Below are 72,089 nucleotides of genomic sequence, written 5' to 3' on the forward strand. Positions count from 1 at the left end.
ATATCGGCAATATTCTCAACAATCATCGCAAAATTATATAATAAATTTGTGGATCATATAAAAATCATGCTAGACTAACTAATACCACCCCCAAACAATTCGGGAAGGTGGGATTAACAATAAAACAATGCACAATTTGAAAAGAACCATATTATATTAAAAAAATGAAATTCAAACAACATTTTAACTACCGACTTCAAATTTAACTACTGAATTTAAAAAAAACTTAATATCCGAACTAATAAAAACAATAAAAACAACTAAATAATATCGAAACACCAAATTTTTCGAAACACCTAGCCACGTGATGAAGATGGACCCTGAGATGGAGATTGGGCCTGGGATGAAGAAGGCCCCGAGCCATCCATCCTTTGATGACGACGCTCATGCCTCTCAGACTCATCTGAAATAGAACCCTCTAGGGGTGGCATGCGTCATAGAATCTCTACTTGGAACAGGCGTTGTGCTTCCATTGCTGCTTTCATCTCTGCATATTGCGCATTGTGACGCTGAAGGAGTGTTTCCATGCTAAAAAAATAGATCATCCTGACGGTTTTGGAGGTTTTCATAACTAGTCTGAAGGTTCGTTTGTTTATTTCGAATTATAATCTGTTTACCCCGTACATTTTCACAAATAGCATAAATGCAACGCATGCTAGTATGTAACACTGTCATGCGCTCTGAATCAGACGTACACTTCTTTAAGGCATCTTCATCCATACATGTTATGTCCTCTATTTCCTCATCCGAATCAACCATCCTGTCCTCCGTCAACATCCAAGTCTTTTGGATACACTCCGTATAAATATTTTTCGTTTGAATGCAATTTCAACATAGTCCGCTCAGTTCTTGGTTTCCCCCCTAAGACAACATTATCTTCGTAATTAAAGCAGAAAATGGTGCAATACTCTTCCCAACTCCTCTAATCATATTTATCAAAAACTTGAGGATACAGAATTCATACCTTGTCTCTTGCAATATCCAGATAACGTGCAGACATGTCAAACCAAATTCGCTCACTTTCTCCTTCCCAATGACGTTCTTACCAATCCACTGAGCTATAGCCAGTTGGTTGGTTCGCAGAGATGACTGTCGAGCATAATGAGAATTCGGATTATATTGACCTTCCATGAGAGTGTCATTCATCAATGCAAGAACTCCAGTATACTAGGATTCCTGCACGGTGGCGTCGAGGTGGCGTTCAGGCGTAATGCCTAGAATCTCAGCCAACTTCTCTCTCGATAATTCTCTCCTAACCCCAGCCACCTTCATGAAAACCTTCCGACCATCCAACTCTCTCTTCTTATAGAATTGTTCAACCAAATTGGAGTGGTAGAAATTATTTGTCGAGTACCACAACCTATTCCAATTCCTCCTAATCATCTCATCACGAAAAAACGGCGTGAAGCGGTCCGTCCGTAAAAGGTTGTTCCGGCAGAATTCGATGTCTTCGAGCCATTGAGACTTTGGAACGATTTGGGGGTTTAAATGGAATGTGGGGGTGGAGTTTGAGACAACCTCACTAACCAAACAATGGTGGTAGCGCGGCAGTTCAAATTCCTCATTTTTTTTATTTTTTTTTATTTTTTATTTTTTTTATATGTTTTTGTGGTGGGAATGATTTGGAGAGGAATTGGGATTGATTTAAATGTTTGGCGTGGGTGTAATTAGGTTTTTGTTTTTCTTTCTTTCTTTTTTTTTTTTTTTTTTTAGGTTAGGTTTTGAAGTTTAAAACTTGTTAATGGCAGTTTTGAGGAGGAACGCGACTGTTATGTTGAAGATGGAGACGCACGTGCGTTGCACGTGTGTGCGAGATTGGGCCCAAGCCCAATTTGAGTTTTCGAATTTTTCGATTTTTCGCGCAACTTCAAACTAAATTTGTCGCTTCATTACCGGTCCGATTTTTGCGAATGAGCTATGGAAATTATCAGGAGAGAATTTTCAATCCAATGATCCATAAAACACTCTGTTCCGACCGTTGATGACATATAAAAAGATGAAAAATGCCTCAAAGTGCGTGCGTGATGTAAGTTATGCGAACGAATGAACTCTAATTTCATAGATAATGTCAACCCGAATTGAAACACAAATTAAACGGCCTACGCAACACAAATGAAAACTTGAACAATCCAGTACAGAAACGCAAACAAATTTTAGACAACAGAGTTTGAAAATTTGTTTTAAAAGCGGGTCTTTTAAAGTCAGATTCCCGAGACTTTCTAAATTACTATTTTTATGATTTTAACAATTTTTTTTTTTTTTTTTTTTTTTTTTTTTTATGAATAAGATTTAATATAAGAAAAACAATAAAGCAATAAATGCATAATTCACACCATAGAAGAACATGACTCAAAATTCGAGAAAACATGCAGGAGTGGAAAACGTAAATTATGTTTAACGTGGACTTAGGATCCGGTACTTATAGCCACACACTCCATAAGGAGGGCCCGGTTACCTGAATGGTGCACTTACCAATATATGGAAATGAAAGGAAGTACACCAAACAACAAAATGAGCTGTCTATAGTCAGATACTCGAGACTTTAACAAATATATATATATATATCAACAATCTAAAGAGTTGGGGGTCTTTCCATAAATAAATAACATGGAATGCACCCCCAAACAGAATCAAGCACCAAGATTCTCTACGACGTAACTTATTGAAATGAAAGCGAAGTCTGATGAATCTAGAATGTAACCGCGCATGCACCTTCTTTTTCGCCTTTGAATGAGAGGGTGTCCAAGTGAATGATCGTGAGAAAATGGATGTTTGTGGAAGATATGGTGGATATGGATGAATTTTAGACGTAAGGAATGGAAGAAATGAGAATGCAGGTTTGGCACAAAACTCATTCATGGTGTAGGTGGGAACTGTCTCAATTCTAAAAATGAAGGTGTCAAGTGCCTTTCCTTGGGGAATTATTTCTGTATTAAGAGGATTAGAAAATCATTAAGGACAGAAGAAACAAAAGGGTTAAGCGCAAACTCCAGGTTTCTTTGAAAGGGTGGAAGGTGGGGAATATTGGTGAGGGAAGATGAATGAGTGTCAGCTAGAGCTCTTAGGTCTAGATTATTAGAAGCTTTGAGATATGCCAGACATTCCTCAATAGGTGGGTCAAAAGAATCACTGGGATAGAGGGTGAAAAATTCATCTTCTGTCATAGCGTCAAGGGATAAATGGATGTTGGCAGGGTGGGACTCGCGAGGTGGCAGGGAAGAGTTGCAAAAGAGTTGAAGGAAATCTTCCTCAATTTCCTCTACGTCCAAGGATTATTTGTCGAAGTTGGAACTTCCAAAGGAAAGGAATTTGTGCATCTGGTCATTCGGAAACGTGGTTTTGAAATAATCATGAGCTAAGCTCTCGATCATGCTAACCTTTCCATCAATATTTGTATAAGGCAACTATTTGATCGTTTTTAAAACGTTAACCGCAATGGAAAGATGGCCAAAAGACAAAGACATCGAACCATTGCGGCAGTTTATAAGCGCGTTGGCAATTGCCAAGAAAGGGAGCCCTAAAATGATCGGAACAGAATCGTTAGCGACTTCTGTATCGAGGATAACAAAATCCACATGATAGTAGAAATCCTGAACCTTAACCAGCATGTTTTCCTACTACACCCTTAGGATACTTGATAGACCTATCAGCTAATTGCAACGTCATTGTTGTAGGTTGCATTTCCTGTAGACCTATTTGTTTATATAAATAATAAGGTAGTAAGTTAACACTCGCCCTAAGGTCTAATAAAGCAGTGGTCATGTGAGTATCCCCTAAGGTGCATTATCTGATGGGGCGACCGAGTGGTCCTTGTACTTAACGATTCCATTGTGTTCCGTTAAAGTTGGAAACTGTTCAGTTAAAAGGGTGTCTTTAGGAATCTTTGTCTTACGCCTAGTAGTGCACAACTCTTTAAGAAACTTAGCATGGTGAGGTAACTTTTTAATCGCTTCAAGAAAAGGTAAGTTTATCATTAGATTTTTAAAAACTTCCCTAATCTCATCAAAATTTCTATCCTTGTTTAACATAGCTAATTTATGAGGAAACGATGGTTTTTTCTATATTTAGCATATGGATCAACAGAATGGTTAACCTTGATTTTCTGTTTTTTAGGCTGTGGTTTAACTGGTACCTCTACAGGGGTAGGATCTTTAATTTTTGTTTCGGTATCTAGTGTAATATCTGGTGTAGGGACTACTGGTGGGGTAACTATAGACATAGTTACTTTGTTATCCACCACTCTGCTTGAACAGAGAATGGTGATGGAATTTATTTCCCCTACATTTGCATTTTCGTTACTAGTATTACCGTTTACCTCAAAGGTTGTGTTTGGTGTTTTAAGATTAGGTAGCGCTTGTCCTGGAAACACACCTTTGGGTTGCACTTTCTCTTGAGCTAACTGCTGTAAGAAAAGTTGGATGGCTTGTAAAATCTGTTGTTGAGATTGCATAAAGGTATCAAAATGATCCGGTTGTGGAGTAGTATTTGCTACTGGTTGTGTGACAGGAACTATATCACGTTGATTATTAATGGGTGGATTTTGGTAGTTATTATTTACCGGAACAATACCTCTATTAGTATTATAATTATTATTATTATGATTATTATAATTACCCTGACCTTGTCCTTGTCGTGTTTGAGCTTGGTTGTTATAATTATAATTACCCTGACCTTGTCCTTGCCTTGGTGGACCTTGGTTGTAATTGTTTGTTGGCCTAATATATGGGTTAAACAACCTTGGAGGTTGTTGATTATTTCGCTAACCGAAGTTGGGATTTTGTCGCTAAGCTGCGTTAGGTTCACTATTAATGGAACAAACATTATCTTGTTGTGATTTTTGTTGTTCATATGCGAAAAGACAATAGGAGTCGGGATGCTCTGGACTCAAACAGAAATTACATGGATCGGAGTTGATATTCATGACGGGGATAGGCATTTGTTGAACAGAAATAGCCTCTACCTTTTTAGTTAGAGATTCGATTAAATTTTTAAGTTCCGGATCGGGTTTCATCTCAAACATACCGACGGCCTTTACTGTTGTAGAAGAACTAGCGTTGCGGGAGATATCGTCACTACCCCCCAGTTATTATTACGTTTAGTTTGATCTTCTAAAAATTTATAAGCCTCTAAAGCTCCCTTACTTAGGAAACTACCCCCATTCATTATGTCAAGTACCTCCTTGTGGTGGTGTAACAGTCCCTTGAAAAAGGCACGAACTAGCGTGTCTTTCACGAGGTTATGGTGTGGACACTCTATAAGTAGATCGGTGAAACGATTCCAAGCCTCTGAAAATGATTTATGAGAATTCTGTCGAAAGAAATGAATCTTAGAAAGCATTTCATCGGTCTTCAGTGGTGGGTAAAAATGTTCCATAAATAGTTGAACAAGTTTAGCCCACGAGTCCACAGAATTTGGTGCTTGGGCAGTTAACCAGGATGCCGCCTTATCGGCTAAAGTGAAGGGAAATACCCTTAGTTTAATTTGTTCAGCACCAACCGTAGGATGGTGGAATGTAGTAAGGACTTGGTCAATCCTACGTATGTGCTGATAAGGCTTTTCATGGTCTAACCCATGAAAAACGGGTAACAAAATTAAATATATTTGGGGATTCGAAATCCCCCATCGGTCCGGGATAACGATGCAAGATTTAGGGCTATCGTTCAAGACTTTGTAAAAGTCAGAGAGAGGAGACTTTCTTTCTTCAACCATTACTTCAGGTGGTGTGTGTGGTATATTAGTTAGAGGTGTAGTGAGTGGTATACTAGAAATGCGTGTTTGTTGACGTTGCTAGTTGATTACGATAGGCGTTTTTCTTCGGCCTGACTTTAATCTCATGCAAGGCTAAGCCAATCTTAACGAAACACAACAACACTCCAAACAATCGATATGCTAGTATGAACCTCTAACAGAGAGATGCGAGGTGTGGAGAAAAAAGTACACGAATGCCTCCTTTCTTTGCTTATAAATAGCGTCTTGTTTACGCGTGCTCAGTGTGTATAACAAGTTAAAACACGAAAACTATGAAGAAATGGAAATTTGAAACAAACCTGTGGAAATCGGGGCGGTTTCAGCAGCAGTAGTAGTTTTCTCGAATAGGCCTAAGTAGGGCGCGGTGGCCTTCGAGGTTCGAAATTTGGAGTTCCAGGCTCTTGGGCGTAAGGCGCACTCCAATTTAGCCTTGGTAGGGCGTGGGTAGCACTTAGGGAAGACCTCGAGGTCCAGTCGCTTCAGCGCGGGGGGCGCTCTTGTTTTGCCTTGGCAAGGCGCGGGTCGCGCTCAACAAAAAAAATGGAGTTCCAGGCGCTTGGGCGCGGGTCGCGCTCCAGTTTAGCCTACCCAGGGTGCGGGTTGCGCTCCGTGTAATTCTTTGAGAAAAATTTTCAGTGCTGAAACGGACAACCACAGTGAGAATCAAACAAGGGTAGGTGGGTTATGGGACTTTGGAAAATTAACAAATCTAAAGAAAACAATGCTAAAGGCAACTAAGATGGCAGCGGCGCCATTTGATAAACGTAAAATTAATAGTTTTACTAAGGAATAAAGCGATGAAACTCTAAACGGAAGTAAAACTAAAAATGAACTATACTCATGATTATCAAAGATTTCTACTCTCGATACTATTGAAGTAGAGTTGGAATAGAAGATTCGTTCCACTCCTAGTTCTTTAGCATTCAAGTTTCCTACAACTATCAATCCTACCAAAGTCAATGAGAGAATTACAAATTATACTACGAAATGCTATAGAATACTAAGGTTTGAATCTAGAATAAGAATTAGGGGGGAATTGAATCCACCTTGAATCTAATTTAAGAAACTAGCATAGATTGTTGTAATCCAATTCTTACGTTCTTACGGTAAGAATTGGTCGTTCTAATCCCTAATTACATGGCATCTCTACCAATTTATAACTAGCATGTGAGGATGTCCACCCATTCTCATGGCGAATCAACGACCTTCTAGAGTGGAATAGACTTTTACAACGATTCTATACTACACAATCAAGTTTTTATCAAGACTTCATCAAACCCCTCTAATGGAGGTTTAGCCTTGATTCATCAAACTATCATTTCCATATGAAATTGAATACGACATAATATAAAGATTCTACCTTTATTAAATTTAACTAAACAATAATTGAAATCTAAATTAACAACTAAGAAATCATTCAATAACAAGAATCGAAATTAATCTAAACAATCATTAAATAACAAAGATCGAATTTAACAAGAACTAACTATTTTATTTATCTAATGAATGATACTCAATGATTCAAATAACTAATCTGAAATAAGGAATGAAACTAATTAATGGAATGGAAACTAATTAATTAACTAATTCCAAAAACTCAAAAACTAGATCTAGAAGATATTCTCTAATGGCTACTCTAATTTCTTTTCTAACCTAAGCTAATTGATACTTAAGAGCTAAGTCTTGTGTGTTGAAATGGAGGAGAGCAGATCCACATTTTCGTGCATGGGCTGAGGGTCCATATTTTGGGCCGGAAAATCGAGCCCAAAGCCCAATTTCTTCAGTCCACAGGCCCCTTTTCAGCTGACTTTGACTCCAATAGGCTTTTTGTCCACTTATACTCCTCTGATTGGGTCAAAGTTTAGAACATTGAAAAGTTCTTTCCGAGCCGGTCGTTTTGACATAAGGTACGCCCAATTCCGAGGCCTAAGTCCAAAGATACGATCTTCGGAAGTTCTGCTGACTTTTGTGTGCTGTTTCTGCCCGTCTTGGCCTTTAATCCCAGAACTTCTTAGCAACCAACCCTTTGCTCCTTTATATCGCCAAAGTGGCACATTTTTGCACATAATTAACTTCAATGCCTGAAATACATAAAAACACGTAATTAGAATTAACTCTTATTTATTACTCGCATAATTGGTCTAAAAGTATTATTGTTAAGGGGTTAAAACTACAGTTTTAGGCTCTTATCAACCCGCAAGCAGTGTAGTCTTCTGGCTATTCAACTTAAGACCATTGCATGCAGAGAACTCCTCAATGGTATTGTTCACAGCTTGAACTGTAATGAGATCACCTTTACAAAACAGCAAGATGTCATCTGCAAAGCTAAGGTGCGTAATTCTCAATTTCTTACATTTAGGGTGGTAAGAATATTCCTTCATTGCCACACTATTTCTCAACATGCCACCTAGCACTTCCATTACTAAGATAAATAGATAAGGAGAAAGTGGATCCCCTTGAGAAGTCCTCTAGCACCAGCAAAGTATCCTTGAGGCATTCTATTTACTAAAATGGAGAAAAAAGGTGAAGAGTAGCATATTTTAGTCCACTCAATGAACTTATCTGGGAATCTAAACCTTGTCATCACCATCTCAATAGTTTGCCAGCTTATCGTATCATATGCTTTGGTAATATCAATTGTGATAGAGCATCTTTTAGTCCCATGAGCCCTCGTGTATCCTCTAATTAGCTCATAAGCTAGTAAGAGGTTATCCTGAATGGATCTGCCCGGAATAAAGGTGGATTGCTACATGGAGATGATTTCAGGCATGAATGGCTTCATTCTATTAGTGAGCATTTTGGAGACACACTTATAGAGAACATTGCAACAAGCAATCAGTCGGAACTCTTCAACCCTGGATGGTGTTGCACATTTCGAGATGAGGCACAAGTGAGTTGAGTTCACTCCTCTATGCACTGACTGAAGAGAGAAAATAGAAAGAATAGCTTGAACAAACTCATCTTTCACCCATTGCCAATTCTTCTTAAAGAAAAAGGCATTGAACCCATCAGGTCCTGGGGCCTTATTATCCTCCATCTCAAACAGAGCTTGTTGAATCTCAGCCTCTGTAAAATCCTATATCATAGTCTCTGCTTCAGCTAGATAAACCCTAGAAAAGTGGAGCCTCTCAAGAAAGTCAAGATCACATCTAGTTGGGGACGGTTGTCCCAATAAGGTCTTATAGTAGTCAACAAAAGCTGCGGAGACTTCTTCGTGTCCTTCCCTTCTAGTACCAGTAGCGTCATTAAGAGCCCAAATCAAATTTTGACCCTTTCTCTCTTTAAGCATCTTATGGAAAAACTCATTACATTTATCTCCATATTTCATCCAGTCACATCGAGTACGGTGCCTGAGATCCTCCCCTTCCATGATGGTAAGCTGACAGAGGGTTGATCGTGCTTCTTTTTCCCTAGTGCATAATAGAACATCCATAGGATTACTTTGTTGTGCTTTCTGTATATACTTGCACTACAACAAATATGACATATGACATCACTAATTTTACATCACTTTCAGTGAAGTGATGTCATATGAAAACTATGACATTACTTTTCTCAGCATGTGATGTAATAATTATCACAATTTTTTTTTAACATCACTTATTTCAGAAGCTGATATAGTAAAGTTGTACAACATCATTTTAATAAGTGATGTCGTGATAGTGATGTAGTAACACTTCTTTAGGTCACTCACCGTGTCACTTGTAAAGTGAGGTAATATCAATGTATTAAACATCACTTTAAAGGTGTTGTTACTCACCGTGTCACTTATAAAGTGATGTAATATCTATGTATTCAACATCACTTTAAAAGTGACTTTGCCAAGTTTTCGAAATCACTTATAATGTGACTTCTAGAAGTGTTATTATTAATATAGCTCATCTTAATTAAATTAATTAGTTAGAAAAAAAAAACCATGGAAAAAATTAGGTTAAGGTTAAATAGAAATGAAACAGGGCACGCTTGGTTTGCTAGACTAGCAGCCCTTAAACAAAAAATAGAAATAAAAAACCCCTGGACCTTGCACCAAAAATAGCCCAACCAAAAAATTTCGATGCCATCCAAAAACCGAAATAATTGGCGCTATATCGCGATATATGGTGTGATTTTGTACTGTGGCACTCAACACTTTTCTGAAATCAGTTCTTATCTCTTCTCAAATTCCCACCACTATACCATTTGTGTATCAAAGCCATGAAATCCTGGGATTCATCGGAGACAGCGACTGTTTGAGCCATATATATTTTTGAAATTTCTTTTTTTTCTTAATTTCCTTCTCTTGGTTCGTGATTCTAGTATAATCTAGTTTGAACTTTTCTATGTTTGTTGCAAAATTTGAAACTTTACTCTTGATTAATAGAAGGGTTGGGTGGATGAATTTTTTCATTTTGTGTGGGCAAGTAGGAACATGTTTCGTACTTGATTTCTATCTTCATATCTGCATAGTAAAACTGTTCTTTTTTGTTGATTTTGTGTTTTTGGAATGGCTTGGTATAGACTGAGTGGTGTTTGTTTAATTTGAGCTATGGATGGATTTAGTTCATGGTATAGCTTTGTTTACATGCTGGTGTATAATTTAATTGAAGGTGGCAGAGAGAGATATGATCGAGACTTTACACTATCCGTTTGAGATGTGCGCGTGAAGGAGAGGAGATGCAGACCCGGTCTCATGTGTTCATACAACAAAGTCAATGGCGTTCCGGCTTGTGCCGATCCCAAGCTCTTAAATGATACCATCGGGGATTGTGGGATCTTCATGGGTAAGTAGTCTTCTTACTTATACGACTACTTTACCCTACTTTTTGTGTATTAATATACAAAAACTATATGAGACGCTTTATAGAGTTTGCCTTGTTTATAACTCATCAAAACATATGTGCGGTATATATATTGTGGTATTTGCGTTTACATTGAAGTGATGGTATCGGTCACAAATACCTTAATGACACACCCGGTTTCTACCGTTACACAATCCATGAAATTTGGTTAGTCGCTCGATCATCCCCCGGCAATAACTTAGTAGCTTAAACACTGAAATTTTAAATAGAAAAAGTCCAAGCATTTATATTTACTCGTAAGTTTGGTTAAGGCAAATAAATACAGACATTTATGTTATATCTCTATATTGCACATACTCAGGGCTTGATTTAGATTGTGGAGACTTTGTTCCAAAATACGGAGTGGAAGCTATACTGAATGGAAAGGTAGCAGAAGCAAAGCTTGATGAAGCCCTTAAGAATCTCTATGTTGTCTTGATGAGGCTTGGCTGGTTTGATGGTAGCCTTGGTAATTATGGTGCTTTAGGAAGAGATGATATCTGCTCACCTACCTCTTTAGAGTTGGCAGCAGAGGCAGCTAGACAAGGCATTGTGTTGCTCAAGAATGAAAACAACATTTTGCCACTCCGTCCCCCTCCTCGTGATAAAAAAAAGTTTATTGTGGGTGTAGTTGAAAACAACAGCATATTATTCTTAGTACGTCATATTGATTAGAATGTTATTATTATTTTTTTTATAGCCAATCAATTGCTATAGCTCTTTTTGAAATAATGGAAGTGATATTTAATTGGTTGTGATCTAGATCTACTTTTATTAACATTAAGAATATTTGTATTGTTATTATTATCACATATTGAATGAGGTCTACTTCTATATATTGCTGACCAATACATCTTTAAGAATGTAATGCACGCGTCTGATGCGGTAAGGCTCAATCACGTAAAAGAGGTAAATAAACTCTTTTATCTACCATTATATTTTGGATATTTGTTCAACTAGTTATTGTTCCTTGACTTCGTATCTAATGTTGAGCTTCAGAGTGTAAACGGACATGGACGAACAGGTCCCTCCCTATCGAGATCTATAAGGTGAATACATACTGAAGAATCAAGGTGAAACTACAAGAAACAAAGAAACATCTTGAAAACATAGCGGATTGTTAAGTAACATTAATACCAGTTACAAGTAATGGCTTTCTATTTTAGTAAATTAATATTAATTCATTTTATTTTTATGTAAATAATTGCATTTTGAATTGCATGACTTAACTTTTATTTCAAATGTGTTGTACAATTATTTCCAAAATTTAGTTAGGACGTCAGGGAGTGACGTGCAAGTGTGAAATGCCGATTTAGGTAAGAAATCGGTTAGCGGTAGATATGTTTTGGTTTTGAAACTATGTAAAGTTATATATAACTTGGAAGGGTTGATATATGAATATTAGATTATTTTGATTTTCAGGTTATGACAGGTTTTAAGTATATGAAATGTTAAAGATACAAAGAAAACTCTGCCGGATTTTTTTGTAGAAAAAAAAAAAATGATGGTTTATCGTTTATTTTAAATTATTAATATTGAACGTAGTCTTATTAACGCCCCAAAATCTTTATTTGATTTTGGGGCATTACAAGAGGAGTATGTAGTATCTAAATAATGTGTTATTTCCAATTGGTAATCCTGATTTTGGCAATGCGAGTGGTGTAACTTGTGTCAATACCATTTCAGGAATTCTGGCAACCATATACAACCGAAGTTTACATGATCTGTAAGTATATGGGATCGTTGTGACCATTCCCCTATTTGCTAAGATGATTGCAGACCAAGAATATGAAGGTATGTAAGTATACAAATGGGCATTCTGAGCATTTTCTAGTGGCATTTCCAGCAGTTGTGATTTTTCGTTCTGAAAATAGCTTTAACCAACTAAAGATTATTTGTCTTTTCTTTTATTTAATAAGTTATCTTGGATTTTAGTTTAAGCAATAAAATTTTCTAATAAATGGTTCCAATCTTTGCACAAGGAACTACATGGTTGAGCTTAAAGACAATTTAAGTTCAGATCGGTATATGTAGTCTCCATCACAATCCGTATTGTGGTAAGCTTTCTGGTAGTCTCATGATGGTTAATCAATTGCATCATTAATTTGAGTACTGTAATATGGAAATAGATTTGCATACTAGATAGGAGCATGAAGCACTGGTGTAGCTTACATGCTATTGGTGTTACTGCCCAAATCATTAACAACTATTTAAATGTATTTTTCAGGACAAACACAAGTTTTAGATTACTCCGCTAGTGATGCAGGAAAATGGACGAAAAGGTTTTTATTTTAACTCAACCTCCAACCAACTTTTGGCACAGGACTGGACCTGATCTTCTGTAGAGCTTCTTTTGTCATTCAGGTACTATATTATGCGGATGTTCCATCTGTTTATTTTCTTTTTATAAAATTTGCATTGATTTTCTAGTACAATGTTTTATACTGTAGAAAAAAGAAAATAGAGTGATTTGTTAGGCTGTGATAAGTTCTTGGTTGGGTGATTGTAGTTCTCTTTGGCTCATTTCGGTACTGCAGATTAGATTTTGTTGGTATATGTTGGCTCGTTACAATTTTTTGTATATAGTGTAATATTTGTAATTGGAGATGGTATTTATGTGATGAATGTGATTTTAAGATTCGTTTCATCTTTATTTGATAATAAATGACCAGGAAAATGGTATTATATTGAGATGATATTGGCAATTTTATTTTTTTATTATTTTTTTTATTTTGATAAATGGTACATCACTTTTAAAGTGATTTATAGAGTTATTTCACATCACTTTACAAGTAATTTGGAATCTGAATGAAACGTCACTTCCTAAGTGATGTTAATCGGCCTTATTGATTTCACTTAAAAAGTGATGTTAAACGTTATAACATCACTTGTGGACATCGATTAAAAAGTGATGCAAAGTTACAACATCACTTGTGGACATCAATTAAAAAGTGATGTGAAGTAACATCAATTGTGGACATCGTTTAAAAAGTGATGTGGAAAACCCTGACTTTTCACGTCACCACCAGTTACATCACTTGCAAAAGTGACGTCGTATATTTTTGACATCACTTATGGAGTGATTTTAAATGTCTTTTCTGTTGTAGTGTTGAGTTCCTTCCTAGCAGCCCCAGTCTGCTTAGTTATGTCCGAGCAGAAGAATTTTGCCCAACTTTTCAACTTGCATTTCAACAGTTTGAGCTTTTGTGTCAGAATGAATAGAGGGCTGCCATTCACACACTCCAACATTGCAAAAAGGTGGCCAAAAACTCTAGATGGAGGATCCAAAAGTTACTGAACCTGAAAGGAGGACTAGCAGTAACTCTGTTGATGATAGAGATAACTATTGGAGAGTGATCTGAGGTACCCGAGGGCAGGTATTCAACATAAGAGTAGGAGAATGTACTACCCCAGGCATTATTCACCAAGCATCGATCAATTTTAGACCACTTCCTATCAAAATTGGTCCACGTATAGAACGCCCTAATAGCTTTGAGATCATACAGCTTAGATGTGACAAGACAATCCCTAAAAGGGGTGGTTTTCCTAGGGTGCACCGCTTCTTCACCAATCCGTTCAAAAGAATAAAGAACATTATTAAAGTCTCCTGCAATGCACCACTCTCCTTGTATGCCAGTGTGAACATTGCAAATTTTAGTCCATAGCCTTGATCTATCTACACTATATTTACTTGCATATATCACAGTAAAAAAGAAAGATTTCAAAGTAGGGAGCAGATCAATCTTACAGTGTATAAGTTGCTCAGTCTCCTTGATTTTCGATAGTGCTATAACCCCAGGATCCCACGATATCCAGATTCTGCCACTAGCACTGCTACTGTAGTTGTTTACAAAAGGCCACAAAGGACAACAGAGACTACTGATAAGCTAAAACTTATTTATTTTGACTTTCGTCTCCACCATAGCAAAAAGACATAAATTATTCGCCTTTCTAATTTTATTCAGATAACTAGCTTTATTGAGGTCATTAAGGCCTCGAAAGAGCTTCGACATGACTACCGTTTATGTTTCCCCTTCCTCCTAGAACCCTTGTTCTTACCCTTCCCTTTGTTACTGGAATTATGTGGATGTTGTTGCTGCTTAGACTGAGACCTTGTTATCACTTGCAAAGGAAGTAGGGCTATGTCTTATGGACTATGTTCATCATCAAAGAATTCTTTTTTAGTATTGGAGAGGCCATCATTAATTGTTTCTTCCTCCAGGGCAGCTGCTTCATATAAAACTTGTTCTCCTTGGAATTGTGATCCCCCGTATCTATTGATTCATCTTGAACCACCAACTCATTATTGATCATAGGAGAATCTTCATCCTCTTGTAATATGAGAAATCTGTTACCATTTCCCAACTTGGTTGTCCTGTACTATAGTTTCATCCCCCACTGAGTACCCAGGGTCCAGTATGGATTCCTCCTCCGCATTGACTACTATTGGAATAGTATACCCATCTCTCCTGTTGCTGTAATAATAACAAGGGCATTTTCATTATACGAAACAATTGATCTAACTGGTCCTTGCTCTAGAGCAGCCCCACTAACTCCTCCTTCCTGTCGAACATAAGGAACTAAGGCATTATTCTGATCCTCGTGTAGGGCTAGGCCTATTATCCCAGTCTGAGTGTTAACCCCGAAGTTGGTGCTATTCCGCTAGTTTTCAATCCCACCAACATTAGCTTCTAAGTTAGAAGTGCCACTGGTTTCACCCCTCTCCATATTACGAGCATTCCATCTCCTCATAGTTCTAGCCCCACATCGACTTGTGGAATGGCCAAACTTGTTACACTTCTCACATGACAACAGTTTCCATGTATATTTAACTCCCACTGCTACTTCTCGTCCTTTCACCTTAAGCCGAACAGTAGGTTCATATTTATGGTTTATAGGGACCTCTACATAGACCCTTGCGAATGATAGTCTCTTTCTTTTTGTTGTTGTGTCATCCATGAACATTGGCCCTGCTATCAAACTGGCAGTATAGGATAAACCATATATCCAATGTCCACATTTCTTTAGGAAGGTCATGCAGCTTCACCCAAACTGGAACTGTGGTGAGTACACTTTGCTGGCAGTCAATCTCAACACTCCATGGCTTAAGAACAAAAATTTTACCTGCAATAAACACCGGACCCGATTCCAGAACCATCTGCCGATCTTCATTACTGGTAAAGCTCAAATAAAAAAGCTCCTTATCAGTTGTAATTTCAAAGCTTGCTTTAAGCTTCCATGTCTTAGTGAGAGAATCTTTAACAAATGGGAATGACAACCGCTTATCTAGGAAATACCCAACAAGATAGTCATCCCATTGTTGAATCCCTTGGTCAACCAGTTCATCAGGAACCATGGCAACCCCATCATTGAGGATTGGTGAGAAACTCCTCAAAGGAGTGAGAGTTGATACCACACCAGAACCATGGAACAAAGCACTCCACAAAGAAGGAACAGAGTTACTAGCTTGGTTGTTATGACTGCTCGCCATAAAGTCAGGTAAAAGGACGTATCAAAACAAAGAGGTTGAAAAGGAAAAAATAGAAATTGCTTAAACTGGAAGGAATTGGAGGGAAGAAAGAGATAAGAATCTCTTACCAACCAAAAATTACCACTCTAAGTAATAATTGGTGCATCGGATCAGGAAACATGTTAGTCTGAAGTTACTCCTGGTCGCCCTTTAAGTGTCTCCATTTTTATAAGTTTTGTATACTTTAACTTATCCTTCATATATCAACATCCTACTTCTTTGAAAAATGTTGTATCCATGTGTCCATGTTGCATGGCAGTGCTTGTGTTTCATAGTCCCGCTAGTGTTCTTGGTGCTGATGTATAATCACTATTATATACTAATATAGTATATTTATTGAGAAAAGGAAAAGGCAAGGTATGACTATTATTTTTTTTAGTAGAAATGCACTGGGTTAAAGTTGAAATAATGATATTATGACTATCCAATATAATAGGGGCACATGTTTTACAATGGGGACATTTGACACTAAAAAGTAAAAACTTTATTTTTTTGTGAGCTTTTTGATACCAACATGTTAATATTTGATCTATGATTTTGGTAGATGAAGTTGTATCCCCCTAAGAAGTATCTTATTTGTCGTTTTTTGGGGATTCAAATAATAACAAATAATTAGTTGTGGCTGCTAGCTATTGGGTCATGGGTGTCTACAATGGGCCGGGGGATGTTATAAAAGAAACGAGAGAATAGAGAAGAGAGGGAAAAGGGTTTTGAAATCATAATAATGGCAATAAAGACACAAATTGTGCATCTCAGAAAAGTTCGAATGCAGAGGAATGAATGGATGGAGAGGCCAAGTTATGGATGGAAAGAAACTGAAGCTGGGTTCTGGAACGATCCCAACATACTAATATGGACATTCACTTGGTCACACACGAAAACTCCCATCTAGAGGTTTTTAGTCATCTTCCTTTTGAAGCTTATTATGGTTTTAAATGTGTATCTAATATTAGTAGCGGTTGCAATATCACTCCTACGACCCACCAACAAACCTATGCTTGTTACCAAAAGTTCTCAGATTAGGTCATTAAAAACAAATTTTCAAGGATTAGAGAAGGAGCTCACTACCCTGAAGGTAAGCATCAGTGAAGCTACTACATGTTCTCCTCTTTCTATGTTCGATGAATTTGTCATCAATGATTCTCAGACCAACGCACAACTTCTTGAAAACAAAGGTCATTTTAAATCATTTTTTTTATATATAGGCCTCGTTAAACTAGTTCGGCTAATTGTTAAAATATCTCCATGTAGGGGAGGTGGACAAGAAAGTGTTGTATGTCTCGAATGGAAAAGCGTCAGTAGCAGGTGTGATTAACATCTTTTCTGCTAGTGCCCACTCATTTTCTTATAATCCGTCGAATGTCGATTTAAAAAAAAGGAATAACTGCTAGCAAACTTATCACTGGAATTGAATGAGATTTTGTATGGTATTTGGTCACTCTTGTCTTGGATCTCCCCTTGCTTATTAGACTTTCGTCTTCACTCGATGATGTATAATATATGTCTATAATGAGAGCACACTATGTTCAATTTGTACATCCTGAACTTGAAGCTGGCAGCAAAGAAATGATGCTTATCCAGACAGATTCTAGACAATTGTTGATCCCTAGCCTACTGAAGAGACCCATCCAACTTTGTTTCCATGTCTTGAAAACTCCCATGTGTGCCTTTACCAGAAAATTATGGAGGTAATTTATAATAATTTGTTTCTAAAGATATCTTTATTGTATTGACCATCATATCATGACGATGAAAAAGCTCTAAGTCACTCAGTTGATGTCACAACAATGATGCATTCATCTCCATCACAACATATCGAGGCAATTCTACCTTTACCATGTAGAAGCTTGCCTTTCCGCAAGAGCTCACTTATGTGGGGAAGTATCGAGTTTATGGAAGTGTTCAAAGTCTTGCCCCAACAACCACATTTATGTCCCCTAGAACAGTACAATGAGGAGGCTCGTGAAGGGATTGCTATAGGGAAAATGCTCATCTTTGCCAATTTGGTCAAAGAAACAATGGAGTTGCAACTTGACGTACCTAGAAGTATTTTTAAGAGCAAGTTAGAGGTGCTTACTGATATAGAGGATTGTGGTTTCACTGTTCAGCCAATACGATCTCGTTTTGAAGAGTTTCTAAGGATTAAGGATAGCTACAATGAGCTTTTTGATAATGCAAAGACAGTTGAAAGGGAGGTCCATGAAGAGAAGCTTAAATATGATGAGTTACAAGAATTCGTTCATGTACTTATGGTGGATAAAGAGACGAAAGGGCATAGTGTAACCGGACTACAAAGGACTGTGGATGCAATCATGGAAAGAATTCAAGGTGCCATGCTGGATTTTAATAGGTTGGATGCTAGTCCTTGGTGAGTAGCATAGGAGGTGAATATTCTGACGACTGATTTGCCAGAATGAAGGACTAGGAGAAAGAGGAATAGCTTGTGTGCATGTGTTTTTTCATTTTAAGTAGGCAGAATCAATGTGTATCTACAATACCTCTGACATTAGGGACAACAATTTAAGTGCCACTCATTTTCTTGTATACTTGTATGTCCAGTAGTATGAGTACCTCTTGCTAGCATGAGGAGTTGTCGAGGTATTTCATCTCTGGAATTGCTTTTCAACTCCTAGTTTCATTTCACGCCATCCGGACAAATATTAAAAACTAGATCCTCCAGCATTCGCATGCGCGAGTGATCCCAGTGTCAATGGGTCGCGTGCGTTAGCTTTTCTAAAGTTCTAGGCTCCAAAATTTGTCGGTCTTAGTCATTTTGTAACTGGGTGTTAAAGAAAACTTAAGTCTCTAAGCAGTGATTCTACAACCATAAAACGTGCACTGATCCTCACATGAGCATCATTAACCCTCTCCCCTTGGGAGGGTTTTAACTCATGATCCTAGGAAAGATATGCAAAAGATGTTTGTTATATGCTGAATTAAAGAAAAAGAAAAGTGCAAAGAGAAGAATTTGTAAGCTAAAAAGTAAGACTTTTATTTAGAAAACTATATTAGCTTCCATAAACACTATCACACTGTAGGAACCGTTATTTCAGAATGAATATTTCTACAAACCGTGAAAACCACGCGCAGCGGAATTAATGGTTCTCACGATTTTGGATTGGAAAACATACCTATAAATCTGATTAAGATAACTCTGAGAATCTAATAGCTATAAAATTAATAATCAACCTCTTGATCTTCTGTTGTATTCCTTTTAATAGATTGGACGTTGTGTGGGCAACGATCTACCAACCCCCTTCTTTCTCACAAAGCTAGAACCGATTTTGGATCTATCTTTTCTTGCCTCTCTTTTCAATCTAGATGAATAGTAAAAATGGCCAGGAGAGAAGGGTTTCTATTTATAGGTTACAATAGGGACCATGAGGAGAAATTAGGGTTGGGACTCCTGACAGGCTTGGGCTTCCCATGTTCGCCCAGAACACACGCCCCAAGTCCGTCAACAAATGGCTTATTCCACTAAGGCTGAGTCCAATGGCTCCCTATCCCTTTAAAAGTAGTGTTAAAGTCAATAAAGTAGAGCTAAAGTCAATAAAGTAGAGCTAGAGAGTAAAATATGTTGACTTTAGTCAACATATTTTTTATTGATCTTTATCTCTATTAAAATAGAGATACTTTAAAATTGACTTTAGCTCTACTTTATTGACTTTAACACTACTTTTAAAGGGATAGGGAGCCATTGGACTCAGCCTAAAGGCCATTGTTGCACTACTGCCCTAATCCCAAATTATGTGTCAGCGTTTATGGGCTCCATATTAAATGCTCGTTGATCTCCCCGTGTTTAAGATATCGAATGCCCGTTGATTAAGTCAAGTTACTGACAACTACATTAATCAACTTCTTATGTCCTTGAGTAGTACCATTCAACCTCATTGTCATGTCAGATCAAATCCACCTGCAGGGTTTACATGACAATCCATATGAGCTCCTCAAGGGGACATCATCAGCCCGACTTCTTGTGGGACACGGATTCCTTCTATAATCAACAGCACACCTTACATACAATGTTATTACCCAATCCATCGAGTTTGTTGATTCACAAATGAATCTCACTCATTGATGATTTAAAGCAATGTACAATGTATATAAGTGCCCGTTATTATATTTGGATTAAGAGGACAAACATCCATAATAACAGAGGTGTTTGTTCTCTTATATAGTCAGTATAAAGAGAAACAACCTCACTTGGTCCTATTCAATACACACAAAGTGTACTAGTGTAATCATATAGTCAAGATAGACTAATACCATATTATACTACAACTGTACCAATGGTTTGTCTAAATCCATCTAGGTTGTGAACAATTACTTATACTTTATAAGGTACTGATGATATGATCTTCTGTGTGTCCACACCATATCATCTACAACATAAAGTATTAGACACATGCATATAACTAATAACATATATAATATGCATAACATTTGCCCATATGATTCTCATTCAAAATATAAATAATTAGAGTTAATACAAAAGTAATGCTTTTAGTATATAACCCTATCACACACTTAACTTAGAAAAATAACATACATGAACATGTGGAATGAATGGAGTGATTGCAAAAATCAATACAAATCAGCCTATTTTAAGCCTTCTCTCCTTTCATCCACGTGAACCAACTCCCACCATTAATCACATTAACTTCTATCTTATCTCCAAATCAAAACAAATTGACAATTTTCATTTTTTTTAACTATTAGCACCTAAATCTAGTCAACTTCATTAATGTCATGCAAGGTGTCAATCTGTGCCAATAATTTGCATATTTTGTCTTGACTTGCATGATGACTCATCTAATCATGCTACGTCTAGTGGTGGACGGGTTTTTTTGGCATTTTTACAATTTCCGTCTTTGTGTAAAGTTCATTGCACTGATCGTCTGAGCAGCTTACTTGTCGAAATTGGAGTCCCGGTTCAAAAGATATGAGCTTTGAAAGTCTGATGCGTATGTGCACGTAATCCCTTTCTGACTTGGAATCGTCCTGTTTGAGTTCCTGGCCTTTAGGCGGGTTTTATTGAGCTTTGCATGAGCTAACTTTAAAAGCTTTACGTTGACACACTATTCCATGCTTAAATACTGGCTTTATCCTCATTTTTATGTTGGTTGCGCAAACCTGCAAAAGCACAAAAGTACAATTATTTCATGATATTAAGCACATAATTAACCGAAATATTATGTCTTTACGGGGTTTTATAATACAGTTTTGGGTGCTTATCACACCAACCCCAAATAGCATTTTGCTTGTCCTCAAGCAAAGAAGAGACATTTAACAGATAAGTGGCCAAAAATGTGTAGTCCTAAGCTAGTTCTCGTTTCGCAGAGTACGGTTGCATTGACCGTATGCAACAAGGCCTTAAACCACTAGGAATTCCCTAGTGGACGAGTTATAGCCTAGTGAAAGTTTTCTAGAGAAGATACTCACAAACTTCATCTATACTACAATGACTCAGTAACAAAAACTTGTTTCCTAAATTAATCTCAGATATCTATACATCTCCTTAATGGGGAACGAGGATTAATTCCTTTGAAACTCAGTTTTTTTTTTTGAAGAAGCTAGGGGTTAGGCAGACCCCAACCTGTATTAATCAAGATCTCAAGTACACTTTTCCTTGCGCATCCTCCATTACAATTTTAGTTAGTGCACAGGCATCACAGTCTAACGGAGGAAGAAAATAGAAAACAAAATCCTCATGAGACTTACATAACTTAGAGAAGCAATCAGCTACCCTGTTTGTTTCCCTGTACACATGCTTGAAATCAACCCGTTCAAACTGTTATTTCAAGAGCTGGATAGAAGCAATGACGTTAAGACAATACCAAGGAGGTTCCTCTCATCCAGTTATCGCTCCTACTGCACATTTAGAGTCTAAGCAAACTATAATTCGTCGAGCTCCAATACAAATAGCTCCCTTCATACCTGCTTCAACAACTAAGAGTTCTTGGGTAATGACTGACCTCTTTATAGATCTCCCAGTATACGCCAGCTGAACAACCCAGCTGCATCTCTTATCGCACCACCAAACCCATTAAATTCTTCAATGACCGATCCATCTGTATTGACTACAAACTCACCTGGTTCTAGCTTAAACCATTTACACCAGATAGGGGCTCGTGTCGTGAAAGAAGCTTGTATTCCTAACCTGTCTAGAAGTACTCTAGCTGCCACCGTATCAGGGACTTCTTTCAACACTGTCTGCAGATATAATTTCATTTCCCACTTCACCTTTTCACAGACTTGATCTTCAACTTGCTGCTTCTACTGGAACTTCCTTAAGTTCCTTTCAACCCAGATGGCATATACAATGGCGCAGACAACAACTCTAAAAATTTTAGATTCCATAGTGGCATCTCTATAAATCCGCATAATGTTATACCACTCTGCAGTTGATGACTTAACTTGAGTGCTCAAGCCCAACCATCTTTTCACTCTCGCCCAAACACCTTTAGTTTATAGACAATCAAAAAATAGATGCTTTGAGTGCTCCCTGGAAGAGTTGCAGAAGCTACAAGTAGATTGGGTAATAATTTTCTTCCTAGCCAACCTATCCTGCGTAGGTAAACAATTCGCAAACAATTGCCAACCAGTGAAGGAGTGTTTAGGAACAACTAGCTTACCCCAAACCACTCTGTACCATTTGACTTTTGTTCTAGTCTGCTTGAGTGCCATGTATGCTAACTTGGCTGTGAAACATCCTGAGACTGTTGGAGTCCAGATGACTTGGTCTTGCCTTAGAATAGAGTTCAACTCAGTATCCTCTACGCTCTTTTTTAGTTCACTCGCAAGCAGACTAGTAACTAGTTGGTTCCATCTCCCATCAGTAATAAGATCACTAACTATTCTCCGGTACCTGCAAGAGTTGAACTGCTTCTGGCCACTGAAGTAACGGGGTATCATGGCACCAAGGATCATGCCATACATAAGTCTGCTCTCCTTTCGCTATCTGATGCCTTACTAGCTTCTGGGCAGCCTTTCGATGTTTTAAGACATTCCTCCAGACCCACGAGCAATTAGCTAGACTTTTCATAGTCCATAAGTGTTGTTTTCTGACATGATGCTCAACAGACCACTTAACCCATAAAGAGTCTTCATAGCTTGCAATCTTAAACACGAGGCCACAGTAGGCAGCCTTATTCCATGTCTTCGGATCTACTATCCCCAGTCCACCCTGATCTTTCCCAAGACGAATGAGAGAGTGGCTAGCATGATGTATTTTGGGTGTCGTCTCCGGACCAGCCCACATGAATCTATTGCAAATCTTACCAATGTCGCTCAATGTTTTCTTGGGTAAAATGAAAGTTCGTGCCCAATAACCATGGAGAGAGGATAAAACCGACTGAATCAACTGGAGCCTACCTGCATGAGTGAGAGACTTATTCTTCTAATTTGAAATTCTCTTAGTAACCATTTCTGTCAAAGGAAGACATTCTTTGATTCCCATTCTAGATGCAGTGAGGGGGAGCCCAAGATAAGCAATGGGGGGCTGTACCAGTTGCACTTCCATAATGTCCACCAATTCCTTTGCTTCAAGATAGCTCATATTTCCAGCCAGCAGTGTTGTCTTCTGTCTACTCAACTTGATCCCAGTACACTCTGTGAAATCATCAATGATTTTCTTCACTGCCCACATAGTAGTTTCATCACCTTTACAGAACAACAAGATGTCATATGCAAAGCAAAGATGTATGAGGTTTAACTTCTTACACTTTGGGTGATAAGAAATTTCTTTCGCCAGCATATTACATTTTAGCATACTACCAAGCACCTCCATGACCAGGACAAATAAGTACGGGGAGATGGGGTCCCCTTGCCTGAGCGCTCTACTACCAGCAAAATAGCCTTGGGGTGTACCATTGACTAAGACAAAGTAGTAAGGTGTGGAATAGCATATCTTAGTCCACTCAACAAATTTCTCCGAGAATCTAAATCTTACCAGCACTTTCTCAATAGTTTGCCAACTAACTGTATCATATGCTTTGGTAATATCAATCTTTAAGGAGCATCTTTTAGTCCTATGAGTTCTATTGTAGCTTCTGACCAGTTCATGAGCCACCAGGAGGTTGTCTTGGATTGATCTGTCGGGGATGAAAGCAGATTGTTGCTTGTAAGTGATTTCTGACATGTAAGGCTTCATTCTATTAGTGAGTATTTTTGATACACACTTATAGATAACATTGCAGCAGGCAATAGGTATGAACTCTTCGACTGTGGAAGTATTAGCACATTTCGGAATGAGACTTAAATGCATTGAGTTAACACCTCGATGAATAGACTTCAAGGAAAAAATGGAAATAATTGCCTTGACAAACTCATCTTTCACATAAAGTCAGGTCTTCTTGAAAAAGTGAGCATTAAACCCATCTGGTCTTGGTGCTTTATTATCATCCATCTCAAACAGAGCTCTCTGAATTTCAGCCTCAGAAAAATCTTAGACCATAGAATCAGCCTCATACCTTGTGAGGAATCTCGGAAAATGGAGACTCTCGAGGAATTCAGTTTCATAGCTAGCTGGTGAAGGTTGTCCCAACAACCCTTTGTAATAATCAACAAATGCTTATGAAACTTCCTTCTGACCTTCCCTTTGAACTCCCCCGACATCTTGCAATACCCAGATTAGATTTCTGCCCTTTCTCTCCTTGAGAATCTTATGAAAAAACTCAGTGCACTTATCCCCAAATTTAATCCAATCACATTTGGTTCTATGCCTATGATCCTCCCCTTCCATAATCATAAGCTGACAGAGGGTAGTTCTAGCTTCCTTTTCCCTTGAACATAGAAGTACATCCATGGGATTACTTTGTTGGGCCTTTTGTATGATTTTGAGGTCTTTCCTTGCTGCCTCTGTCCACATAGATAAGTCAGAGCAATAAAATTTTGCCCAGCACTTTCGTTTACTCTTCAGTAGCTTCAACTTCTGAGTAAGTATGTACATGGGATTTCCATACACTAATACATTCCAGCAGGTCAGAAACATAGCCAAGAATTCTGAATGAAGAATCCAGAAGTTACTGAACCTGAACGGAAGACTTGTAGAAACTTTAGTCATAATAGAGACGATTATAGGGGAGTGATCAAATATTCCAGGAGGAAGGAATTCAGCATAAGAGAACGAGAATGTAGTGCTCCAGCTACTGTTGACCATGCATCTATCAAGTTTAGAGCACTTTTGGGCAAAGTTGGTCCATGTATATAACCCCTCGAAGCTTTCAGATCATAGAGTTCAGCTTGAGCAAGACAGTCAGAAAAGGGGTAGTCTCCCTAGGATGCACAACCTCGCCCCCAATTCTTTCAAAAGAATACAGAACATTATTGAAGTCCCCTACCATACACCATTCACCTTGGAGCCCTGAGTGAATGTTACAGATATCACTCCATAATCTCAGTCTATCTATACTCGAGTTACTAACAAAGACAACTGTAAAGAAAAATGATTTTATTGTAGGCAGTACCTCCACTTTACAGTGAATAAGCTGGTCAGTTTCCATTAATTTCACCAACGAAATTATTATAGGATCCCAAGATAACCAAACTCTCCTACTATCACTACTGTCGAAATTGTTCGCAAAAGACCATGCTGGACAACAAAGGTTGCTGATGTATTGGAACTTCTCTTTCTTCACCTTAGTCTCCAACTATAACACCCCGTGTTTTACTTTTACTTTTCCTATTACCATAATAATAATAATAATAATAATAATAATAATAATAATAATAATAATAATAGATAAAACAAAAATAGGATAGATATTAGTAAGGATAAGAAACCCAGTAGGGTTGAAAACCAAAAAGGAGTTCACACGGAGTTTTTTTAAAAACACAGAGAGTTTTATACAGAAAAAAAAAGAGTTATACTGAGAGAGGAAAAGGAAGATTTTTTCTGATAGTTGATATCAACGGGTAGCAGGAGCGTATCACGGGTGAGTAGTTTAGTTTTCTTTTTCTTGTCTATACAGAGATAAAAAGTTTTACTGTAGTACAATGTTTCCGCTTATTTTTCTGCTCTTCCTCTCGTCTGTGATTATTCTGCTTGTTAAAACCAATTAGATTTATTGGACTGTTGGAACTCTGAAAGAGTTAATGGCTGCGCATGCTAAGCCCAGAGGACAAAGAAATCGTCCCTGAAGGAGTTAAAACCTGTATATTGTTTGAATGTTTATTATGTGTATAATGTTGTTGTTAATGGTTTGATGTTTGGTGGTAGTGGGGGTGTGTGAGGGCTGTCGAAGCTTGGATGGGTCGTTAATGGTGAACGACCCAGCGTGGAGGAAGGGTTATTGATGTGGATTATTTCGTAGTTGGTTTGGTTGTCTGATAGTTGTTGGTAGTGTGTGTGTGTGAGTACTGTAGAGTGGGGGGGGGGGTGTTAAAGCTTGAAGGGGGTTGTTAATGGCGGCGCGATTCAGTTGAGGAAAGAGTGAGTGATGTGAGGAAATCGATTTTTGTGTTTGTTAAAGTGTTAGGGGTTTTCATAAGGAGTAAAACCGGTGGGATGAAAGTAGAGGAGGAGGAGAACTCATGGTGGCTGATCCGATGGTGGCTGGTGGAGGAGGTTGCTGGCAAAGGGAGGAAGATGACTCTGTTGGGCTTGGGTTGGGCCCAAATCTATTTTTGTTTTGGGCCAAAATCAATAAGTTATGTTGGGCCGAAACCTATTAGTTTTAGGCCAGTTCTATTTTGGATGGGTGATGTCCATAGAACTTAAAATAAATCCAAGTGGGTCAGGTTATAAATTTATGGGCTTAAGTTTAGATTGGGCTTGGAAAAGACTAAACGCTTTAGGCCTTAGTCTTTGGGTTTTTGGTTGGATGAGTTTAGGACTGGTTGACTACTATTGACCCTTGGTAGGTTGACTTAGACCAGTTGACCAAGTTTGACCTTTGACTCGATAAATGATTAGGTCTATTATGATAGGACTAGGGTTATTAGCGTGTTTGGCGTTAGGCTAAGGCTTTATATATACGTGTGTAGGTGTATTAACTACTATGTGATATATCAGTCTTTTATGATATATGACGCTATGACACTTAGAAATCAATCTAATTAATAACGCGTAAACAATAATACGTGAAACAAGTTATTCCTCCGTTCTCCGAAATAACATATGCAATAAAATTCAATAGTGTTCTCAACAAATTTACCACACCTTTTTAGAATCTCTCCACGCCTCAAGTTTTGGAAATGAGATTTTATGACTTAAGATGTCATGTGATAGGTGAGCAATTATTAAACGTGCCATAAATAGCCCATTAGCGTTATAAATGGGTATTCATTGACTGTGCCATGAATGACCTGGGTATTCATTGAATGTGGCGAGAATGACCTAAGGTACATAGGTACTAAAGGGTGGGTGTATAAGAAAAGTAATTAATTAATTAATAAGAGAAATTGATTTGATTGTGCGGGTGTGCTTGGACTTGCATTTGAATACTTATATGATATCTACATATGTTGTTTAGAATTTCTAACTTTCGTTTACAAGAGGGTAGGACTTAATAATATTTTGTGTAGGGACGCTGTCCTACCCTTATACAGAAGTGGATATCGGTATGATTTAATTCAATCACTACTACATAAAGGCACATTAGCCACGGTTGGTCAATTGGTATAAACCACTGTTTCCCTAATAATAGTGGCTTTTAGTCATTTGCCACGGTACAAAACATTTTTCTAGTTTTGGATAAGCAAATACCACTAATTTCGTAAAACAGTGGTATATAATATGACATATACCATGGTACTATCAAATATAGCCTAATTTAGTTTTTGGTATACATATATCCGACTGTTTCTTAGAAGATGGTGGCTTATATTTTTCCCAAAATTACAACTACCGTGACCAAAGCAGTTCTCAAAAAAACAGGAGAAAAAGATGAAAAACACAAAAAGAAAAACACAAAAGGAAAAAAGGGGAAAACCCGTACTTCTCATCTCCCACTTCTATCCCTCCCCAATTTCTGCCACTAGGGTTCGCGAGTTGAGCGAAATCAGTCGAGTGACTGCAAGGTTGCTAATTTTTCATGTAAGCAAGTTCTTCTTGTTGTTGATTTCTCAAACTTTGCTGAGTAAATTGCAAGGTTGCTCTTTTCTTTCAATTTTGTTGCAGTTTTTAATAATTTTTCTGCAATAATTTTCTGCAATAACCAAGGTTCAAGAAGTTGGAGAAATGTTGATGTGAAACTTCTCCCAGTAGCTGCAATTATTTCCGTTAGAAGAAATCATGAAACTCACGCAGTTGCTCTCAAAATCAAAGCGCCACCACCTCCCCCAGCACACCCACTGCGTAATATCAACGGCCCAGCAGAAAAACTTCTTGACTTGTTGTGGCGTGCACCAAATGATCTTGTAACAATTATTAGTCATTTCATCACTAAGCTCAGCTGATCGATTATGAATAATTGCATTTTCTTCAAGTCTTAAAAGGTATTGAACCTGTTGCAATTTTCTTTCAATAATTGTTGCAATTTGCAATTTTGTTTTTGCAACTTTAATAATTTTTCTTTTCAATGTCCTAATATATATTTGGACTCCAAAATTTTGGGTATTTTTAGTGTAAAAATTAAAATCAGACATTGTAATATATTCATAAGTTTTCCTTCGCCATTGTTCTTCACCTGTTTTTCAATTATATACTTAGGAATTTGTTGAATGGTGTAAAATAATAATCTATTGCTGATTGATGCGTTCCTGATTCATGCATTACATTATTTTTTTTTCTTGTTTAATCAATCATGTTAGGAAAGTCACCCATAGTTTCCTTTTATTTGATTCACCTATAATTTGTGATCATTAGCCTCGTGCCACTAGTCGAAAGGCGCAAAAATTAGACAAGCTAAATTGCGCATGCTTGGGTTACACTTTGACATGGATCTTAGTGTTTGCTGTAATGTCCAAGGGACTTGGACTTGGTTATCTGATCATTCTGATTGATGAGTTATTTTGGTTATCTTATTTCTGAATATTTACTTGGAAGTAATGATTTCAGATTATTTATTTATTTCGTTGATCTTTATTATTGAATGAAGTTCATTGAATTGCATAGTCGTATTACAATTTGGAACTATCAAGTCCGTGCATTGTAAAGCAAGACAATACCTTGTTTTTGCAGATTAATGGGTATGGGAGTATTGGGAAGAATCTTTGCCAATTTTGCTTCCTTATTACATGTACCTTTTTATCTATCTTTTATTTTAAAATGGCTTTTTATACTGGTGATGCTTTGATGGTAATATAGTTTAAGCACTAAACCATTGAACTGAAGTATGGACTGTACTTTGTTTAGACATGTTAAAGTCCCTCCTAGGTATGCTAATGCGTGTTCGTTAAAGTGCATAGGTGATTATAGGTTTGGACATGGTAACACCCATTTCTTGTTATGCAAAGAAACAAAGCAACATAAAGATTTCAAGGAAGAGTTTCCAAACCAAATTTCAAGGTTATACTCTTGTTACTTGAGTGAATATATAAGTGTCTTTAAACCATGAGCAAGGCTATCCACTATTAGTTTGATACAGGTGAACAATATGATACTTACATGCATATATACCTTATGGTAATTCTATCTAGTTTAATATTTCGTTGGTCTAATAATGGTCTCCTGTACATCACCTTGTGGGTCTGTCATTACACTAGTTTTCATATAGCTAGTAGTGATTGTTAATTGCTAGTGTGTTTTGGATGGACTAGAACTTTGGTCATTGGCCAGTCAATTAGGTGGCAGTAGAAGGTCCATGGTTCTACTCTAATTGATATGGGTGTTTGGTTCATAGTTATCTTTTCATATGAATATTATGGCTACGTTGTTGAGATATAATAATGTAGTATAGTGGTGCATGCCAAAATTCAGTTGCCACAGTTAGGTTAATGTTTAGAAAGGGCAAGGGTGAACAATGTGAGTCTATCTGCAAAGTGTTTGACTCTCCAAATCTACCCGAGTTCGAAGCTATATCTACATACCTGCATTATTCATCCTAAAATTTATATGCTCGTCATCTTGCGTGTGTGACCTGATTTCTGAAATAGAAACTTGAGAAGTTGTTATGTGAAATGAAGTCAGAGAATTTGATATATACAATTAGAGTTTAGTTAATTTACTTAATTTTATTCATGTTATTTGAGTATTTGAAGGCTTATATTAAATGTTGCTTTGCTGAAATTGGAGTTAGGCAGTTTGTTATATATCGTAAGGGAGTTCTCTTTTTCGGTTGAATTATATATTTTAACTTATGAATTGGTGTTTGATGCTGAATAATGATAGTACTATTTAAGTTCTCTGCTGATATGCTTTCCTATAACCCCTTATAAATTTCTTGCCGATACATGTATATAGGATTGGTTTGATGAAATTAAAATTGATGCTATGTATAATATAGTTTCATGTACCTGGTAGGACTGCGCCGAGGCTTTGGCTATGATACAAAAATGTTAAGTCTAGATATATGAACCGAAATGTGGCTTGGTTTCAAGTGTTTCTCCCTTATGCTTGGGAAATGGAGTCTCAAATTTGGTAAGTGGTTACTCTCTTACAATTTATTCAATAACACAAAAGGTTATGATTTTTATTGTTACTATCACTGCAATGAATTACGCTTATTGTTATTAAGAAATTGACCATTCCATAAGGTGTTGACTGTAACGCCCGTATTTTTAAATACGTATTTTTCTATTTATAAATTAATTTAATTTATTTATTTTCAAAATTCGTCGGATTGGACTCGGGATACGTGGGCCTGGTTTTGGGCCCGAGTCTGTGTTGGGCTTGGGTTTCGGACCCAAGTATATAAACACATTTTTTCTAGAAAATAGGGTTCAGAGTATAATAGAATATTAAAAATGGAGGCGAGATGAAATTTGGATTTCGGAGGGTGGGGTTGACGATTTTATTTGGGAGGATTCGGCGAGTTGTTTACGTCATGTGAGTAGTTACATTTTTTGTTCCATCGAAAAAAACAAATAGAAGTTATATATGTTTGTTTTATCTGTTTCCTTCAGATTCGGTTTACGTAATGTTTTTCTATCTTTGTTTTATTTCTCATCCAAGTAAATGATTAACTCTTAAACGTTAGGTGTTGTTTCGTTTAATTACTAAAACTTTAGGAGTAGGATTCGTTGGAACTGTTGGAGTGCTTTCGAACTCGGAGAGGTCGATTAATGGCGGCTAAAACCAAAATAATGGAGTCATCCCTGTTTTGGGTTGTTGAACTCGTTTTGTTCTTTGTGGGTTTGTGTTTTGGGTGTTTGAACTTCGTGTTTGTTGTTGTGGGTTTGTATTGTTGGAGAGGAGTGGGTACATTTTAAGCTATCTTTGGTGCTCTGTAAAAGTGTTAATGGCGCCGAGAGAAAAATCGCCCGATTTATGCTTTATCTTGTTTTGGTTGAAACTAGGCATGGGGTTGTAGGTTGTGATGTTGGTGGGTTGATGGTTGGAGGTTAGCATAGGGCTGTTGGGAGCTTGAAGGCTTGTCAATGGCGGTCGGTTGATGTTGGGAGCTGAATTTTTCGAGTTAGGTAGTAAAGTTTTGGTTGTATTCAAGTGGTGGGGTTTCCTCCGGGACCAAAACGGCCGGGCTAAAATGGCGATTGGAACTTAGCGGTGGTCGGACGCGATTTAATTGGTATTTGGTAGAGGTGAGGGAACTTCGAGTTTGAGGGTAGCAAAAGATGGGGTTTTCGGGGGATACAAAACCGAAGTTAGTTAGGTTTGGTTTTGGAGGTGGTGGTGGTGGTGGTGGAAAGTGGCGGAGGGAGAGAAATTTGGAGAAGACGACACGGTGTAGCCGAATTGGGCTTGGGCCTTAGTTTGTTTAGGTTGGGCCCGAGTGTGGGGTTAAGTTATTTGGGCGAGTTCTTTTTTGTTTGGTTGGGCCCGATTTTGGTTGTTTTGTTTGCTTGGGCGGTTCTTTTGTTTTAGTTTTGGACGGTTTAGATTCTTGGGCCCTAGTCTTGTTTTGTCTTGGGTCGATTTCTTTAAGTGGTTGGGCCCTTTTCCTATTTGGTTTGAAATTTTGGATCAATTTAATTAAGATTTGTGGACTAGTTGTTAAATTGATGGGTCGTATCATTTGTGTTTTTGGACCCGTTCTAATATTAGCCTTTATGGGTCCGTTTCATTTGTATTTGTGGACCCGGTTTAACTTAACAGCTTTTGGGCCAGTTTCTAATATTGCATGGACCAGTCCATTGGACTTAAAATAGATCTACTTGGGTCTTTAAACGTGTAGACTTTCGGGTTCTAAGGTTTGGGCTTGTCCAGTTGGGTCCGAACTAGGCCCTTAGCCATGAGCCCATGAGCCATGTACCTTTGACCTTAGCCATGAACCATGGCTATGACCCTAGACTTGTCGAACAACGAAAATGACCGGTTTGACTTTGACCGGACACATTGACTTTGACTAGGACACGTTGACTTTGACCATGATAGTTTGACTTTGACCGGGACACATTGACTTTGACCAGGGCCGGTTGACTTTGACCAGACGGTTTGACTTTGACGGGACACATTGACTTTGACCGGGACCGGTTTGACTTTGACCGGGACATGTGGACTTTGACTTTTGACCGGGACATGTGGACTTTGACCTTGACCATGGCGTGTTGACCGTTGACCATTGGACGGTTGACTTTGACCAGATTGACTTTTCCAGGTTTTTCACATATTTGATCATATGGATATATATAGTAAGAAAATATTGTTGATATTGTATAACTTGGTTGGTCATTATCTAATTAAGATTTGGCGTGAGTAGTGTGTAAAGTATATATAAATATTGGGCTTTGATTGTAGACTTTTTGACCGCCTAATTGTCTTTACATTTTATGTTGTATATTGTATGGACAAGCCATAAAATAAAATGGTACGGAAACCTGCATAATTGGTTAGTCACTGTCTAAGAAAGATTTGACAGTGATGTTGTGTATTTTTGACACGTGACGATATTGAGATGTTAGGAGACATTATATTCCTAATACGTTATAATAAATAATGTATGCGATACGTGGAAGCATTGTGACATGACATGATATAATACGTTATAATATATTGATGCAATATCTTGGAGAAATGTATATACACTCCATTATTTTATATGTGAGATGCTAGTATAGCACTGGTGAATATTTGCCCACGGGAGTGTGGCGTTGTGCAATAATATATTGGCACGTGAAAGAATGAAAGTGACGATGAGATATAATTGAGATATTTCTAGATATTATGGCTTAGTGCAATAAGGTAATTGACCTGCACGTGATATAGTAGAAATGTTTATGAGTCATTAATGTATGACACCTGAATAAATTACATAACGAAAATCCTAGAACCTGACTACCACAACTCATGTGATTGGCCCTTCTGGCGTTTCAGTTAATCTGAATGGCCTTCGGAACCGGCGTTCGAGTTAAAAATTTGAATGGCCTTCGGCAGCCCTCCCGGCGAGCGAATAGTGGCTTTGATTATTCCGTTCGCAAAATAGAGCGATGATGCGCAATATTCTATGCGAATAGTGGCGGTGCTTACATAGATTTGGCTTCCGTGTGAGGATTTACGGTGTCGCGGCATCCATTTCCGGGTGGTTTATACGGAGTGGCTCATTATGTAAGGGAGGCATGTGGATGTACATGTTCGGCGTTGGGTTGCGATTGTGGTAGCCAGGGAAACTAGGTAAGACATAGATACGACGTGATTTTAGGGACACGCAAAGAAAGCTTGAAATAATATAATTATGGTAATATCTTGGTTAATGATGTATCTTTAAATAGATGAATGTATATAATATGTTTGGTTGGTTATTTGTTTAGTTGAACCTAAGGCGCCTCGATGGAGGAACTACATGCCTTATTTATTATGTGTATAGTTTGTTGTGTGGTTAGTGGGAAGTTAAAGGCCTCGATTGGAGGAACTACCTGCTTTTAATTATTATTCTTAAGGATGTTGTATTTGTCGTTGAAAGTTAAAGTTCGGTGGAGGAACTAAGCGCCTTGTGGATTGTGTATATATATGTATAAATATATTTGTATTTTAGGGCTACTCACACCAAAGATTGTTTATAAATGACCGATTTGCATGTTTGCTTATCGGGTGTGTTCATTCAATGAACATAGTTGATAAGTTTTGTGAGGTTTAGTGATGAAGAAGATTGGTTTGCTTGTGGTTTTGCGTTTAGCATTGCATCTCGTGTTGCGTTTTGTTTTCCCTTTGAGGTGATATAGATTTTGGTTGAGATAATATTATTTGCCTTTTCATTTGTAAATTGTTTTATAATGAAGATGGTATTTGTTTAAGTTAAAATTTTTATTGGCTTTAAATTATCCGCATATTTTAAAACTGTTTATGGGCTTTTGGGAGTGGAGAGTGCGTCACACCTCGGAGATCGAAGGGTCGCGGACAAATAATGTTTTTCCGAATTCTGTCGAAATTCGGGGTGTGACATTGACCATGATTTTCTTAAATTCTACTTGAAACCAATTGTTTGACTCAATATTCTTAGGTTCAAGCCGGCCATGGTGTCTTAGCGCTATTTGTACCACTTCCAGTTAAGGTTTGGGGCTTTATCTGACCATTTGCATATTGTTGCAAGTTGAACGCTCGATCACAAGGTATTATAAGGCTTCACACGAAGGATCTAGGTGTTGTCAAAGTCTTTTGATATGATGTATAGATGAAACAAATAAATATATTTTTTTTTTTTATGTTTTAGATGGATTTAGTAGATTTGGATGGTTCTTTTTTATGCTTTATTGAATCAAAATAGTAATTAGCAATGCATTGTCACTTGTTGGATGTCTATTACTTTTTGTTAGTTGAATTGCAATGTGTTTTAAATTGAGTGTGGAATGTTGTATGACACACGCCTATTTGTGATGGACGAGGTTGTTTGAAAATCATTTTGCAAGTTGTCGAAAAATGAATCAATCAAGGGATTTATATTTTTTTTTCCCAAAAAAACGTATTAACCACGGTTTTAGAAAAACAGAGGTAAGAGACAATGTAAACCACGTTTCTTTCTAAACCGTGGTAATTGTACACACTATTTCCCACGGTTTTGGATATCCTAATGTTACTGTTTTGACAAAAACCGTGGTTAATATTAGGACTTTAATACCACGGTTTTGTTAGGATTATTAGTCACGGTAGCTGTTACCACGGTTCTAAAATAGTGGTTAAAGGCTTTTTACCACTGTATATAACAGTGGTATATGAGCTTTTCTGTAGTAGTGAATTACTAAGTTATTAAGATGAGTTATTATAATGAGTTAATAGCATGGAAGTCTTGCTTGGGAAGAAACTATGTCGGTTGAAATGACGGAACTGCCTGTCTTCCAAGCTGAGAATGATTAAGTTATGGGTACATATAAAGTGTGGTTTGGATAATTAAAGTGTGGAATTGTATTTATGTTGTTAGTCTACTCATACCATCAAATTCCATTTTGTTGACCCATGTTTGCTTTGTTTTGGCAACGTGGGTGTGTTCTTAGGAACATAGGTGGAAGGCAGTGGAACCACGGCTTTCGATTTGGATTCTTTCCTGGAGCAGTCCGTTAGTTCTTTTTTTAGGTTTGATCTTTTTGGGAAGTATGTAATAACGTAGTTTCATATTCATCATAACATGAGAATACGATGTTGAAATCCTTTTATTCTTAGAGTTTGTTTTGATGGTTTTTGGAGGGAAGATAGTCTTTTAATAAAGTGATGGTTGAGAAATTTTGGAGATTATTGTTGTTAAGTTGATTCTTTATGATGTGGGTTTTCGGTTTTGGCATGTGTTGTATCCACCCCATCATAGCCTGAGTTTTTAGACAATTGAACATAGGGATGTTTGAGATATTTATATTTCAAATATTCACTTTGTAATTATTTAGAAATTCGGGGTGTGACATTTTGGTATCGGAACTTAGGTTAGCCTAGATTTGAAAGGTCTAGGCGATCCTCGAAATGTGGTGATTGGGTGTGTTTGAGTTTAAGATGTTTGGAGTACTAATAGAAGTCTGTTTTGTTGTAAGGTGATGGCTGGAGATGACAATGACATTACTGGTACTAGAAGTAATACTATATCTGTTGATTTGGGAGCAATATTAACTCAGTTGGTGCAAACCATTCAGAGTGGTCAACATGCTAATCTAGGGGATCATTTTGCTAGGAGAAACAAGGATTTTGCAACTTTAGGAGGCCAGAAGTTCAAAGGAGAGAAAGGGGCCATTGATGTTGAGAAATGGGTTACTATGTGTGAGTCCGTGTTTGCTAAGATGCAACTCACTGAGGTGCAGAAGCAGGAGTTGGCTTCTCACCAGTTGGAGGGGTCAGCTTTATTTTGGTGGAGGTCTATCAAGGATAATGTGGATGTAGGAACTATGACTTGGAAGGATTTCCAAGTAAGATTTGAGGGAATGTTTGTTCCTAATGCTGTTAAGGACCAATTAACTGAGAAATTCTTTAATCTGACCCAAGGAGGGAAAAAAGCATTACAGATGCATTGACTAAGTTGATGAACTATCGAGGTATGCTCCTTATCTAGTGGATACCCAAGTAAAGAAGAACCAGAAGTTCATCCGTGGAATAGAGCCATATCTATCGAGTTATTTGATACCCTTTGATTCAGAAACTTTCGACCGCGTATTAGATTTGGCATTAAAATATGAACAATTGGATAATGAACCCAAAGATGAGAAGTTTAAAGAGAATGCCCTAAAACAAGTCAGCTTACACCTTATTTCTAGTAAACCATGTCAAGGGCAGAGAAAAAGTCAGCATCACCCATATAATAGGCAAACAAGAAAGCATATGAATAAGGACATTAGTACTTCGCTAAAGAAATTTAATGGTAATTGTTTGAACTGCGGGGAAGTTGGGCATACTATTCGAAGATGCCCTAAACCAAATGAGCTAGTAGGCAAATGTTATAAATTTGGACAGTTGGGACACTATGTTAAGAACTGCACAGTGGTTAATGTTAGGTATGTTTGAATTTGTTGTTTACTAGTTCCTTTATTGGTACTTAGCATGTAAGAAATTATCGTATGGTTATGAAAATAAAATGATGGTTGTTTTAACGATTAGTTTCTTATGAAATTTATAATCGAAATTGTTCAGCATGTTATAGTGTTGTTTTTCTAACGGAGTTTTCTATTTTAAGTAAGTATTGGCTAAAGAAGAAATTGTTATTTTAAAATGTCATATCCAAGGAATAAAGAAACCCTTTCGGTGAATGTTGGATTTGGAATTGTTGATATTGTCCAAGTTATGTATATCGTTGGTGTGTGATCCAATATACATAGCATCTCTCTGTATGCATCGTTGGAGTTGATCCAGTGTATACTTGTACACCGTTGGAGTGTGATCCAGTGTGCATACCACACATCGTTGGTGTTTGATCCTATGTGTTGGTAGAGAGCTTGTATGCATCGTTGGTGTGTGAACCAGTGTATACTTGCATATCGTTGGTATGTGAGCCAGTGTGCATGCTTCACATTGTAGGTGTTTGATCCTATATGATGGTGGACATAGTGTAGGTCGTTGATGATATGAATCAGCCTATACGATTTATATATTCATTTTCAAACATGTGGTGTTCATGAGACACCGAGAGAAATGTTGATATATTTGTAAACACCAAGATGGTGGATGAAACATATGAGTTTTTAAATGAATAGTTTTGACAGGGAAGATCGTTGAAAAGGAAATTATTATATATATATTTATTTTGACAGGGAATACCCACTTTTTTTAAAAAAATAAAAATAAAATAAAAATAAAAAAGAAAAAAAGAAACCTAAATACACACCGCCCAAAGTTGAAACCTACCCCAAATCTTCTCCTAACTACACCCATCACCACCTCCACCAACTTAAACAACCAAAAACCACCGAAAATTCAAAATTTTTTCATTGAGACCACCACGCCTCCTGCCATTATTTTTAGTTAGGGTGTTTCAAAACAAGTCCCCTACCTTATTCAAACCCACGGATCTTATAAAACTCCAATGGCTCAAAAGGCGCCGGATATTGCGAGCACGCTTTTCTTCGCCGACCATTTTCGCGCGTTTTACGGTGTGAGATGGTTAGGAGAGAACTGGAGTGGTTTGTGGTTTTCGACGGACAATTTTACCACGAAGATTTGGTCCGAGAGTTTTATAGGACGAGGGAGTTGAATGGGAATCGAATTTTTGGTAAGGTGGTGGGAGGAGGAGAGGTTACTCTTGGGTTGTTGGTGAGATTTTAGGCATTCCGCTTAGACACCATCTCGATGCCATATTACGAGGATTCCCGGTTCTTCTTTGTAGAACCTTTGATGAATGCAATATTTTGCGGAAGGGAACTACAATGCGAGCTCGCATTGTGTTCGCCAATCGTCTCGAGAACCAACCAAACCGGGTCAGTAGCTTTCGATGGATTGGTAGGAATGTCATAGGGAAGGAGAAAGTCAGCGATATCGGTCTAAACTGCCTTCACATTCTATGGATACTCCAGGAGCAGAAGTATGAGTTCTGTATTTTGGAGTTTTTGCGTAACATGATTATGGGAGTTAGAAAGAGTATTGCACCTCTCCCTGTTTTGATAACGAAGATCATGATAACCTTGAGAGCGACTCCGAGGTCTGATAGGATTTGCTAGAAGGAGCACCGAAATCATCATATTTATACGGAGTGTATCCAGAGAGTTTGGAGGTTGCCTGAAGAGAGGGTAGTCGAGGAGACTGACTCGGAGGATGAGGATGACACAACATGTTTTGATGCCGATGCCTTGGAGAGGTGTACCCCATGGCTGTGATTTACCGTGACATGTATTCTCTCAATACTATTTGTGAAGACCTCCGAACTCGGCAGGCTACCATGCATCATAATAACCGAGACTTCGTGCGGCTGGCGAGGATGGCGGGGAAACGACGATGGCCGAGATGGAAGCTTAGCGCTAGTTCCGAGACGACATGCTTGCACACTTCCCATCCCAGGGGGGTTCTTCTTCGGAGGAGCAGTTTGTGAGGCATGAGCGTCATCGCCGCAAGACGGATGGCTCTGGCCCATCGGAAGCCCAAGGGCCATCTCCTTCTCGAGCGCATTCCACTACTAGCAGCGAGTGGTTTAGTGATCTAATGAGTTGATTTGTTTTATTGTATTTGTTTTTATTTAGTACGGATGTAAAAAGATTAGTTCAGTAATTAAATTTGAATTTGGTTGTTGTATGTTATTTGAATTCAATTTTAATATAAGTTGGTTAATTTCGAATTATGCATTGTTTTTATCATTAATCCCACCTTCCCGAATTGTTTAGGGGTGGTATTATTTAGCCTAAGCATAATTCGTTATAGGATCATCTATTTTAAAGAGTTGTTTTGGATCGAGAGTTGAGAATATTGCCGATATGGGCATCGCTATAAATAGATATTGTGGTAGGATGAAATCTCGATGAGTTAGGCAGTTTCTATCCTAAATTCAACCTAAAAGATATTAGGGTTGTTTTAGAATCAAGAATATGAGTTGTTTCCGTTTTCGGTTTTGGAAATTTTATTATTTTCGAAAATTGCCTTAAAGCTTTTTAGCAACTTTCTGATTCGTTTTAGCAACTTAAAACCTATATAAACTTCCTTCATTCTACACTCACAACCCACACTACACCTAACATTCATCTCTCACCTTTCACTCCAAACTTTTCCTTCTTTTTCCTTCTCACTTCCGTATTTCAGCAGCTCGTGCCCTAGTGGAGCGCCACCTGTGCCCTAGGCACTGTTAGCCATACTTTCATTAGAGCTGCGCCCTACCAAGCCCAAAACTGAGTGCGACCTGTGCCCAAAACACTGGAATTCCAGTTTTCATCCTGAGCGCGACCCGTGTCCATTCCAGGCAAAAAGTGAGCGCGCCCTGCGTCCAAGTGCCTGGAACTCGAATTTCACTAGAGCGCACCCCGTGCCCATCTCAGGCATAGGTTGAGTGCACCCCGCTCCCTGACCCCCGTGGGCAAGAAAAATTCCAATTTTTTGTGGGTTGTTCCAGGATCGTCTGCAGCTGTTCCAGCGCGTAGTTGGTGATGACATCCCCTCGTATCATACTGGAACAGTCTTTTGAAGACTTGTTCCAAAGTGACACTTATGGTGCGTGGTTTCGCCAAGTGATCATTCTAGCAGGCTGGGAGCCGCTATTGGTAAGTCCTGATGAACTTTATTCTCCCGCACTTACATCTTATTTTTACGATAATTCTAAGTTCTTTGATAGACCAGATGGAGAACAAGTGTTCTCCATCACCATTGGGGATGAACCAATGGAAATTTTCAGGTTCTTGCTAGCCTTTCTGCTTGGACTTACTATGCCCGCCGAAATACAAGACTCATGGGCCTATTTGGTAGATAATATGTACATGTATAACTATGATGATTTGCATGAGCATTACGGGTCAGGAATCTTTAGGATAGAGGACCAAGGGGATTATAACATCGCCCTTGGTAGCCTGTTTATGAACGTGGACACTGTTATGTTTTGGATCATGCTAAACATTAGAGGGGAATGACGTTATTCTTCTGTGAATGACGAAACTTGTGATATTTTCCTTGCCTGGGGGACGTACACTTTATGATATTCCCCATACCCTAATGTCTAGTTTAGCCCGAGCCCCATAGCAAGCGGCATAAGTACCTTCTTATGCCTGTTTTAATTTGCCGTATTATGCTATGTTTCTTCCCTATTTTTTGTGCCCGTTTCATGGATTGGGTTGGGGTCGACATTGTGAGACCCACCAATTGTATTATTCGATCGTTCCATGTAATGACTTGGCAAGGGTGGATGATACAACCTCATCAGGTTGCACCTTACACCCTATTCGACCAAGTGGCGCTTGACAGGTTAGCTATTGTAGACGATAAATGGCGTGAAGCCTGGCAAATTACCATGGTGTGGCAGGATGCGAAGGAACCTCATTTCTTTATTGAGGACGAGGAGGAAAATGCTTAAATGGGAGTTCAGGTTAGTTTTAGTTTCAGTTAGTGTCCGCTTATGTCCCAAGCAATTTGTTTATTGTTAACCCCATAACGGGTGGAACTCATATCGAGTTACGTTAGTTTTTATTTTCTATATTAGTATGTTTAACCTTGTTTTGCAGATGTTCTAGAATTTCACGCGTTTCCATGGTATTTCTCTACCCTATTTATTTAAATACTTTGAGGACAAAACATGCTTCTTGTTTTGGGGGCATAGAAACATGTGTAATTAAGGCATCTGTTAGGATATAGATATGATATAATATGCACTTGTTTTCTAGTTAAAAATTAAATTTTTTTAAAAATATTAATAAAAAGTTTATGTTGTACACTTAGGAATATTGGTATTGATTTCCTTCTCTAGGCCCTTGATAATCTAGAAATCTCTTTTTTTTTGCACGCAAGTAAGGAAATTTATTAAAGAAGGAATTGTCGAAGATAATACAAGTTACATACTGTATCTAGAAATCTCACGTAGCTTTTGCATTAGAATAGTTTTTAGAAACTTAGGTTAATATGTATGTAATAATCCTTGCATCTATCTATAAATATGTTACATGAGTATCTATGATTGTTGGCAGTAAGTTTATGAAATCTAGGCTAGAGTATTTATTCTACAAATCCTGTGAGAATATAGCCTAAAGCCTTATATGAGTGAACATTTGAGAAATGACGCAAGGGAGAAGTAAAATCCAGATAGAAAAATCACACGTCCACTTGCTTGATCACTATACCATATCCTAAGCAAGAACTTAGGAACTATTTGGATCGATATAGCCAGAAATTTAAACCAATGAATTATTTTTCGCTAGTCGCCCCTCTGAGCCTTTCATAAATCGCAAATTTTTTACCCTGTTACAAAACTAAACAAAATAAAAATAAAAAGAAAACCTACCCAATTCTTTGAATAAGTCCGAGAATAGAGATGAAGAATAGAAAAGAGAAGAACCTTTGAAATCAAAAATTTGTTAGTCGCTTCAGATGAGAAAAGTAAGTTTCCATCCAAATAAAAAATAAATAAATAAATAAAAGAAAATAAAGAGTTAGAACTCCAAAAATAGAATCAAAGAGTCAAAAGCCAAAGAAAAAGAAAAAAAAATATGGCTAAGGATGGAAACAAAGTGTAGAAGCAAAAGTAAAGAACAAGGGTTTCTCTAGTTGCATAATATGAAACCTCTATTATCTCAGACTTGTCCTTTTTGAATATCCATTTCATTCCTTCTTAAACCATCTCCCAATCCCCGCAACACCTAATAAAGACCTCTAGCTCAATTAGGAATAGGTTAGTGTGATAGTAAGTGGCAGATGTGTTTGATCGACTCCGGCTTCCTTGTGTGTCATTGAGTTTGTAGGTAAAAACCGAGTAGCTTAAACTTGAGCGAAAAATCAGAGTGGTTTTGTCTTGACATTTATGTGAGGACCTACTTAAGGACGCTATTATGAGTTTTCAGAAACGGACCTGCTAGTTCATCTCATAGTATTACTCATTGTATATATGTTTATTCTTAGATGATTGATTATTATGCATATATTAGCTTAGGTTTTAACTTGATTATTTTGTATTCATTGCTAGTAAGATGTATAGATAATTGAGACATAGATAAGAAAACAATAGTTTTATTTCTGAGTCGTTGTAGTATAGATGAAGTTTTTGAGTACCTTCACTAGAAAACTCTCACGAGGCTATAACTCATCCACTAGGGAATTCCTAGTGGTTTAAGGCCTTATTGCATATGGTCAATGCAATCGCACTCAGCGAAACGAGATTAGCTAGAACTCTATTTTTGGTCACTTATGCTAATTTCTCATATTTGCTTGAGGACAAGCAAAATGCTGTTTGGGGGTGGTTTGATAAGAGCCCAAAACTGTAGTTTTAACCCCTTAACAATAATACTTTTAGACCAATTATGTGAGTAATAAATAAGAGTTAATGCTAATTACGTGCTTTTATGTATTTCAGGCATTGAAGTCAATTATGTGTAGAAATGTGCCACTTTGGCGATATAAAGGAGCAAGGGTTGGTTGCTAAGAAGTTCTGTGATTAAATGCCAAGACGGGCAGAAACAACACACAAAAGTCAGTAAACTTCCGAAGACCGTATCTTTGGACTCAAGCCTCGAAATTGGGCGTATCTTATGTCAAAACGACCGGCTCAGAAAGATCTTTCCAATGGTCTAAACCTTGATCCGATCAGAGGAGCAGAAGTGGACGAAAAGCCTATTGAAGTCAAAGCCACCCGAGAAGAGCCCTGTAGACTGAAGAAATTGGGCTTTGGGCTCGATTTTCCGGCCCAAAACATGGACCCTCAGCCCATGCATGAAAATGTGGATCTGGTCTCCTCTATTTCCACACATAAGACTTAGCTGTTAAGTATCAATTAGCTTAGGATAGAAGGTAGCCATTAGAGAATAATCTAGATCTAGTTTTGAGTTTTATTCAATTAATTAGTTTTCAATTATTGTTTTAGACCTAGTTTTTACTTTGCAATAGATTAGTTAGAACAAGTAAATGATTAATTTAGAATCACATTTAGTTTTATAATAAAGTATTCATCTTTAATTCCGATTTTTTTTTTTTTTTTTTTTTTTTTTTTTTTTTTTAATTCATAAATTAGTTGTCTTCAATTGCTAATTAGTTAATCATAATCTAGTTTTAATTATTTAGTTATCAATTTCATTTCTTAGTTGTTAATTTAGATTTGAATCTATTGATTAGTTAAATTAGTAAAGTTAGAATCTTTATATGATGTCTAGTTTTAATTCATATGGAAATGATAGTTTGATGAATCAAGGTTAAACCTCTATTAGAGGGGGTTGATGAAGCTTGATTTGTGTTAGCTTAGAGTAGTCGTAATTTGCATTCCATTCTATAAACGATTAGTTCACCATGAGAATGGGTTTGATCGTTCACATGCAAGATGTTAGTTGGTAGAGATTACCATGAACAACTAGGGATTAGGAAAAACCAATTGTTTTGCAAAAGCAGTTCAATTCGGATTACGACGATTCATCGTTAGTAAATTAAGTCGAGTTAAGGTGGAATCAAACCCCCCTAATTCCTTATCATAGATTCAACCCGTAGCATTTCGTAGTTGAATCCCATTATCTTGTTAGTATAAATTGCATCGTAGTATAATTTGTAAAACTCTCATTGACTTTGGTAGGATTGATAGTCGTAAAAAACTTGAATGCTAAAGAACTAGGAGTGGAACGAATCTTCTATTCCAATTCTACTTCAATAGTATCGAGAGTAGAAATCTTTAATAAATAGTATATGTAAAAGTTTTAGTTTTACTTCCGTTTAAATTTTATCGTTTATTCGGAGTAGAATTATATTCAATTTTATCGGATTATCAGTTTACTATGATCATTGGGTGCAAGCTGTAAATGATGTGTTTCATTTAATCTCCCTGCTGACATGTTAGACATTATTACTTAAAGTTTAGTTGTTGGGATATAATATGTTAATATTATAATCTATAAAGATTTATTGTTTGACGTACTGTTTGTTTGGTTAATCTACACTCTACCTTGAATCTCGGGACGAGATCCTTTTAAGGTGTGTATATTATAACACCCTGTGTTTTACTTTTACTTTTCCTATTACCATAATAATAATAATAATAATAATAGATAAAACAAAAATAGGATAGATATTAGTAAGGATAGGAAACCCAGTAGGGTTAAGAGATAAACCTTCCTTCGTTGTTTTTAAGGGGGTTTGAAAACCAAAAAGGAGTTCACACGAAGTTTTTTTAAAAACACAGAGAGTTTTATATAGAAAAAAAAAAGAGTTATACTGAGAGAGGAAAATGAAGATTTTTTCTGATAGCTGATATCAGCGGGTAGCAGGAGCGTATCACGGGTGAGTAGTTTAGTTTTCCTTTTCTCGTCTTTACAGAGATAAAAAGTTTTACTGTAGTATAATGTTTCCGGTTATTTTTCTGCTCTTCCTCTCGTCTGTGATTATTCTGCTTGTTAAAACCAGTTAGATTTATTGGACTATTGGAACTCTGAAGGAGTTAATGGTCGCAAGAAGCTAAGCCCGAGGAGGAAGAAATCGCCCCAAGGTTAAAAAACCTGTATATTGTTTGAATGTTTATTATGTGTATAATGCTGTTGCTAATGGTTTGATGTTTGGTGGTAGTGGGGGTGTGTGAGGGTTGTCGAATGTGGCTGTCGAAGCTTGGAGGGGTCATTAATGGTGGACGACCCAGCATGGAGGAAGGGTTATTGATGTGGATTATTTCGTAGTTGGTTTGGCTGTCTGATAGTTGTTGGTAGTGTGTGTGTGAGTACTGTAGAGTGGGGGGTTGTTAAAGCTTGAAGGGGGTTGTTAATGGGGCGATTCAATTGAGGAAAGAGTGAGTGATGTGAGGAAATCGATTTTTGTGTTTGTTAAAGTGTTAGGGGTTTTCATAAATAGTAAAACCAGTGGGATGAAAGTGGAGGAGGAGGAGAACTCATGGTGGCTGATCCGGTGGTGGCTGGTGGAGGAGGTTGCTGGTGAAGGGAGGAAGATGACTCTATTGGGCTTGGGTTGGGCCAAAATCTATTTTTGTTTTGGGCCAAAATCAATAAGTTGTGTTGGGCCGAAACCTATTAGTTTTGGGCCAGTTCTATTTTGGATGGGTGATGTCCATAGAACTTAAAATAAATCCAAGTGGGTCAGGTTATAAATTTATGGGCTTAAGTTTAGATTGGGCTTGGAAAAGACTAAACACTTTAGGCCTTAATCTTTGGGTTTTTGGTTGGATGAGTTTAGGACTGGTTGACTACTGTTGACCTTTGGCAGGTTGACTTAGACCAGTTGACCAAGTTTGAACTTTGACTCGACAAATGATTAGGTCTATTATGATAGGACTAGGGCTATTAGCGTGTTTGGCGTTAGGCTAAGGCTTTATATATATACGTGTGTAGGTGTATTAACTACTATGTGATATATCAGTCTTTTATGATATATGACGCTATGACACTTAGACATCAATCTAATTAATAACGCGTAAACAATAATACGTGAAACAAGTTATTCCTCCATTTTCCGAAATAACATATGCAATAAAATTCAATAGTGTTCTCAACAAATTTACCACACCTTTTTAGAATCTCTCCACGCCTCAAGTTTTGGAAATGAGATTTTATGACTTAAGATGTCATGTGATAGGTGGGCAATTATTGAATGTGCCATAAATAGCTCGTTAACGTTATAAATGGGTATTCATTGACTGTGCCATGAATGACCTGGGTATTCATTGAATGTGGCGAGAATGACCTAAGGTACATAGGTACTAAAGGGTGGGTGTATAAGAAAAGTAATTAATTAATTAATAAGAGAAATTGATTTGATTGTGCGAGTGTGCTTGGACTTGCATTTGAATACTTATAGGATATCTACATATGTTGTTTAGAATTTCTAACTTTCGTTTACAAGAGGGTAGGACTTAATAATATTTTGTGTAGGGACGCTGTTCTACCCTTATACAGAAGTGGATATCGGTATGATTTAATTCAATTACTAAGTTATTAAGATGAGTTATTATAATGAGTTAATAGCATGGAAGTCTTGCTTGGGAAGAAACTATGTCGGTTGAAATGACAGAACTACCTGTCCTCCAAGTTGAGAATGATTAAGTTATGGGTACATATAAAGTGTGGTTTGGATAATTTAAGTATGGAATTGTATTTATGTTGTTAGTCTACTCATACCAGCAAATTCTATTTTGCTGACCCATGTTTGCTTTGTTTTGGCAATGTGGATGTGTTCTTGAGAACATAGGTGGAAGGTAGTGGAACCACGACATTTGATTTGGATTCTTTCCTGGAGCAGTTTGTTAGTTTTTTTATTAGGTCTGATCTTTTTGGGAAGTATGTAATAACGTAGTTTCATATTCATCATAACATGAGAATACGATGTTGAAGACCTTTTATTCTTAGAGTTTGTTTTGATGGTTTTTGGACGGAAGATAGTCTTTTAATAAAGTGATGGTTGAGAAATTTTGGAGATTATTGTTGGTAAGTTGATTCTTTATGATGTAGGTTTTCGGTTTTGGCATGTGTTGTATCCACCCCATCATAGCCTGAGTTTTTAGACAATTGAACATAGGGATGTTTGAGATATTTATATTTCAAATATTCACTTTGTAATTGTTTAGAAATTTGGGGTGTGACATTTTGGTATCGGAGCTTAGGTTAGCCTAGATTTGAAAGGTCTAGGTGATCCTCGGAATGTGGTGATTGGGTGTGTTTGAGTTTAAGATGTTTGGAGTACTAATAGAAGTCTATTTTGTTGTAAGGTGATGGCTGGAGATGACAATGACATTACTGGTACTGGAAGTAATACTATATCCGTTGATATGGGAGCAATATTAACTTAGTTGGTGCAAACCATTCAGAGTGGTCAACATGCTAATCTAGGGGATCATTTTGCTAGGAGAAACAAGGATTTTGCAACTTTAGGAGGCCAGAAGTTCAAAGGAGAGAAAGGGGCCATTGATGCTGAGAAATGGGTTACTATGTGTGAGTCCGTGTTTGCTAAGATGCAACTCACTGAGGTGCAGAAGCAGGAGTTGGCTTCTCACCAGTTGGAGGGGTCAGCTTTATTTTAGTGGAGGTCTATGAAGGATAATGTGGATGTAGGAACTATGACTTGGGAGGATTTCCAGGTAAGATTTGAAGGAAGGTTTGTTCCTAATGCTGTTAAGGAGCAATTAACTAAGAAATTCTTTAATCTGACCCAAGGAGGGAAAACTGTTACGGAGTACGTGACTAAGTTCAATGAACTATCGAGGTATGCTCCTTATCTAGTGGATACCCAATTAAAGCAAAACCAAAAGTTCATCCGTGGACTAGAGCCTTATTTATCGAGTTATTTGATACCCTTTGATTCAGAAAATTTCGATCGCGTGTTAGATTTGGCATTAAAATATGAACAATTGGATAATGAAGCCAAAGATGAGAAGTTTAAAGAGAATGCCCTAAACCAAGTCAGCTTACACCTTATTTCTAGTCAACCACGTCAAGGGCAGGGAAAAAGTCGGCATCACCCATATAATAGACAAACAAGTAAGCATATATGAATAATGACATTAGTCCTTCGCTAAAGAAATTTAATGGTAATTGTTTGAACTGTGGGAAAGTTGGGCATACTATTCGAAGGTGTCCTAAACCAAATGAGCTAGTAGGCAAATGTTATAAATGTGGACAGTTGGGACACTATGCTAAGAACTGTACTGGTTAATGTTAGGTATGCTTGAATTTGTTGTTTACTAGTTCCTTTATTAGTACTTAGTATGTAAGAAATTATCGTATGATTATGAAAATAATAAGTTGGTTGTTTTTACGGTTAGTTTCTTATTAAATTTATAATCAAAATTGTTCAGCACGTTATAGTGTTGTTTTCCTAACGGAGTTTTCTATTTTAAGTAAGTATTGGCTAAAGAAGAAATTGTTATTTTAAAATTTCATATTTGAGTAATTTGGAATTATCCAAGGAATAAAGAAACCCTTTCGGTGAATGTTGGATTTGGAATTGTTGATATTGTCCAAGTTATGTATATCGTTGGTGTGTGATCCAATATACATAGCATCTCTCTGTACACCGTTGGAGTGTGATCCAGTGTGCATACCACACATCGTTGGTGTTTGATCCTATGTGATGGTAGAAAGCTTGTATGCATCGTTGGTGTGTGAACCAGTGTATACTTGCATATCGTTGATGTGTGAGCCAGTGTGCATGCCTCACATTGTAGGTGTTTGATCCTATGTGATGGTGGACATAGTGTAGGTCGTTGATGATATGAATCAGCCTATACATTTTATATATTCATTTTCGAACATGTGGTGTTCATGAGACACTGAAAGAAATGTTGATATATTTGTAAACACCAAGATGGTGGATGAAATATTTGAGTTTTTAAACGAATAGTTTTGACAGGGAAGATCGTTGAAAAGAAAATTTATATATATATATATTTATTGTTAAATGCCTTGGATTAGTTGGGAAATACTATGAGTGGAACTAACTGCTTCAATGTGAGAGGAACTACCTTGCCTTCTTAGTATGATTTAACTTGAAGAATATGAGTTTTGCTAAATTGAGAAATAATGAGTTTACTTAAGTGTTGGCAATTGAAGAAACTAATTACGTTTATTCTTTTGAGTTGTGTATGTTAGCGTATACACGTATTTCTTAGGTTCTATACGTATATATACACACTTTCAAAGTATGTGATTTGCATATTAGTAAGTATATCTATATGATATTGTATATGTGTATTCCCTTTAAGGTGTGTATACTTGCGTATACATGTATGTACTGTCTCATTTTTTATATTGGTTTACTATGATCATTGGGTGCAAGCTATAAATGATGTGTTTAATTTAATCTCCCTGCTGACATGTTATACATTATTACTTAAAGTTTAGTTGTTGGGATATAATCTGTTAACTTTATAATTTATAAAGATTTATTGTTTGATGTACTATTTGTTTGGTTAATCTGCACTCTACCTTGAATCTCGGGACGAGATCCTTTTAAGGTGTGTATATTATAACACCCCGTGTTATACTTTTACTTTTCCTATTACCATAATAATAATAATAATAATAATAATAATAATAATAATAATAATAATAGATAAAACAAAAATAGGATAGATATTAGTAAGGATAGGAAACCCAGTAGGGTTAAGAGATAAACCTTCCTTGTTTTTAGGGGGGTTTGAAAACCAAAAAGGAGTTCACACAGAGTTTTATACAGAAAAAAAAGAGTTATATTGAGAGAGGAAAAAGAAGATTTTTTCTGATAGCTGATATCAGCGGGTAGCAGGAGCGTATCACAGGTGAGTAGTTTAGTTTTCTTTTTCTCGTCTATACAGAGATAAAAAGTTTTACTGTAGTACAATGTTTCCGGTTATTTTTCTGCTTTTCCTCTCGTCTGTGATTATTCTGCTTGTTAAAACCAGTTAGATTTATTGAACTGTTGGAACTCTGAAGGAGTTAATGGCTGCGCAAGCTATGCCCAGAGGACAGAGAAATCGTCCTTAAAGGAGTTAAAATCTGTATATTGTTTGAATGTTTATTATGTGTATAATGTTGTTGTTAATGGTTTGATGTTTGGTGGTAGTGGGGGTATGTGAGAGCTGTCGAATGTGGGCTGTCGAAGCTTGGAGGGGTCGTTAATGGTGGACGACCCAGCGTGGAGGAAGGGTTATTGATGTGGATTATTTCATAGTTGGTTTGGTTGTCTGATAGTTGTTGGTAGTGTGTGTGTGAGTACTGTAGAATGAGGGGCTGTTAAAGCTTGAAGGGGGTTGTTAATGGCGGTGCGATTAAGTTGAGGAAAGAGTGAGTGATGTGAGGAAATTGATTTTTGTGTTTGTTAAGGTGTTAGGGGTTTTCATAAGGAGTAAAACCAGTAGGATGAAAGTGGAGGAGGAGGAGAACTCATGGTGGCTGATCCGGTGGTGGTTGGTGGATGAGGCTGCTGGTGAAGGGAGGAAGATGACTCTATTGGGCTTGGGGTTGGGCGAAATCTATTTTTGTTTTGGGCCGAAATCTTATTTTGTTTTGGGCTGAAATCAATAAGTTGTGTTGGGCCGAAACCTATTAGTTTTGGGTCAGTTCTATTTTGGATGGGTGATGTCCATAGAACTTAAAATAAATCCAAGTGGGTCAGGTTATAAATTTATGGGCTTAAGTTTAGATTGGGCTTGGAAAAGACTAAACACTTTAGGCCTTAGTCTTTGGGTTTTTGGTTGGATGAGTTTAGGACTGGTTGACTACCGTTGACCCTTGGCAGGTTGACATTGACTAGTTGACCAAGTTTGACCTTTGACTCGACAAATGATTAGGTCTATTATGATAAGACTAGGGCTATTAGCGTGCTTGGCGTTAGGCTAAGGCTTTATATATATATATATATATATATATATATATATATATATATATATATATATATATATGTGTGTGTGTGTGTGTGTGTGTGTGTGTGTGTGTGTGTGTACATGTATTAACTACTATGTGATATATCAGTCTTTTATGATATACGACGCTGTGACACTTAGACATCAATCTAATTAATAACGCGTAAACAATAATACGTGAAACAAGTTACTCCTTCGTTCTCTGAAATAACATATGCAATAAAATTCAATAGTGTTCTCAACAAATTTACCACACCTTTTTAGAATCTCTCCACGGCTCAAGTTTTGGAAATGAGATTTTATGACTTAAGATGTCATGTGATAGGTGGGCAATTATTGAATGTGCCATAAATAGCCCGTTAGCGTTATAAATGGGTATTCATTGACTGTGCCATGAATGACCTGGGTATTCATTGAATGTGGCGAGAATGACCTAAGGTACATAGGTACTAAAGGGTGGGTGTATAAGAAAAGTAATTAATTAATTAATAAGAGAAATTGATTTGATTGTGTGGGTATGCTTGGACTTGCATTTGAATACTTATAGAATATCTACATATGTTGTTTAGAATTTCTAACTTCCGTTTATAGGAGGGTAGGACTTAATAATATTTTGTGTAGGGACGCTGTCCTGCCCTTATACAGAAGTGGATATCGGTATGATTTAATTCAATTATTAAGTTATTAAGATGAGTTATTATAATGAGTTAATAGCATGGAAGTCTTGCTTGGGAAGAAATTATGCTGGTTGAAATGACGAAACTACCTGCCTTCCAAGCTGAGAATGATTAAGTTATGGGTACATATAAAGTGTGGTTTAGATAATTAAAGTATGGAATTGTATTTATATTGTTAGTCTACTCATACCAGCAAATTCCATTTTGCTGACGCATGTTTGCTTTGTTTCGGCAATGTGGGTATGTTCTTGGGAACATAGGTGGAAGGCAGTGGAACCACGACATTTGATTTGGATTCTTTCCTGGAGCAGTCCGTAGGTCTTTTATTAGGTTTGATCTTTTTGGGAAGTATATAATAACATAGTTTCATATTCATCATAACATGAGAATACGATGTTGAAGACCTTTTATTCTTAGAGTTTGTTTTGATGGTTTTTGGACGGAAGATAGTCTTTTAGTAAAGTGATGATTGAGAAATTTTGGAGATTATTGTTGTTAAGTTGATTATTTATGATGTGGGTTTTCGGTTTTGGCATGTGTTGTATCCACCCCATCATAGCCTGAGTTTTTAGACAATTGAACATAGGGATGTTTGAGATATTTATATTCAAATATTCACTTTGTAATTATTTAGAAATTCGGGGTGTGACACAAACATTCTAAAAAGACATAATTTATTCTCGATCCTAAATTTACTCATGTACCTAGCTTTATTGAGGTCATTCAGTCCCCTGACATTCCATATAGCTAGCTATGACATGGTTAAGTTTTGCGCTTCCCTTTCCTTCCAGAACCCTTGTTCTTTTCCTTCCCTCTTTTATTGGAATTGCATCCCTTGGTCTGTGACCTTGTTGTCACTTGCAGCGGAAGAAAGGCTGGTGAGACTTCATATTGCAATTGCTCATCATTAAATAAGTCCTTCTTTGGCTCGGATAAATCATCCTCTATAACACTATTCTCAAGGGCTGCTACTTCATAAAGTATCTGTTCCCCATGATATTGAGGTTCTTCATCAGTTGCTTGTACTTCAGAGTACACTACCACTTCCCCTCTAAGCGTGTAGTCTTCCTCATCTAGTTGAAGTACCTCATATCTTCCACCACTCACAACTAGGGTTTCACCCTCCTTATCTGCAGACCTCACTATGTTAGAAGCCTCATCACTGTATTCAATAGCTCCTAGCAACTGATCCCCAGAAGTATGATCTCCAAAGAAGCTCTCTACTCGTCCAGAAGACCCTAAGCTAATGTTACTAACAGTAGAAATGGCGTTGCAATTCTGTTGGGCCTGAGGCCCATTACCTACTAAATTGTGGAAACTTGTCTCTTTGACTGCAGCAATACTAGGAACCTCCTCTGGGACAGCAACGACAACTGCTAGTGGCCCTAAACCATCCTTTTGACTCCCTTGTACAGTTACATCTCCTTGTCCCTTTTGGATGTTACTTGTATCAGAAACTGAGCACTTTGGGCTCTGTCTATTCTTGGACCATTAGTTTTCCCTTGTTCCCTTCGTACCCACACCCTTCTGACCCTTCTACTTCACTGGGCTGGCCATTAACCCTTCTTGTCCTCACCCTCGTGGTCCTGATACCACATTGCTGCGTCGTGTGCCCAAACCGGTTACACTTTTCACAAGATTGAGGTTTCCATGGATATTCAAGTGGTATATCAATCTCTCGATCCCCCACCTTGATTTTTATGACATCTTTGTACTCATGGTTAACTAGGAATTCAATGCAGAATCGAGCAAAAGATAACTTTTTCCTCCTTGCAGTCGCATCGTCCATAAATTTTGGTATTCCACCTACCAAGCTAGCTAGGTAGGACAAGCCATCAAGCGTCCACATCTCTTTTGGAACATCCAATAGCTTAACCCATATTGGAATTGTATTCTCCTTGTTCATATAGCTGTTGACGTCAACTGTCCAAGGTTTTATTACGAACACTCTACCCGCAATAAATACTGGCCCTTCATCTAATACCATCTGCCTATCCTCTGCACACGTAAAATTCATGTAAAACAAATCCTTATCAGTTGTGATATCAAATTCACCCTTCAGTTTCCATTTCTTTCCCAAAAAATCCTTCACCATCGGAAATGATAGCCGTTTGTCCAAAAAATATTCCACCAAGTATTCATCCCATTGCTTAATCCCTTGTTCCACAAGATACTCTGGAACTTGGGCCACTCCATCTATGATAATGGGAGTGAACATAGAGAAGGGAACATAAGAGATTCTCCCAAATAGCAAACTCCACCTCGAACCTCCCCCGATATTATAGTCAGCAGCTCGTTGTAGTTCAGGGAACGTTGCCTGAGAAAGAGGGTTACTAGAAGAGGCCATAAGAAACTTAGCTTGCCTTTTTAGAACTCACACTGTGATTCAATGGAGGATTTGACCTAAAAAAGCAAGTGAAAAGAAGATTGAGAAGATAAGAGTTCTTCTCTATGCTGGAATTTAACTAAAAGCGGCAAAAAACAGGACCATAGGATCACAACAACAACTTAAGTAAACTTGCACCCTATCACCCAACCCTTGGTCCCCATTTTTCAAAGTATCTTTTCATATGAATTATGATCACAACATTTTTTTAAACTCAAGTTAATATGCATACAATAATTAAAAAAAAAAAATAAGATGGGGTTAGGCTGACCTCCACCTGTATTAATAGAAAACTAAAATGTTCTTACATATATTTCCCCTCCCATATCCTCATTTACAATCTTTTGTAACTCATAATTTATAGGAGGAACAAATGTAAAGTAGAAAAACTATCATTCTGATCAAAAGTAGCAAGGTAATCCGCTGCTCTGTTCACCTCTTTAAATATATGCGAGAAAGAAATGTATCTGAACTCAAGTTTTTTCCTTTCTATGGCAGCAAGCACATCTCGACAATACCACGGTGGTTTCTCAATCTTGTTGATTGCATTGATTGCTCTCAGGAATCAGATTCCAGTTCAACCTCTTTGTAACCTTCGTCAATACAACGGTGAAGACATACTTTAATTGCTTTCAGTTCTTGGGAGATTACCGAGTGTAGGCCTCCACTACCATTACAACCAGCAAGAACTCTCCCTTTTTCATCTCTTATAACTCCACCATGTCCTGGCCCCTTACTGTTAAGTGCACCATCTGTGTTAGCTTTGACTATACCACTTACAGGAGGTGACCAGATGCATTCAGTGTTATACTGTTGTTTGAATTGAGCATCAATGTTTAGACTTTGAAACAGATTTCTGATTGGGCATGTGTTTCTCACCTTAGGCTTGAGCACCTGCAAATAATTCCTGATGTCTCTTACCATCTTGTTAAAAACAACAGCAGCTGGTTTAGATGTTTGCTGAAATCTGCGAGCATTTCGTTCCTTCCATATGCAGTCCACTGAAGCACAGATGAAGATCTTGAATATCTCTCCAGTATCCTTGGTGTTGTATAATCAGATAAGTGAAGTCCATTCTCTGTTCGCATTTCTACTGTCAGTGAGAATACCCAACATGCTTTTTACTCTTGAGAAGAATTCTTTGGACTAGGAGCATTCAAAAAACAGGTGATGAGAGAACTCTCTGCTGTTATTACACAAGCAACAAGAAGATTGATGGATGATATTCTTTTGTACTAACCTCTCTTGAGTTGGGATGCTATTTGAAAAGAGTTGCCAGGTAGTGAACGAGTGACAAGGCAAAACCCATCTTCCCCAGACCATGCTAAACCACCATTTCTGTTCCTTTTTCTTTGATAGAGCAAGCTATGCATTGCTAGAGGTAAAAACCCCACTTTGATGTGGAGTCCATATGACCTTGTCCTGACTCAAATGTTTGTTGATTATGGCGTCCCTTAAGGTTTGGGATTGTATACCATTCACTGCTTCATTCCATGAACCATTAGTTAGAAGAGTGCCTACTTTTGAATTCGAGGGGAAGTTCCATTCAATTATGGCTTCTATATCTTCTATCAGAAGTGATCGAGAACACCATATGTCATGCCACAATAAAGTGTCCTCTCCATTAGAGATCGAGTAGATGATTAATTTCTTTCCTTATTTTCTTATGTTAAGAATGCTTCTCCATGTTCAGGAACAATCCTTAGGGATAGACATTGGCTAGAAAAATTTGTCTTTGATGTGTTTCTTCCATGTCCAGTCAACCTATATTGTGTCCTCCCGAGTGACTAATTTGTAAATTAGTCCACAATACGCACTAAGATTTCATCTATGTACATTCATTATTCCCAATCCGCCTTCATCTTTTGGTTGACACACAGAGTTTCAGCTAGCTTGGTGATGCCCTTTGTTCATATTTGTACCAGTTCAAAGAAATTGGGCACAAATTTTCTCCAGTTGTTCCAATACTGTCTTAGGAAGAATGAAAGTTCTTACCCAGTATGTATGGAGAGCCAGAAGAATAGAAATAATAAGCTGGAGCCTACCTGCATGGGACAATAGTCTTGACTTCCAGTTGGATATTTTGCTCGTGACTTTCTCCACAAGTGGTTGACATTCTCTAATGCCCAACCTAGCTGATATGAGTGGAAGTTCGAGATACCTTACTGGTGGCTTGATCAATTCCACACCTAAGATTCCAGCTAGGGCTTGAACATTTTGTTCAAGTAAGCTTCCCGCTAAAAGAGAAGTCTTATGTTTGTTGATCTATAGCCTAGTAGCTTGACCAAACACTTCAAGACACTCTTTAATAGCTTAAACTGATTCCACCTCTCCTTTACAGAACATGAGCACATCATTTGCAAACACCAATAGTGATATTTATTTCACTTTCCTGCATTTGGATTGAAATAATATAGATTTTTTGTTGAAGCTCTGTGTGAGGATGCAGCTGAGAATCTCCTTGACTAACACAAAGAGGTATGGAGATAATGGGTTGCCTTGTCTTAACCCTATTTTTCCCATAAAGTAGCCTTCAAGAGCACCGTTGATTAAGACAGAGTAAGATGGGGTAGAGATACATAGTTCAATCCATTTGCACATATTGGACGGAAAATTGAACCTTTTGATCATGGCCTTGATCGTCGCCCAACTAACCATATCATACGCCTTTTTGATGTCCAGCTTGATAAAGCATCTCGGTGTGCCATTCTTCCTGTCATATCCTCGGAGAAGTTCATGAGATAACAGGATATTATCCTGAATGGATCTGCCAGAGATAAAAGCTGATTGATTAGTCTGCACTAAATCATTGATAACTAATTTAACTCTATTAGCAATGACTATAGATATGCATTTATAAACAGTGTTGCACAATGCTATAGGTATAAAGTCTTCAACCTTAGAAGGATTGTTGACTTTAGGAATAAGACATATAAACGTAGCATTGACACCTCGGGGGAATTTACAAAATTTAAATGCATTTAAGATGCCAGAGGTAAAGTCATGACCAATTGTAGACCAACAACTCTTAAAAAAAAGAGGAGTGAAACCATCTGGTCATGGAGCTGTGTTTTTCTTTCATATCAAATAGAGCAATCTTGATTTCCTTAGGGGTAACATCTGTTTCAAGAATAGTGTTCATGTACGGTGGAATACTAGCTTTGATGAGTAAATCATTAAAGAAGTCTTCACCACTTATTTCCTCCACTTCCGAGCCCAGGATATTATAATAATAATCAAGGATAGTCTTGGTGACTTCTGCTTGTCCAGTGACTGAGATCCCTTAAGAATTTTGGAGAGCCCAAATCCCACTTCTAGCTTTCTTTTCTTCTAAGGACTTGAAGAAAAATGCAGTACATTTGTCCTCTTCCCTCATCCACTCATTACCTTGCTTGCTTTGGATTTCAGCAGCTTTAATGTTTGCCAGCTTACTATAAATTTGTAATGCTTCCTTTTCCTTATGTCCCAGAAGAGGATCCCAACGATTAGCATGAACTTGTCTTTGCGCATCATAAAGTCGCTCCCTGGCTTGTTCTACTCTCCCAAGGATGTTAGAAAAAAATTTCCTGGCCCATGGCTTAAGCCTTTCCTTCAATAGTTTGAGTTTTTGCATAAGGATGTACATTGGGTTAAAGTAGATGTTGACCTACCAGACGTCCTGCAAAATAGCCTGGAATTCTTTTTGTTCAACCCAGAAATTAATGATTCGAAAAGGCCAAACCTTATTACCAAAATCATTCTAGGAAAGAAGAACTGATGAGTGATCGGAAACTCCATGTGGTAGGAATTCAACGTTAGTATTAGGGTAGCCATCATTCCATAGACTATTTACCACACATCTATCAATTTTGGACAAGATTTTTCCTCTTCCTTCCACCATTTTATTCCATGTGTAAAAAAACGCATCATAGCTAAGGTTAGATAGTCCAGATTTTTGAAGACATTCCACGAACTCCTCGGCTTCTCTTGGATGCATAGGACTACCTCCCACTCTTCCCTCTGCTTTGGTAATGTTGTTGAAGTTATCAACTACCGCCCAAGGCATGTGTACTGAGTAGTGGATATCTAGAATGTCTCTCCATAAATTTAGTCTGAGGGTTTTGACATTTCTGGCATAGACCATAGTGATTAGAATTTCCTCATTGGTAGGCTTGAAACAAACCTTGCAATTTATGAATTGATCCGATTCATGTAGCTTGATGATATCAATCTTATAAGGATCCCAACATATCCATATTCTGCCCGTAGGATCCTTGTTGTAATTATTTGTGTGCTCCCAGGTTGGGCATCAAATCTTTCTAATGGAATCATACTTATTTTGTCTAACCTTGGTTTCGAGTAAACAAAAAACACTTAGTTTCTTTTCTATCCGAACCTTATTGATTACTCTTGCTTTCACTACATCATTTGTCCCTCGGACATTCCAGAAGCACATGTATGTCATCATCTATAAGAATTGTTTTTAGAGCCTCTGGCACGGCCCCTTGCCTTCTTACCACTGCTTTGGTTCTTCAAGTTGGCTTCTTGATTCTTTTTGTTAGACTGTTTACTGCTCTCACCACATTTCCTTCCAGATCTTGTGACAATCCCTATTGGAGCCTCTGGAGATGAAGGATCAGTAACACAACCCTCTATTTCTGTTTCCTTGTATCTATCATTGAAAAACTCCTTTTCATTCTCAGAGTTATCGAGTAGTTCACCCTCTTCTTCGATATCAGTTAAAAGGTGAAACCTTCCTAGTTCCGTATTAAATTGCATATCATCTTCCCTAACCAACAATACGTTAAGAGGATCATTCACAGCAGATTCATGCAGGACTATAACTCTCATATACTCTTCGATATTTTATTGAGTCACTTTTGGGTTTACTACCAGGTCAATTCCCTCCTCCCTGACATAGTACTCAATATCACTTTGAACTAGTTCAGTTACAGTTTCTCCTAGATGGATTGGAGAAGTGCCATTTCCCACATCCTCATTGGTAACTGTTGTCACTGGCACCGTCTTAGGCCTCCATTCATCTTCTCTGTTCTTTCGTTTAAGTCTTCTTTTCTGGCTTTTGGATAGTCTGAAGTTGGAGTCTGTAAGTTCCTTAGGGTCCTGAGTCATAGGGGTCTTCCCCTTGTCATTTCCCTGAATGGTTTCCGTTGGGTTATGTCTTCGCGGTGAGTATTAACCCTTTTACATTCCGACACCATGTGACCAGTAATTTTTCGCAGTGATTACAAAACTTTGGTAAAGGACCCAGACGAATATCTTGCCAAAACTCGATACCAAGCTCAGGAACTTCCACATATATTTGATTTGGAATAGTCTCAGCTAAGTCTATATCCACCAGTACACTTGCGTAATAAGCATTTTTCCTTTCCAAGGAATTCATATCCACTCGAATTGGACAGCCTAAGCCTCTACCCATACTCATCAGAATATCCACTTCCCAGAATTCGAAAGGAAGCCCTGGAAATTTAACCCAGACATAACCACAAGTTTGCATATGGGTATCAATGTTGAAGTTAGGAGTCCATCTTGTGAATCTAACCAATTGGTTTTGCAAAGACCAAGGACCTCCATAGAATATCTTGTTGAAATCCACTTCATTATCGAGTCAAAATAGAATGTATCCTTTCCCCATTGGCGATATCTTGACTGTTCCAGTAAGACTCCATTCAGTGCAGACTACCGATCTAATGGATTCTAAGTTGAGGATTTTGGAATCAAGTCGAGCGATGAGCCCATATTTGCACGCTTTTGTACCCCTTTTGACTACTTCAAGAGGAATTTTGATAGCTGGTTTGTCTCCTTTTCTAGTTGGAACTGGAAGAGAGGAGACATCCACTGTTTGTTTCATTCTTCCTCTTGCGATACTAGCATACGAGTCATTATGTGGCGTGGACTCATCTCGATTTCTTTGTTCCCCCTGTTTGGACGACTCTATACCACTGAGGTTCGGGTAATTATAATGTCTCCCATTGCTGAAACCAAGTGGAACCGAAGCCATATTTCCTTTTTGAACTCGAGAAGAGTTTTACCAAAAAGGAACAACAACATAGTGAAATAGGAAGAAAATAAAGAAACCTATTAGTTTCCTTTTTGAACTCAACTGAGGAGGATTTTACCAAAAAGGAAAACCAACATAGCGACTGACAAGGGTTTTACCAAAAAGGAAAAGCAGCACAGCGAAACAGGAAGAAAATAAAGAAACATGTTAGTTTCCTTTTTGAACTCGACTGAGGAGGATTTTACCAAAAAGGAAAAACAACATAGCGAAACAGGGAGAAAATAGAAAAAAGAAAATAAGATTTCTCACCAACCGATTATATTTAGAGTGAGAAGCTTGGAACCAACCGAAAGAAAAGAAAGGAGATGTACATTTACTCACTTATAGAAATCTCATTCCTTACCTAACGATGATAGTTTATCAATGAAAAAACCTCAACTTTGCTAAAAGAAGAGAGAAGGTTTCAAGGATAAACTATCTCTGCGAGGAGTATGAGTGAGCAAGCACCAAGCTTTGATCAAGATTTCAACCGTTCACTCAAGAGTCTAGCTGAAACCTCTTTCACCGACGAGTTCATTACAAGAATACTGAGCATTAGCCACGGCCATAAACCGTGGCTAAAAACCTTTTGCCACATCTATAGGCTGTTGCATGACCGTTGCCAATGCGCCTGTGGCTAATCTTTTGCCACGGCTATGGGCTGTGGCCAAAACTTGTTTTTTGCCCACGCATCTGGACTGTTCCATGGGCTGTGGCTAATAACCCTTTTGCCATAGCATTCAACCGTGGCCAATGCTGGCATGGACCGTGGGGTATGTTTTCCGTGGACTGGAACTATAATTTGGCCATGGTTCTAGGCCGTGGCAAATGACTTTGAATTGGATAAAAAAAAAATTGGTTTGAACGCCATCACACACCACACTTGCAGTTCTTATAAAGTTCTACCATTCCAATCAAACCCATAGGAATCCTAAGCATTATCCACAATTCAACATTTCACACAAGATATGTACTTGGCATAAGACTTTTTTACATAATAGATCCAATTAGAAATGCTAACCTACAAAAAAGAATTTACAAATACTATTGAGTACTCTTTAAGAATTTACAAATATTATTGAGAATGACTCCTAAAAAAATTGAAATAGCGCCTAAACATCACCATTCCTAGCATCTAAACAACGCCTCAACTTCTTCGGATCAAAGTTTGCATATTCTGGTTCGCTATCTTGTACCTTTTCATGTAACTGCCTTAGAGTAGGCTTTGAAGATATAACTACAACAGTTAAAAGCAATCATTAGAACTGAAAATAGTCTAAAATAGCAAATATAAAATTAAAGAGAAACTACTAACCATTACATGTTGTAAACATATATAGAATGTTCTTCTAATTAATCCCTGCCAATGTCTTCATCGTAATCACTCATCGACTCTAACTTCTTTTCTTAATTTATATTTTGAACAACCTGAGTGAGTAAATATCCGAATGAGATATAATAAAATCCATAATCATGAGGAGTAAAAGTCATTCTAATTTATGATTTGCGGGGTTCCGTGTGTGTGTTTGGGGAGGGGGGATATTGTATTTGCAGGATTCAAACCAGAATAATAAATACCAAACGAGAAGGTGTGGTAGACATTAACATGTGTACTTTATCCAAACAAAGGCTAGAAAACTTAGAATAATTCTATTGCAAACAACACTCAAGGTTTATATAAGAGTTCTAAATACTTACCTAAAGCAAGATTGACTCCTTTAGAAAACAGCTAAATCGGTGTTTGACTTTGATTACCGTAAAACAGACATCAAGTCTTCAAAAAGGAATGAAGAGTTTGAGTGGCAGAACCCCCTTGCTCCAATTCCAATTTGTTCTTTTAGTATAGAGAAATCCTGGAATTAACATTGGCATAATAATAAAAAAAAACATAAGAAACAAAACTATAAAAACTGACCTTGCGTCAAAAATGATAGTTGGGCCTAAAGTGAACGTTTTAATCCTATGTATCAAAAGAAGCATGAGATTATAAAGATAATTCTAATTTCCCACACACAAAATTAACAGCTATTTTCCAGAATTTGAATTCCTATTTTTTACCAATTCAACACTGCTCACATATCTAGCAAAGAAAGATATCATACATAAAGGAGACCCACTCAATGGAGTATCTGTAATTGGAACACTAGTAGCTTCGGGTCCAATCTTATAGGTGATCAAATTAATACGAAATATGGTTAAAAAAACAAAGGCCCCCAAGTTTAGCCACGACATTTTACATGCTGCTACAAGGTAACAAGATCAATATGTAAAAGAGAGTTTTGTGACATCATGGAGGCAAGAGCTTAGATTTTGTCTACCAATATAGACATTGAAACATTTTAGGTTTTCAAAATTAAATTAGTATGGATAATATAGATACATATTGCAAATAATTAATTAGATACCAAAAAAAAAAAATAATTAATTAGATTTGAGAGAGAGAGAAAATAAACAACCGGAAGAATTAACAAAACATTATAGAGTTTTAAGCATTTTAGACATGTTGCAATAATGATACCTTGTTTGAGTGAATTGTGAGGATGAACGTTCTGCTTACATGTTGTATTGGTTGTAGAGTTTCAAGATAATTAACAGAACACAGCTTACGTGTTGTATTGGTTGGAAAAATTCCCCTGAAACCAATGAAATCCAATATGGGATTACTAGTTATTAAATATAGTGTCTCTTTCCATGTGAAGAGACACTGCACTAGAGAATCACTTGTAGCATAAGCATTCACAAATCTGCCTACTACCATCTGCCAGCAAACATGTATAACAGTATAAATGATTTCACAAAGATATAGGGACTAGGGTGCAATGAATATGTACTCAAAAAATGAAATTAGAAAGTTGGAAGATTGTTTGCAACTACCTTCTAGCAATCCCCCAGTTCTCATCTGTAATCGAAATAGGAGCTCCAAGAAGAATCACCCTTTCTACATACAACTCCAACAGGAATCAACCATTTGGCAGTACCATCTATCTTCGCAATAAGTAGATAATCAATGCCATGTAGATGCTTTGCTAATTTGTTGTGAGTATGCTCCAGTGCCTGGCAATGGCCACACCATGTGGATAGATCTGATTCAAATTTGAGGAATAGAATCACAAACTTAAGTAGAACAGCTATGGGACCTTTAAAAAATAGTTGGATAGTTACCTCAAGAAGAACATCCTTCGAATTGTCAAATACAATCTTATCAAAGTTAGTCCTTACCACAATCTTTACGTCCCTATCATTATGTGTTTATAATAATTTAAAAAAATAGTTAAATCAGGTTCTAAGATGGCAAATACAATTGAAAAAAAAACACTCGAGTTCTTACACTACGGAATCAGGAATAGGCTCCGACTTATAGAAAGCCTTCCACTTGTCTCCTAGAAAATCCTCTTTAGGAGAAATACATTTTTGGAAAATGGGACCTAATCCATGCACTATCAACGATAATTCAGTACGTAGAGACAACAAAAAAACTACAGATATTAGAGGTCTGGAAGAGCAATTAGAGGTTCAATTAAAAGAACAAAGAGAGTCTTTGACTGTTATTAACGAAGCCCTAGTTTTAGATCCAACCAACTCTGAGCTTTCTGCTATTCATGAGGAGCTTCTTCTGGCGATCAGGGATGCGGAGGAAGGGCTCCTTCACCTAAAGCGGGCACGATTACTGAAAGAGGCTGATTCAATTTTCTCCGCACAAACCTCCAAGTCTACTATCGAAGATGCCGTGGTGGAGCTTCTTGATCCGGAAAATGTCGAAGTGGAGCCATTAGAAGAAGAAGGCTTTTCAATCGGATCAAAATGCAGATTCCATTACACTGATGGAAGTTGGTATAATGGTCAGATAATTGGATTGGATGGATTCAGGTCTGCAAGGGTCACTTTCCTTACACCCACATCTGAAAACATGTTGATATGCAAGTTTTTTCTACAGCAGCGATGTCGATTCAGTACTAACTGCCGCTTGTCACATGGTATTGATGTTCCTTTATCTTCCCTGAAGAACTATATCCCAACATTATGGAAGGATCTCAGATCCTAATGCTGGCATCTAGCGGAAAGCAGAACTTGAGTCATGGGATGACACACTTGGGCTGCCTCGGGTTGTCTTTCAAGATGATGGAAGTTCGAGAAAGGTGGATGGTGAGGGATTTGTCCCCTATCGGAATATGCTTAGATGAGCAATGATGAAGAAGAAGAGGACTCGCTTGAGAACAATCCTATGACAATGATGATGAAAGAGCCTTGAAGGTCTGGGATTTATGGAAGCGGTGCACTTCAGTGGGCATCCAAACCGATATATTTGTGTTTGCAAAGTGGGAAAATCACACTTTCGTGGCATAGCTGCCAAGATGATGGCCAACATGGGTTACCGTGAAGGGATGGGATTAGCGATCTAGGCGAGGGAATGGTGGACCCTATTATTGTAAAAGTTCTTAAATCAAAGTAGTCTCTTGATCATGCGTTTGATTCTCATAAAAGTGATGGAAATAAACAAAAGCAGGTGAAGAGGCGTAGTAGAGGTGGTAAGAGAAAGCGTGACAAAAAGTATGGAGCGTGAGCGTGCCAAGAAAGAGCAAGAGGAGTTCAAGCCGGATGTCTTTAGTTTCATAAATAATCGACACTTGCTCGTAGATTGTACATCAGAATGGATCGTTGAGCAAGCGGCAGAGCAAGGACTTTGGTGAATCAAAGAATGAAGATCGGAAGAGCCTAATTGCTTATGACAACGGAAGTGAGAGACTTGAGAGTTCAAGTTGAGAAACTGGAAGAAATGGTGAACCGAAATCGGAAGCGAGAAGGTGGTATATGAAGCCTTTTCGAGGAAGTTGAGTGAAACTTCAAAGCTTTAGTAGATCTTTGAAGCGGTTTAAGCATCGCCTCCAATGCGATGAGTCGGCAAGGAGAAAGAAAAGAGGTGGCTCAAGTTTTGAGTGTATACAAATTCAGTCAAATATTTACTAGATGTTGTATTTGTCCGTCAGTTATTCTGTTGACTTGAAACAAGTTTGAAACCATGAGCTCGTTGACTCATTTTATGTTTGACACTATCTCCCCACCGTAAGGAACTAATCAGCAGTGACTTACGGTGAAGGAAAGCTTACACATGGAAAAAAACACCAATAAAACAATATACATAAAAATAGCATTTATTAAGTCTACGCTACCTCTTTTTGCTAGTTAGTTCAAAACAAGATCGCCAACAGAATGACTCTTTGCATCAGGACACCTATTAACATTCCTGACCAGATCCCCATACACAATTGGAATTTAATCAGACTATCTATGTTGAGTTTTTGATGAAAATATATGGAAATGGTAGTTATTTAAGGATATTATAGCTGAACTTGTAACCAAAGCAAGGTAGATATAGGAAACCCAATTATGTAGTAGCAGACAACATTTATAAAGGCAACTTGGAACTGCCACCCTACACGAACAGCGACACCTGCGTGTTCAAGACAAGATTCTTAGCTAGACTTTACAAACCATGGTATACCAAGATTCTTAGCTCCCAGCTCATTTTGAGACCCTGACACTAAAAGAAATCAAGAGTATATGTAGGACGAGTAGGACACCACCTAAAAGAATTATGCTAGATCCATCTTTAACACTCAAGAAATGGTATACTCACAAAAGGATTATCCCCCAAAGCTTTCTTAACTTCAAGTAGCTTTTTGTTGGTCGATTCAGAGTGAACCACACGCTTGCTTGCAACTAAAAATCAGAAAAGGTTTAATTGCTTACATAATATGAGATGCATCCAGAAGTCCAAAAAAAAAGAGAGAACAGGTTTTTAAATAGTTCTACTGGTTCACCTAGTCGTCGATTGTTTACTCCTTCAAGGTATCCATCTTGTGCCATTTTATCAATAAGTTTTCGCACTGTTGTCTGGTTGGCTTTTGCATCTTGCTTTGTTACAGTCAAATAATCCATAGCTAAAGCATGATACAAGGCATATAAGCCCCAATGACGATTCATTCACACCGTCCAACTAGACCTTACCTTCTTCTAGACCTGACTCCCTAAACCATCCATCTGACTCTTATGGATAAAAAATGACAAGACCAATGATAACTAATTTAAAATTCAGTTTATGATTGAATAACAACTTCAAGGGAAAAAATTATGTTCTATTTAAAGTCTATGATGCAAATTAACAATTTGAACATCACAACAAAGTAATTCAGATTTTTGAAAGGAAGCATGCCCAAACTTGCTCATATCCATCTCTACATAGTTGTCTTAAATTCATAATTAGTTTGTTTTAATTTGATAATTAGTATTCATAATCTTAGTTCTAAATTAGCTTTAAATTCAGTTTTAATCCATTTTGAATATTAGACTATTGTGAAATTAGATTAATTAAGTTAATTAGTTATTCAATAATGAATTGTTTTGATTGGTCTTGTTTTAGAAATGATAGTATAATGATTCAAGGCTAAAACCTCCATTATAGGGGTTTGAAGAAGCCTTAATGAAAACTTGATTGTTGTTAGCATAGAATAGTTCGTAATATTCTATTCCATTCTAGAAAGTAATTATTTCACAATGAGAATGAGTTTGATTGCTTCACATGCTAGTTGTTAGTTGGTAGAGATTACCATGAACAATTAGGGATTAGAAACACCCAATTGTTATGCGGAAGCATTACAATTCGGATTACGACAATTTCTCGCTAATTGATTAAGTCGAATTAAGGTGGAATCAAATCCCCCTAATTCATTATCATATAGTCAATTTAGTATTTCCGTATTTTGAATTATCGCATCTTGATTAGTATAATTTCCATCATTACTCTCATCGACTTTGACAGAACTGATAATCTTAGTTAACGTGAATTCTAAAGTACTAAGAGTGGAACGAATTCTCTACTCTAACTTATTGCAATAGCATCGAGAGTAGAAAACTTTGATAATTTTAAGCTGAAATTAGTTTTAGTTTTACTTACGTTTGAGTTTCGTTGCTTATGCGTAGGTAAAACTATTCATTTTACCTTTTATCAAATTGCCATCTTAGTTCTGTTTAGAATTGTTTACATTAGTATTGTTAGTCTTCCCAAAGTCCCATTAAACCCACCCACCCTTGTTTGGTTCTAACCGTGATTGTCTGGTTCAGAAACTAAAAAAATTTCCCAGGAAAAGCCTAAGCGCACCCCGCGCCTATCCAAGGCTAAGTTTGAGCGCGCCCTGCGCCGAAGCGCCTGGAACTTGAGTTGGACTTGAGCGCGACCCGTGCCCTATCAAGGCAAATTTAGAGCGCCCCTTGCGCTGAAGCACCTGGAACTTGAGTTGGACTAGAGCGCGACCCGCGCCCTAACAAGGATATTTCTGAGCGCGATCCGCGCCCTCTGCTGGAGCAGCCCGATTTTCACAGTTCAGTTCAAACTTCCATTCCTTTAAGTTATTTAGTGTTTCTAACTTGTTAAACATACTGAGCTCGCGTATACAAGACGCTATTCATAAGCGAAGCAAGGAGGCATTCATGTACTTCTTTCTTCCACTCCTCACATCTCATGTTAAAGGATTTATACTAGCATATCAGGATTGTTTTGACGTTTGTCGTGTTTAGTTAAGATTGGTCTTAGCCTTGCATGAGATTAAGGTCAGGTAGAAGAAAAATGCCTAACGTAATCAAACGTCAACGTCAACAAACACGCCCATCTAGTATACCTCTCACTACACCTCTAGCTAGTATACCACACACTACACCTGATATAATGGCTAAAGAAAGAGAGTCTCCTCTCTCTGACTTTTACAAAGCCTTGAACGATAGCCCAAAATCTTGCATCGTTCTTGCAGACCCAGTGGGGGATTTCTGAATCCCCCCAAATATATTTAATTTGTTACCCGTTTTTCATGGGTTAGACCACGAAAAACCTTATCAGCATATGCATAGGATTAAACATGTCCTTACCACATTCCATCATCCTACGGTTGGTGTTGAACAAATTAAACTGAGGGTGTTTCCTTTCACCGTAGCCAATAAAGGGCATTTTGGTTAACTGCCCAAGCACCTAATTTTGTGGACTCATGGGCCAAATTTGTTCAACTATTTATATAACATTTTTACCCACCACTGAACACAGATGAAATGCTTTCCAAGATTCATTTTTTTCGACAGAATTCTCATGAATCCTTTTCAGAGGCTTAGAATCATTTCACTAACCTTCTTATAGAGTGTCCACATCATAACCTCGCCAAAGACACGTTAGTTCATGCCTTTTCAAGGGACTATTACACCACCATAAAGAGGTCCTTGATATAATGAATGGGGGCAGTTTCCTCAGTAAAGGAGCCTCAGAGGCTTATAAATTTTTAGAAGATCAAACAAAGCGTAATAATAACTGGGGGGGTAGTGACGATATCTCCCGCTCCACTAGTTCTTCTTCAATAGTTAATGCTGCCGGTATATTTGAGATTAAACTTGATCCTGATCTTAAAACTTTAATCGAATCTCTTACTAGAAAGGTAGAAGCAATTTCTGTTCAACAAAAGCCTGTCCCCGTTATGAATGTCAACTCTAATCCATGTAATTTCTGTTTGAGTCCTGACCATCCTGACTCCTATTGTCCTCTAGTCCATAACAACAATCCGCATAGCCGGACAATGTTTGTTCCATTAATAGCGAACCTAACGCACCTTGGCGACAAAACCCCAACTACGGTTGGCAAAATAATCAACAAGTTACACCTCCAGCGTATAATAATCAAAACGTTAGGCCAGCAAACAATTACAATCAAACTCCACCGAGACAAGGACAATGACAAGGTCAGGGTAATTATAATAATTATAATGCTAATAGAGGTATCGTTCCGGTTAATCATAACTATCACAACCCACCTGTTAATAATCAACGTGACATAGTTCCTGTCACACAACCTATAACAAACACTCCTCCACAACCGGATCGTTTCGACGCCTTTATGCAAACCCAACAATAGATTTTACAGTCTATCCAACTTTCCTTATAGCAGTTAGCATAAGAGAAAGTACAACTAAAAGGTGTGTTTCTAGGTCAAGCGATACCTAATCCTAAAAAAACAAACACAGCCTTTGAGGTAAATGGTAATACTAGTAAGGAAAATGCAAACGTAGGTGAGCTAAATGCCATCACCACTCTCCGTTCTGGCAGAGTGGTTGATAATGCCGTAACTATACCTATAGTTACCCCACTAATAGTCCCTACACCAGATATTGAACTAGATACGAAATTGAAACTTGAGATCCTACCCCTGTAGAGGTACCAGTTAAACCACAAGCTAAGAAACAGAAAGTCAAGGTTAGACATCCTGTTGAACCATACACTAAATATAGAGAGAAACCACCTTTTCCCTCAGAGATTAACAATGTTAAACAAGGATACGAATTTCAATGAGATTAGGAAAGTTTTCAAAAATCTAACGATAAACCTACCCTTTTTTCAAAAGTTACCTCACCATGCTAAGTTTCTTAAAGAGTTATGCACTACTAGGCGTAAGACAAATATTCCTAAAGACGCCTTTTTAACTGAACAGTTTTTAACTTTATCAGAACATAATGGAATAGTTAAGTACAAGGACTCACGGTCGTCCCCCATCATCACAATGCACACATTAACGACGACCGCTTTATTAGACACGGGGGAAGTGTTAACTTACTCCCCGTATTATTTATATAAACAAATAGGTCTACAGGAGATGCAACCTACTAAAATGACGTTGCAATTAGCTGATCGGTCTATTAAGTATCCTAAAGGTGTGGTTGAAAACGTGCTTGTTAAGGTTCAGGATTTCTACTATCCTACTGATTTTGTTATCCTCGATATAGAAGTCGCTAATACTCTGTTCCGATCATTTTAGGGCGTCCTTTCTTGGCTACTACCAACGCGCTTATAAACTGCCGTGATGCTTCGATGTCCATGTCTTTTGGCCATCTTTCTATTGAGGTAAATGTTTTTAAAACAATGAAACAGTTCCCAGATCCAACTATGGATGGAGAGGTTAGCATGATCGAGAGCTTAGCTCAAGATTATTTCAAAACCATATTTTCTGATAATCAGATGCACAAATTCCTTTCCTTTGGAAGTTCTAACTGCGACAAGAACTCCCTGGAAGTCGAGGAAGATTTCCTTAGACTCTTTTACAACTCTTCCTTGCCACCTCGCGAGTCCTTCCTTGTCAACATCCATTCATCCCTTGACGCTTTGACGGAAGATGAATTTTTCACCCTCTATCCCAGTGATTCTTTTGACCCACCTATTGAGGAATGTCTTGTATATCTCAAGGCTTCTGATGATCTAAACCTGAGAGCTCTAGCTGAGCCCCATTCATCCACCTCACATCATCCTGTCACTCATTCATCTTCCATCACCAATTTTCCCCACCTTCCACCTTTCCAAAGGAACCTTGAGTTTGCATTTGACCCTCTTGTTTCTCCTGTGCTTCATGATTTTCTAAATCCTCCTAATACGGAAATAAATCCCAAGGAAAAGGCACTTGACACCTTCATTTTTAGAATTGAGACAGTCCCTACCTACACCATGAATGAGTTTTGTGCTAGACCCACATTCCCATTTTTTCCATTCTTTCTTTCTAAAACTTATACATACCCAACATATCTTCCACAAACATCTATTTTCTCACGATCATTCAGTTGGACACACTTTCGTTCAAAGATGAAAAAGAAGGTGTATGCTTGGTTACGTTCTAGGTCTATCAGACTTCGCTTTCATTTTACTAAGTTGCGTTGTAGAAAATCTTGGTGCTTGATTCTGTTTGGGTGCATTTCATGTTAATTATTTATGTCAAGATCTACAACTATTTCGGTTGCTGATATATGGTAAACTGCATGCTCATTATATACATATGCTAGAGATGAAGTCTCGGGAATCTGACTTTAAAAGACCCACGTTTAAAACAAATTTTCTAAACTCTATTTTATAAAATTTGTTTGGGGGTCGGGTGTTGGTTTTTCCATCCTAAACTCTAGTTTTAAGAAATTTGTTGTTTTGATATTGTTTTTATTGTTTTTAGTAGATTGGATGTTAAGTGTTAAATTTAGTAGTTAAACTTGAATTCTGTAGTTAATTGTTATTTTAATTTCTATTTTAATTTAAATTGGGTTTTGTCTAAGCATGCGATGATCTTTGTGTAAATCCCACCTTCCCGAACTGTTTGGGGGTGGTATTCTTATTGTTAGCATTGTTTTTATCTGATTCACCATTTTAGAAGTAATTTTGCAATGAGTTGGTCGAGAATGTTGCTATTATTGGTGTGGCTATGATTAGATATTGTGGTAGGATGAAATTTCAATGAGTTAGGAAGTTGTTATTCTAAATTCAATCTAAAAGATATAAGGTTTGTTTTGGAATAAGGAATATGGGTTGTTTCCGTTTTAGGTTTTGGAAATATTTTGTTTCCGGCAATTGCTTTAAATTTTTTGGCAACTTGTCGATTCATTTTATAAAGTAAAACCCTATATATACTTGATTCATTCTACACTCACAACCCACACATCTCACTTGCATCTCTCACTTTGAACCTCTAAATTTTTCCTTTTGTTTTTCACTTCATCCTGCCCAGAGTACACAGAGCGCGCCCCGTGCCCAACACACCCCATTTTTGAGTGCACCCTGTGCTGAAAACACTGTAACTCGAATTTGACATAGCGCGACCCGCGCCTTACCAAGATCATTTCTGAGTGCACCCCGCGCCCTGACCTTCGTAGCCCCGGAAATTTCTGATTTTTTGTGAGTTGTTCCAGGGTTGTTTGTAGCACTCCTAGAGTGTGTTTATTGTGATGACACCTCCTACAATCATACCGGAGCAGTCTTTTGAAGATTTGTTCCAAAGTGACACCTATGGTGCTTGGTTTCATGAGGTGATCATACACGTAGGCTGGGAACCGCTAATGGTAAGACCTGATGAACATTATTCTCCGGCACTTACATCTTATTTTTATGATAATTGTTAGTTCTTTGATAGACCTGGATGGAGAACAAGTGTTCTCCATCACCATTGA

At 37.6% G+C, this 72,089-nt stretch overlaps 1 protein-coding gene, 1 long non-coding RNA gene and 1 pseudogene across 2 annotated transcripts; all 3 read left to right on the forward strand.

Annotated features, from left to right (window-relative positions):
* The first annotated feature begins 17,882 nt into the window (after window positions 1-17,882).
* On the forward strand, window positions 17,883-18,467 carry LOC147510161 (DUF724 domain-containing protein 5-like). The gene has a single exon (XM_086598034.1). The coding sequence runs from the start codon at window positions 17,883-17,885 to the stop codon at window positions 18,465-18,467; it is 585 nt and encodes a 194-aa protein (XP_086454160.1).
* Window positions 18,468-27,992: 9,525 nt separating this feature from the next.
* LOC147510162 (uncharacterized) lies at window positions 27,993-29,263 on the forward strand. Its single transcript, XR_015216734.1, has 3 exons — window positions 27,993-28,132; window positions 28,259-28,533; window positions 29,219-29,263. It is a non-coding gene; the product is annotated as an uncharacterized LOC147510162 (long non-coding RNA).
* Window positions 29,264-63,526: 34,263 nt separating this feature from the next.
* On the forward strand, window positions 63,527-64,940 carry LOC147510163 (zinc finger CCCH domain-containing protein 18 pseudogene; annotated as a pseudogene).
* The last annotated feature ends 7,149 nt before the right edge of the window (window positions 64,941-72,089 follow it).

Source organism: Coptis chinensis, chromosome 3 (genome assembly GCF_015680905.1).
Source record: "Coptis chinensis isolate HL-2020 chromosome 3, ASM1568090v1, whole genome shotgun sequence".
NCBI classification, from domain to species: Eukaryota; Viridiplantae; Streptophyta; class Magnoliopsida; order Ranunculales; family Ranunculaceae; genus Coptis; species Coptis chinensis.

Bases quoted from the DNA above. Each gene is read 5' to 3' on its own strand.
- LOC147510161 (XM_086598034.1), top strand. From the start codon at position 17,883: ATGATGCATTCATCTCCATCACAACATATCGAGGCAATTCTACCTTTA.